Raw genomic sequence first — 71189 nt, 5'->3', positions numbered from 1 at the left:
AAATAAATCTTTATCATATCGAGTTACTTTTGAATGGACAATTCTGTCCATGGAATCATTTTCCAAGATATAATTTTTAGCGATATAGATTTTTTCATTCTTAACACTTACTTTGGTTTCAGACGCCTTTTGTTATCATGTACAACTCAAATAAATTATTCCTATCATTCAACTTTACGAAATACAAAGACTTCGTATATTATATTTCGCTTTTTTGTACACAAAGTTTTGAAATATAAAGAGAAACTCTTCGACTGCAGTTTTTTTTTTTTTCGTTCCAAGACGCCGTTTTAGTTGATATTTTAAAGTGTTTTTCTTTGGCTGAATAAAGATTTTGTCGACAAGTCCTATCCACAGCAAGCAGCTGGATCCATAATGTAAATTCTGCCTTAAAAACACGTCTTTTAACCGAAAATTGAAAAACCATTTATTTCGCTAGTCTTCGTGCTATCAAATTGAAATATTCCCTCTGAATATATTTTTTATTTCGTTCAGTTCGAAGTTTGTTTTTCTTCCTTTATGATTCTTGTTTTATATATAATTTTGCCGGTTTTTTGTCTAGCGAGAGAAGAACTCTCGGCTCCCGGCTTGAAATATTTTTAAGCCAGCAATAAATATTTGGAATTTGCTGATGAACCAAAACATCCTGGTAACGAGTATTTCTTGTGATAATATTTTACAAGAGTTTGTGGTCTTGTTATTTTCATATTAGTCGCAATTTTCTTCCATGGTCGATTCATAAATCGTTCTCAACCTGCCATCCGTCGAATCGTTAGACACAGTAAAGGATCTCTTGCTTTTTCTTTGTACATTTATACCAGTCCAGCTTCTCTCTTTTCTTAGGTTTGTATTACTCCTGCTCTGGGGCGCCATTTTATCGGCTTGACGGCTCAAAGCACTGCTCAGCGAGGCCTCGGAGATGGTAATGCTGCGACATAATGGTGGTTTTTGAACAACTACTGTGCTCCTCTTTGTCTTAGAGTACTGATTGCCTTGGAATTTACTTTTAATGTAGACGTAAGAGGTACATGACTTTGGTGAAGCAGGGCTGCCATCTCCGTATGTCGTTACAGAGACTGCTCCATTTTCCAGGTTGCTGATAATCATTAATTGCCTTCCTGTACTAGGTTGAACGGATACATGCGCGTCTTGTAGCTCCGAGCGCTTTCCTTTGGATCTACTTCTTAATGGCGTTGCATTAACAGCTTTTTCATCACTCGTGCGTGGTTTAGCTTTCTGAGATTTCTGTTCCTCGCTGACCGTCTTTCGGTGTTCTGTGCCTTTCATTATTTTCTTCTCACTTTCTTTAACCGTGGGTGATTCTTTCTTGAGCGATCCGTCCATGTCGATGATACGATGATCGTTATCTGGCTCACAGAAATCGCTGTCGTCAGTCTCCACACTTAGACTCTTTTTCCAACCAAAACTCAGTGATGTTTGTAAACAAGACACGTACGTTTTGCTTTTACTCCGACTCCTTCTTTCTTTTTCACTCTCTTGCTCTTTCCTCTCAAAAGATTTCCTTATTCCACCGCTAAAACCATTCGTCATTTTCGTGGGCAAGATATCTATATTCCCGCCACTTTTCGCGTCTGCCAATCGCCGCGAAAGCGCGGGTTTGGCTTCTCTACCGTGCGAGTAAAAAGTCAGCGACGAGTTGTGGTTCTGACCATTGTGTAAACGCAGCTGAACGGTAGAAGCACTCATTATCCACGTAGCCTCTTTTATAACATGCAACACAAAGACCTCGGATTTTCAATTGGAGTACTTCTAAAATTATCCTCGATGTTTACCAGAAGCTAAACAGACATGTAGTATGCAGGTTTAGTAGTGCGGTTAAGTAGATAATGTCCTGTCAGTGTTGGTCAGACCAAACTATAGTCTTCGTTTCCAATTCACAAGCACAACTCGCTCATCAATTTTTCAGCGACCATAAGATCAATTTATGTCTCTTTTTCGCTTCTGTTTTGCTAGGACTTATAAGATTATTTGTATTCGAAAAGCCAAATTCTGACAATGGATATCAAACTAATATAAGCTGCACAACAAAAATCTATTGGGCGTAGGTGTTTGTTGATAAGGCTTCACTGCCGCTGGATGAACCATTAGAAATATTCCACTTCGTATCAATTTAGTAATCCGCGATGAATCCAAGCAGAATAATCCCCAAATAGGTTTCGAACTGACTTTAACACGTCGTTCCAATCATTAATTCAAGTTCAGTGATGTTGAAAAATATAACTGGTCGTGGCGTTCAAATGGTTAGCTTTCCATAAAGTGAACGTTTGGATACCATCAACCACCAAATGAAAATTTAACTGACGTATTTAAATGTAATCAATCTGCATATGGAAATACAAGTGCCGAAATCGGAAATTCAAATTTCGAAAACTTATCATTTTTCTTCTCGTTTGCATAACATTAAAAAATAACTTCCAAGTTATTATTATTATTATTATTCCTTACTCTTATATTTGTTCATGTCCTTAATTATTTTCTCTTTTTATATATATTTTTTCATTTAAATTGATTCGTATTTTTTTGTTTCGTTTTTTTTTATTTTTTTATTTATTTATTTTTTATTATTATCATAGTAACTGGAAAATTATTTCTTTATAATTATAAAAATTATAAATGTTTTCATTATATTTTCTTATTCATTACTTTTTTTTTATTCTCTTTCTAATTCACATATTTATAACGTTTTTGATTTCTATTTTCTTTTTACTTCTATCAAACTTTTTTTTCTAAAATCATTCAACGATTTTCATATAAAGTTTTTCTAATGCGATATTTCTTATGTTTTTATTTCATTTTTTTCCAGTTTTTGCTGGTTTCAAAAGTGCTTAAAAAAGTAATTTAAGAGAATACGTTAAAAACAGTAGCTGTCTATAAAGAGCAGCATGTGTCCTAATATAAATATTTAAATAACTACATAATCTAAATGAACTGTCCTCGCAGTTAGAGTTGAATCAAAATTATTCCATATTTTTTAACACTTTATTTTTGAAAGGAGCGGCTAGAGAGGGCGAATAGTCACATCAACTTGGGACTTCAAACAAATACACATAAGATTTTATCATTGGACTTCAACTGACAAAATCAGATAAATCTTTCTTTTCTAGTTTTATCTGAATAATTCCCCTGCTACCACATCACCCTTGCAGCCGCCCAGTCCCTTCCAGATCCTCCCGGCCCCTTCAAACTAACAGAATACGTTCTTTCGTCCGTCACGTATTACGAAAAGTATAGGCTTCATCTCAGCTTTCTTATTTGAATATTTTCTCTTCTAGAGGTTTAAAAAAGTCTTTTTAGACAACTTCGTATTCAGTACTCAACGAAGAAGTGTCTGCGCAGTTGTGAGATCCAAATGTAGTTAAGTGGCCAATAGAATGATTTTTGCGTCCGTGCGGTGAAACGAAGTTGTATAATTAGTGACTAACAGTCGATGTAAAACAAAAGAAAACAATGTCTACTGCTATGTATTATGCTTAGTAATTTAAGTAAAAGACAGACACTGTAAGACAGGCGGTCATGTCGGCTCCTGCCTTTCCTTCTTGCCACCTGTCTTCAGGAAGTCTTCAATGAAGCATTGGACTGTACCTACAGCCACTGAAAAGTTTTTCAAATGAATTCATGGGGCACAATTAAGCTTTTAGTCTTTTTATTATTGTGGTATGAAAATGGATAAACTCTCGTACGACTGGTTGTTCGTGGAAATCTCTTTTGCAGATCTAGAGATCTCTTCTCTTTTCTCTTGTCTTGTCTTCTCTTCTCTTGTCTTCTCTTCTCTTCTCTTCTCTTCTCTTCTCCCTTGTCTACATGACGAGGAGGAAAAGCACCCTGACTGATCTTCTTCACTTCTTAGTGGGAGTACTCCACTTAAGAGCCATAAATGTAAAAGGCAACAAAAGTAAAAGCCACAGAAACAACACTTTATTAAAGCAATAATAACCACAGTATAATTGGTATGAACTACTAGCAGGGGGCAATAGTTATAATAATTATAATGAAATCCTGTCTTACTCCTACACACTCGCCCACGAAACTCCTCTCCACATCCTTACAAAAACATGCGCGCGTATGCCTACGAGGGCGGGAAAACGTTAACCAGAACATCAATCCTGCGACTTGAGATCTTGAAGATGACAAATCTTAAATACTTAATAAAACTGCTTTCAGTTTTAAGTGACATTATATATCAAAACAGTTTTACATGTCAGTGGAAGTCTTGAAATCGATTCTGTAAATTGAGGAGAAAGCGATGGTTTCATATTAAGAGGATAAGGTGAAAGAATCATGTTAATAGTTATTTGGAGGTTCCAGAACATTCCCGATAACGTAAAGTGTGTGGGATTTGAAAGACCATGCCGAGCAAACAAAAAGTCAATCTTGCTTTCAATCAATCAATCAATCATCCTTTATTTATACACGATAATGCCAACAGAAAAACTGGTTTACATGACGGTCGTGAATATATATAACTAAGACAAGTAACTAAGATATAATATCAAATATTAATAAAATGAAAATATCAAAAAAACTAAAGGTAAGGTCAGAGCTTGCTATTTGAGATTAAATCTGCTAAAACAGCATTTTTGAAAGATGTAAAACTTGCTTGATTTCTAGCAGTATGAGGAAGATTATTCAATTCATGTTTTAATTAACTTGACTTAGGTTTTTTGTTAAGTTTTGACTCATTCAACTCAACTCGATTTTTTAAAGACACTCAACCAGGTGGCATGACGCCTGCAAAAATTGAAATTGAATGGCGAAAAATAAATATCTGTACACCATTGCAAAAATATATATAACTTAGTTATTGTGTTACTGTTATCAACCTCTTATTGGCAACGTTTTCCCCCTTCATTTGGTGGCCTTGGCCCGGTTGTACGAAGGGTTGTTAGCGCTATCCGACGGATAAATCCTTATCCAGTGGATAAGTCGATGCTGCTATCCTATAAATTTATCCACCGGATAAGATTTATCCGTCTGATAGCGCTATCCATCTTTCATACAACTGGCCCCTGGAAATCCATAATTTCCATAATAATAATAAGAGAAAAAGTGACACCTCAGTCATTGCAAATCTTTCGATTCTGATTGGCTAAAAACGTTTCTCAGATCAGCTAGAAATGGTTTACTGCTTTTGAGTTTTCATGACTACTTCAGTGACTATTTTCATCTGGTAAACAGTTTAATACTGACTTTAATACCTCACTAGGCTTTGTTATCTCTTTCCAGATATTTCTCCGGTTTCCATCCGTGTTTTTACAATAACTTACAAATTTCTCGCGCGCTGATTGGTTATTTTTTATCTTCAATAAGAGGAAAGACAGATAAAGCTGACGTCAACGAGCGCGCGCTCTTTCCGTTGGTTGTTTTGATCACTAAATTGAGAAGTTTTTATCGTTTTTGTTATTGTAAAAAACAAATAGACATCATTTTTTAAGTGTCTGTCCTCTTATTGACGATAAATTTCGTCATCATATTGTCAAGGTAGTAAGCACACTACTTTGACAATGTGATGACGCAACGCAATTTATCGTCAATAAGAGGACAGACACATAAAAAAATGATGTCTATTTGTTGAGTTGAATGTTTTATATAAAATATTATTTTGAATTATTGGATTCAATATAATACCGGTTGACCGCTTGGAATAAGCCAGGAAAGAGGCCAAGGGCTTTATCATCCCATCCGATTTATCTTCCTTACTTTTAATCATTATTACGATTTGTTTGTATCATGATGACGTCGATAAACACCCCTTTGATGTCATCTTACTCATCTTACTCATCTTATTTATCTTTCTTGAAGGAGCAAGTGATCCGAGCCTGGAAAATTCTTTATCAAGTAAGTTAGCACCTGTCTTGCTAAAATTAGTTCGTTCATCAAAATTAAAGAGAAAAAAAAGAAGAAATAAACTGATATTTTCTTTGCTTGGATTCCAAAAGATTTAGTTAATTTATGGGGATGTTATTCTCTATAACCATTTATTCTTTTTAAATTATTTGCCTGCTGAGAATACAGTATACAACGGAATTATATAAGTTGGTGATTTTTGTTGTCGTTTTGTCTTAATTTGGTTTTTTTTTTCTGTTTTTCTTGGTCATATTTTGTACAATAAATATATCTTAGACCATAATACAGTTTTTACAATTTTGTAAAATGTTGTAGAAAAAATACTAGATGGGTTGACTAAACGCGTTTTTATGAATATTAGAGAACTGAATAAACAACAAAAAAAACCTGACGATATATTTCAGACATTGCTTGCGCAAGCTAGCGCACTTGAACTTGGCTAAAAGATATACGAACTCTTAAATCTAGTGTAAATACCTAAAGCATTGGTTTATCTTTGATTGAGTGGTGCAATTCGCTGAGTAAATCTTAATTTAATCAGCTTAACGTGTTTTCATCCTACATTATCATTATTGCGTTTACAGTGCGCAGCTAAAGTAGTCCTTTCATCGCGCATTAGGATAAGATATCTGAGTTGTGTACTCGTCTTTTCTTCGTACTAAAATCCCTCAAATGACTGCTTCTTTCCCTTTGTTTCCTTCATATTGCGTGGTATTCTTCTGGTACGACTGCTGCGAATTTGCCATATCTTTTTCCACTCGTACAAAATCGACCTGGTGTTCATTAAACCGTTTTTACGACGGGCCCCACAAAATTAATTACAATTGATAACATTAAATAAATTTAAAATGATTTAATAAATTAAAATTAAATGAATTAAATTATTGCAGTTAGCTTTAATTAATTACTTATTACAATCACAACTAATTTAATTGCTGTGATTGGCAATTGTGAGCTGTCCTGTTTTCTGATTGGTTTAGAACGAAATCCATAATAGAACGTGATTTGCAGGCACGGTTTTCCACTCGTATACATCAAGGGGTGGTGTGCGCTTAGGCATGCGATTCCTATAGACCTAGCTAGCTCACATGTAAGCAGAATTTTTTCTCTCCCTCCATTCGAGGTTTTTTTCCAGGGTTCTCTATTTTTCCTACCTTAGCAAAACCAAGCACGCTAAACTAGATTCCAATTCGATCTAATTCGTCTTGCACTGGCTTTGATGATCCTACCTGAGACTGTTTCAGGGTTCCGTAAAATTGATACAAAATATTTTACTCTACAAACTAACTCAGTACGGGAATTTTTTGTTTACCGGCCTCCAAAAACTCAACAGTGCCGTGTATGTTCCAACGGTACCCACGCTTGCTAATATTATAAATTGTAGGAGGCTGTGCTTCAGGCTTTGATTTGTTTACTGCATAATGATATAACTGAAACGTCCGCTCTTAAAATCTGTACAGTAACCGAGAAATTTCGAAAGTAGAAAGAATACGAGTAAATTTAGTAAAAGGGCGCCGTAATGGCTTATTGATCGCATCTCGGTGCACGAAGCTACACAAGGGAAAAACGTTTGCGCATGCGTGCTTTTCAGCACGTTTTCTAAGAATTAAGATTTTGAGTGAGAAAAATGTTTGTTTCATATAATAAAACATTTCGCTAGCATACTTTTGTGAGACCAAGATACTGTATTAATAAACACAATATGAAAGAATTACCCCTAAAGTTTCAAACATGGACACTAAATTTTGATATTTTGTGAAGTCCAATTTCACTATTTCACTATGACGTCACTGCTTGTTTATGTGGGGGATAGAATCGCCAAATCTAATAGAAAATTCAACAAAATTTGCTCCTAGCGAAACAGTTTAATCTAAAATGGCCTGGTTTTCAGATATAATATCTGTTAATACGTACTAAAAAATATTCTGAGCGTTTGCTGGCTATTCTACTTCTCTTTGTGGATTGATACGGGTTTTAGAACAATTTTCGGTGAATTAGCGTTGATTTGACCCCTTCCGACGACCATGATCCTTTGCGTTTAAACTATAGATTGTTTTGATGTGACGTCATAGTGAAATAGGGCAATTTATCAGGCATGTTTGAAAGTCAAATTTACATATTTTTACAATAGCGTGAAGACTTTTTGACTCCTCATTTGCATACGGATTTAGAGCATGCGCAGACGTTTTTCACTCGTCCATCGGTGTGTTTTTTTTAATACAAAAGATAAGAAAATAAAAGCTTTCAGCCCACGCACTAAACAATTCAATAATGAAGGTCACCGCAGTTCTAGAAAAAAAGAAACACGTAAGGTAGGGTTTAGAGGAGACAGCGCTATCGTCCGTCATATCAAAACGATAAATGTTAAACTCCACTAATGCAAAAAGGGTTTTGTTAATCATTTGGTCAAGTAGTCTTATTATTTTTACTACTTCTATTTGTGGTTATTGAGAGCTTAAGTTCCCTTGATGACGCTTGAAAATCGGTAGCAAGCGCACGCAGATGGTCCAATTCAGGTAGAAAGTGAAAGGTTGGCCTTTTATTATTTTTGTTCGCATCACAAAACAAGAAGATTGCGCTAAAAAAATCAAAAGATTGATTATTCTCGGGGTGCATGTACGTCATATCCGCCATGTTTTGGTTATGAGCATTACGAGCAGATAAGATGTTATTACAGTTGTGTCTATAGTGAAACCTTCTGTCTTAGAGCCGAGCGAGGCTAATGGGTTAATACAATAATAAAACTGACTCAATCCATTAACTGTTAACGTCCATGATAATTACCATCTTTATGACTAAATATCTTATGGTATATTAGCTCAGTGTTCCGAGATTGAGAAAAAAAATTGATCGAGCTGGCATGGCAGTGCATCGTGAGACTGTCTAATGGAACATATTTCCAAAATGGCGTCTATTTCGTCCTGTCAAACAGTCCCACAATGCACTTCAATACCAACTCGACCCAATTTGTTCCTTAACCTCGGAATGGTTAATGCTGACTTCATATAACTCTCCTTCTAACATGTTAACAAATAGCCGTAAAAATAGAAATAAAAAATCATTATAGAATCAAAACCCAGACTCAGTTCTGACTCACTTCTGACTCATTTCTGACTCAGTTTTTTCGATTAAGCTTATGAAAAGTATAGAGTCCCGCTCAAAATTTGATGGTAATTCTCCTTTAAAGTTCAAAACGTGTATGATTCCCGTTCGTCAATAAAATTTTGGTTTTTCAGCGGTTTTCGTGCGCGCGCACATCGTGGCCTCAAATCGAACGGTCAAAAGTAGGCAGTAACTCAACTTTTCATATTCTCTTGTCTCGCAAATTTTCACAGATATATTTTCTAATATTTTACAGATGTAATACTAGTATTTTTTTATTTGTCAGTGCATTTTTTGTTCAAGTTAAAATCTTCTTTGAGCAAGGATTTCGAAAGGTTTAGGTGTGAGGCTGGCACCAAAGATGCCCTCGAGGTCTGGAGCAGACGAATTGTCCGGAATCCTAAGCTCGAACTTGTGGAGTAATCGAGAGATGAACAAAAACAACTGAATCTTTGCAAGAGATTCGGCCAAACAGACCCTTCGTCCTGCAGAGAACGGTAAGTAACTGAGTGTGGCTGGACAAACCATTTTGCCTTCGGAGTCGAGGAATCTTGTTGGATCAAAAATATCGGGGTGGGACCACTTTTCCTGGTCATGATGCATGGCCCATATATTGAACAGTACCACGGTATTCTTAGGAATTAAATAGCCCTTGAGCTGAGTATCCACGGTGGTGGAGTGTGGGAATAGTAGAGGAACTAGCGAACTGAACCGCATTATTTCCGCGATCGTTGCATCCACGAACGGAAGCTTTGAACGATCTTCCAGATCAGGCAAGCGACCCCTTCCAACCACCTCGTCAAGATCTCTGTGAATCCGTTCTTGTATTTTAGGGTTGCGAACCATGTATATGATCGCCCAGAGCAGGCAGGTTGACATGGTCTCGATCCCCCCACTGAATATATCACTCATGGTCATGATGATATTATCTTCTGTGAATGGGAGCGGTTGGTCTGAGTTGTCATCTTGGGATGATGCACGAGTTGCTTTTAGTAACGCATCGGTCAAGTCACGGGTTATGTCTTCCTGGTAGGTTTTGTAGTGTTCTTGGTATTTTCTTTGTAAAAGGGTATCTCTTTCCTCTATTGCTTCTTGTATCAGCGACAGACCTACAAATTTCACGAAAAACTAAGGCTGCGTTCATAATGTATGGCAGGTGAAATTGAGGGGGAATTGGAAAGATTTTGTTAAGAAAAAGGGGGGATGGGCAAATTTTTATCAGAAAAATGGGGGGGGGGTGCACAATTTTTGGAAGAAGCTACAAGCCTTGCTTAGGGGGGATTGTATTATTTTGCATGACTTTAAGGGGGGTGTTAAGAATTATTCTGGACATTTCAAATTTTCACCTGCCCACCCCCCCCCCCCCCCTTCCCCCTCTGCCATACATTATGAACGCAGCCTAACATTGGCCATTGCCCTTTGAATGATTAAACTTATACGAAAAATACCATCGCTAATCACCACCACAAGTACAGCAGTGGCGCAGCTCAATGGGGTTGAACTGAAAGCATGTAAAGCGCCTCAGGCAGGCGCTATACAGTCCACGTATGACCCCGGAGCACAGCTCTAACCAGTTTGAATTAGTTTGAGTTGATTGGAGAGGAGGGCCGGAAAAACTGCATATGGGGGTTAAGTTCGTTTGATGTGTTGTTTTCTCACTTGCCACGTAGGCTTTTCCCCGGTTTACCTCCCTCCGTAAAGATCAACATGTGAGTTGACTGCACAATGAATACATTGGTGATAATGAATATAGTACCGCGTGAAGCAAACCTCGCGAAAGAGCCTGTTACGATGACTGCAAAATATAATATCGCATAAGGATACGGCCTCTTACGGCCTTAATTCTTCCGCGAAGAACAAAAGATGCGTTGATGAACCTGAGTGTCAATATTTTGTGCTCCAAAAAACTGGTCATAGTAGCAAGTATTTGACCTACACAATATAGGACGCGCTTTCATAATTTCAAACCTCAAATAATGGCTTTGGAATAAAAGTGTTCACAAAAATTGCTTCAAGTTGAGAAGTTCTTAACGAATTTAACAAATAGAACGGGACTTGCAATCTTGGACAAAAATAGTTGAGAAATTTTCATGCAATCATGAAATAGTACAATTTCCCTCGTAAAAATTTGATTGACTGTACGCCATACCTCGTTTAGGGACGGGGGGTCGTCTTAAGGGGTATTTTTTAATGTTTTACTAAAAAACATGAGAACTAAACATGTCTCATCATTTTTGTCCAAGATCATGGGTCATAAGGGTTGCGTGCAAATCAGGAAAAGAGTATTGAATCTCTGCTTAAATGAAAACAAGGCGAGAAAATTCGAATGAAACCAAAAGAGCTCGTAATTGTTTCCAAATATTTTGTGTTCAATATAAGACTTAAATATTTCCTGGAGCAAAGTAGTGTTACCGGAAAAAGAAATCCTTCAAAATAATGAGCGCCTAATGAAAGCAATTGTCTGCCATGAACTTGAAACCACTTTAGAAAAATTTACCGCTTTTCTAAGAATATAATTGAATAGTTTAGTGGAAATTTTATGGAAGCTTTTAAGAAATCGTTACCTTTGTTAGGGAAGAATCTGAGCCATGGAAAATAATCCACAAGGTTTCCAGCCCGAAATCCCTGCGAGAAGCGATCAGTGTAGTGGATAATGCTATGGAACTCTGGATCATCGATCTCGTATCGCGAACCAAACACGAATGAACAGATAATGTTGAGCACTGCAAGCTGAATGTCATGAGCAGGGTTGAAGGGAGTTTCTTCCTTCTGTGGTAGACGTTCAATCAGCTCGTCTATCTCCACACATATTTTGGTTTGCAGACGTTCAATCCCACTTCCAAACATCTTCAAAGCCGAGTGAGCAATTTTTCTCTGCATTTTCCAGGTCGCGTCGAAATCCCCAAAAGCAATGCTCTTTCCTCTTCGAGATATCAAGCTTGCGGTATGAAGCAATGGACGGCCGGCGAAGTCGTTCGGCCGACGCAAGAGAGCTTCCCGAGCAGATTCGATGCTGTTGACGACAACAATGCGATGAATCCCGACTTGTAGCCGAAAAACCTCACCATATTTTTTGGAAAGTGATGTAAGACGAAGATGAGGTAGGACTCCCATGTGAAACATGTTCCCCACCAGGGGGAGGGGGACGGGACCAGGGGGGAGTCGCTTATCCTCGAGGTAGTGAGCAGCTAACGTGTAAAAAGATAGAGCCACCACTGCGAAAACAAACACGGACAGTATTTCCACGATCATGATGAGGCTTGTTCGAGAAGACGACGCTGTTGGAATAATAAATTATAACATCAGGCAACTGAACAATATTCGACTCTAGGTATCAAACCAGCTGATGGCCTTGAGAACAAACTCAAAGTCAACCAGAGAACCCAATAAATAAAAATTTTTCATTCTTTAAATTTATTGTAATGCTACTAGTTTACTCTTGGTGGAATTCTAGTTCCAACACGACAGATTTACATTTTACTCAGCCCCTGCTAGGAAAATGCTAACCAAAAATAGTTGACCCATAATCCCTTTCGGGGAATGCTGTCAACTCCGCTGGAAAGTAAACAAGTAAAGAGCAGAAGGAAGGTAACAACGTTTCTCTTAGGCAAATAGCGACGCCTATAAAAAGTAAAAATTCCAAATATATCTAGCAAGAGACCAAAAAGTATTTCATAGCTTAGTATTTATAAAGAGACGACATCATACTCATTAACAACGCACACTCACAATCCACGGCATACATGCAGCAGATACGACTTGGTACATAAGTCAATCAATTTGATGAGAAAATGAAAGAGTTGATTGATTCTAAATATAGTAACGCCGCAAGGACGGAAGGATCAGGAATCGTTAGTGGTTATCAATTAAGAAGTCGGAGCCAAATGCAAAAAAAAATGCCTCCAGACCAGATTATCAAACACTCTATCCACAGAACAGACGACAAAAGACTGGAAAGTAGTCACCCTTTTTTCGTCGGCGCAACTTTGTCCTCAGACATATTAGTTACCCCATCCTCGGTAACACAGGAGTTAAATTCTGCCCCTCTTTTGTCGCAGAAACGAGCAACAGAATTTTACCCCTGGTTTACCGAAGATGTACGTAGTTGCCCTTGATTCCTTCGAAAATTGAACATCAATAATATGCTCTATACCTCAGCACAGAAACACTCAGGCCAAACCGCAAGCTTTACCTTTAACCTTCAAAATATCGAATTTTATCGGTACCGTGAAACCGAACCACCACAGCTAAGTCAGGCTCCGTCCATACGCATCCGGATGGTTTCATCCGGATATTTTTGAAAACGGATTTTTTAAATTATCGGCCGACGTAGCGTTAGTTTTCGAATCATTATCATATATATAAAGTTGAGTTTTTTAAGGCCAAACCACAGAAAAAAATTCCGTTTTCGAGAATTATCGGCCCCACGTAGTGTTAGTTTTCGAATCATTATTATACCTGTTGCGTTTTTTTAAGGCCAAACCATTCCGTTTTCAAAAATATCCGAGCCTCACAGATTGAGTTGGAATTTAGCTTGTTAGGTTTTGCAGGTTTTGCGGCCGTGGAAAACCAGATCTAGAGAATCCAAAAAAACCCCCAGGAATATCAAAGGAGAGACACGACAAACCGTACTTACTGATCTGCTATACACCTTCTTCTCTGAGTCTTGCTCTTTCGCGTTGTGTTTGCTCACTACTATCAGTGAACAGATTCATCGGCCGAGAGAGCATAAAAATTCTTAGATGATTTATTAATGCCCATTAGCTTGCGCAGTCCCTCACCGGCACTAATTTGGCTAAAATACTTTTGACTGTGGATCATAAATTTTATAAATTTGCTCTAGAGTTGCCCAAAAGAAAGAAGAAGAAGAAGAAGCCGGTAGGAACGATAAAAACACAAATTAGGACCAAGACTAACTGTTACTGCTTCAGGCGGACAATACAACGAATTCGCCTCAGTTGTTCGTGCCCTCGGCACATGAGCACTACTGGAAACTCTTTTCTTTGCGAACATCGCCTTCGGTCATTTATGCTCCAAAATAGAATGAAATTATCAAAGTAAGGTTCTTGTGTTTAGATCGCCATCATCCGAATTTTTCAAAGTTATCGAGCGCCTTTAATTCCCGCACCAACTTCAAAATCAATCTTATATGAAGTCACAAGAAACCTAAAGAGTAAAGTAGAGCTATATATATATATATATATATGTCGGTGTATGAAGCATAAATGTTGGGAATGACTGAATATCAGTAAGTTACTGTCGTTTCGGACATCAGTCCTTCGTCAGAGTAAATAAGAAATCTGTTTTGCTTGAAAATCTGAGATAGAAACATGTTTTTGAGTGAATGAAGTTGTTCGGCTACAGGTCAGATGGTAGACAACATACTGTTGCCGGGCAGACCGAAGTGACAGACTTGAGAGCACTACTTCACCCAAGAGTGGTTCTTAATCGGATTTTTCTATCTTTTAAGCTCAGTCTCGCCTTCTGCTGAACGTCTTTCTAACGGCTCACTTTTCAGAGAGTAATTATTAAGTTTACAGCTCGAAAGTGCTTAGCGCTTTAATTGTCTATAGTTATCAATATCGCCATTTGAATACTTTACCTTGGTTTTAACACTTGAAATGAGTTTTCCCGCCAATAAAATCGAGAAGTGAGCTCAAGTTGTGCTGGAAAACGGAAGCAACCAGTATGTTCGTCTTCTCTGGTTCTGTCTAGCGAGGTAAATGAAACGGTACGTGAGATTAAGTGGCAAATATTGCTTGTTTTCAACTTAACAAAAGAAAAAGCTTAATCCTATGGGATAATATTCTTAGCCAAGACGATTAAAGACAGAATAGAATGAGCAAGGTCTTCATTCTTTTGAAGCGCAGTTCACTTTCTATGAAAAAAGTATTAACCTCGAAGTCGTTGCCATGCAGGAAACCCTTTTATAACCGCTAGTGTCAGGAGATCAGTTGAATGGAACGGATTTCCTTGAGTTTTTATCTGTTATGCCTCATTCGATATCTCAGCTGGTAACCTGTATTCTCTCACTGTGTTTCTGAAGAGCCGACGTGAGCTGAACTCAATGTATTGATCACGGACCGTGGAAATGACTACTCAGTCAAGTGCGGTAAAGAACAACGGAGAGGTTGAAGTACTCTTCGAGATAATAGGGACCTTAAGCTGCAGGACGGCAACGTGGGCGACAACGTCGGCGAAATTGAGGCGCTTCAACCTTCTATTGTATTATTATATCGTGTTTACCTAGTATTTTACTCAATAAGCATCCCCGTTTTAGAGTGAAATGTCGTCTTTTGGGAGCGCTTTACTTATAACGAAAATCAGCAAAGATAAGCTTTTGGCGTAGCCGTTCTCTTTAGGACGTAAAAATAGGACATTTCACGTCTTACTTTTAGCATAAGACGGTAATGTTGCACAGTGTTTCGTACGTTCCAACGAGTATCTATTGAATAGCGCAATTAGTGCTATTGTATGTTTGCCGTCGTCGTCGTCGTTGCCGTCCTGCAGCTTAAGGTCCCTATTGTGATCCTTCCGATCCTCTAATACTCGGAACAATACCCGAGTATTCCATATATAAACCTTTCATTCTTGTTTCCTAAGGGCTCTTGTCACTGGTTCGTATCCGTTATCTCTTCTCTTTGAAGGATCACTGAAATCAAATCTATTAGCTCAATATAATACGGTATAGTAATGCCCTGGGGTAGTAGGAGATCAATTTCGTTCCCAGCACCACTGCCCCCAGCACGTGGTACTCCTCTCCCTTATTATTAGCAAATACATAACTAACCCGAGGGGACGGGGGGGAGGAGCTCCCGGGTAAATGTATCAAGGATGCTTGTATCTTTTATATGTATGGCATTGTTAAGTGCTTAAAGATCTATAAAGCCACTCAATTTCAAAAACTTCGAATATCGTTTAAGGGCACTTGGGATTTTCTTTTTCTTTTTTTCTTTCTTTCTTTCTTTTTTTTTTTTTTTTTTTTTTTTTCTTTCTTGTTTTGACGAGTATTGTATTGACATTCGAAGGGATTCAAAGTATTTCGCTCGATTTTATATCTTAAATACACAATCTAGCTGGTAATCCTTCTCATTTTTCCTTTCAATATCTACTTTGCTTAGTTCTTTTTTGTTATCTTTTGAGTTCAGTTTTGAAGCGAATTCTATAATAAATTGATTGTCTGAACTACACTAAGAGTTTATGAGACGACTTCAGTCGATGGAGTCAAATGATCCTCATTTGACTCCATCGACTGAAGTCGTGGTCAACCTGGAGTCAAATATTGGAAGATCTATTTGCTAATACTTTCTCTATGGAGAATAAAGTCCTCTGAAAAGCAAAGTCGGGATTTTGCTTTTAATTTCAAAGTCGGGCTGTGTGTTTTTTTTTCGAAGAAGCTTTAAACCTACGAGTCTTCAAAATCGCCGTGTCAGTTATATGTTACAATCAGGACGATCTTCGAACGATTTTCGAAATAGGTGTATATTTCCAAAACCTTATTGACACCCACCTGTTGATTCACATGAGGATGATGTGCTATGCTTGCCGTCTAGGTGTATAGGAGTCGATTTGTTTTAAAAATTGGGGAACTTGATTTTTATTCTCATTTAGATACTATGCAATGATTCATGCACTATACACGAACTTGAATGTTCTATTGTTACATACTTGTCACTATAGCAAAGGTTTCTATTTCTTTATATTCTTTGAATTTAGTCACCATAAACTTACCGAAAATCGAAAATTTTGCAATCGGAATGATTTCAGTGATTGATAACTCATTGTAAACATACCTAATTATTTCAAATGTGCAAATCAGATAAATGTAAGACATTTCAGTGGTTTTCGCAAAATCAAATGTCGACACCCACCACTTTGCAGCAGATTTTAATAACTTAGGTAATGTATATTATAAATGTACTATCGAAATTGTTTTGAAAATTGGGGAACGTTGCTTAACTTTGTGTTTTGGTGAAGAAAAATGTAATATTTACAACACAGGAAGCCCAATAGTAAACGCTCAGAATGTGAAATTCTGATAATATTAAAATGAATAAAATTTTATACAAACCTTCAGCTGTATTTTTATAGTGGTTTATGATTTTTCGAAGAACTTTGCACTTTTAGCTTGAATTTAGTACTTTCTATGGCACATTGTATGTGGCCATGTAATAAGGTTCAGCGGATTAAGCGCATGCCACATGCAAATTAGCGCCCTATTGTTATTTAGTGACTAATAGTTGCTAGCACTCAACCAGAACATTCATTAAACAAAGGACGCAAATGGTCTCTTGTGTATTTGTCTTTGTATGATGAATGTTCTGGTTGAGTGATAGCAACTTTTAGTTACTAAATAGATACTATTTGTCAGTAGTAACTTTGTTGTTATTTCATGGTTTTAGAGTGCACGCACTAAATCCGTGAACATTAATTAGTACTAATTAGTACTATTTCATACAGAATCCTTTGTTTTCTATTGTTTATTTATCACCATTTAGTACTAAAAGTTAGTATTTGTTTCACGGGTTTAGTGCGTGCACTCTACTGCATGCGCTCTATAAAGCTTTGCCTCATTGATTCGATTAAAACAAAAAAACATGTGAAAACAGGGTAGCCGGATCGCGCGCAGTATGCGTATGCAGAAAAACAAACGATGCCAAATGTGATTCTAAATTCGCATTGATGCTGGCACCTTCCATAACAGTACTGTTAAACAAATCATTTACATCTGGTACTCTACCTAACGACTGGAAAATAGCGGACGTTACGCCAATCCACAAGAAAGGTTCTAAACACCTTAGGGAAAATTACCGCCCAATCTCACTCACATCTATTGTATGTAAAATTGGTGAAAAAATTATCAAAAACAATGTTATTGAATTCTGGCGTGAATTAAACGTATTAAACGACAACCAGTTTGGTTACCTTCAAGGAAGATCTACTGTAACTCAACTGCTATCTACTGTTAATGATTGGGCGAAGTCAAGAAATTCTTCTATCCCTACAGACGTAATCTTCCTCGACCTGGCGAAAGCCTTTGACAGCGTGCCACACGAGCGCTTGCTCTTAAAACTAAACATGTACGGAATATGCGGGAGCTTACTTCTATGGTTCAGAAATTTTCTCACTAATCGACACCAACGTGTGGTTATAAGAGGAACTTGTTCAAACTGGCTTCCAGTGGTATCTGGAACACCTCAGGGTACAATCGTAGGTCCCATCCTCTTCTTGCTATACATTAACGATATCACAGATCGCATTTCCTCTAATGTGAAACTGTACGCGGACGACACCAAGATTTACAGGCAGCTTATTGACCCTGTTCTAGACACACTAGCTCTTCAACACGATCTAGACCATCTTAGAGAATGGGCATGCACATGGCAGTTACGCTTTAATAATGATAAATGTGAATCTATGCGTATAACCCATTTACGCGACAAGTCCAAACCGAAGTACATCTTAGGGGAGACTTTAAAGGAAGTTAATAGTTTCAAAGATCTTGGTGTTACTATCTCCAATAATCTATCCTGGAGTGAACACATTGGCATCACCGTAAATAAAGCTAACAAAGTCCTAGGGACTATTTTACGAACTGTTGGCACCGCCAATACCACAGTCTTTTCGATGCTATATATCGCGCTTGTAAGACCAATCCTTGAATATGCGTCACCCGTTTGGTGTCCACACCTGGTAAAGGACATAACTGCATTGGAAAAAGTACAAAGAAGAGCTTCCAGACTAGCACTTCGACAAACTAGAGGGGAAATGACATATGAAGAAAGATGTAAAATATTGAAGTGGCCTACTCTCTCGACCCGCAGGGACTACCTAACTCTAGTTGAATGTTACAAAATAGTTTTCGGTTTAGGTATTCTAAATTTCCGTAACTTTTTTGAATTTACGAAAGTGACGTCTACCAGAGCTAATCATTCCTACAAACTTTATGTTAAAGCAGCCAGAGTTAACTGCTACAAATACTCCTTTTTCGTCAGAGTTGTTAATATGTGGAACGATCTACCTAAAGACATTGTTGAAACCGATGGGTTTAGATCATTTAAGCAGAAATTGAAGTCTCACTTAGGTGTTTAATGTTTACATATTGCAGTACACATCGATTAGTATATTTTTTAGTAGAGTCTAGATTAAGGAGGAGACGGGTTCTCTGTTGCTCTGGGTTTCTCGCGCGTGCGCTCATCAGGCGGACAGACTTCATAATCTGTCTGGTGGGTGCGCGTGCGGGGGTGGGGCTCAGGGTGGCGGAGAGCTTGTCTCTCCTTAATTAAGTACATATTCATATACTTATACTTCATTTATCGAGCATTTTTCGCTAATTACGCTGCTTAGGGTCTTTCTTTATAATGCATTTTTGTCATGTTTTGTTGTTTTTCTTGGGAGTTTTCACATAGGGATAACCTCATAACTTCCTTTCAAGTCGCCTATTATTGTGCTTTGTTGTCTTATTTGTATCGCTTTTTGCTAGCCTCTGCTCTTACTTGTATTTTACTATTTGTCAATAATTTATTTGCGATTTGAATAAACTATGTATGTATGTATGTATGTAAATATAGCATCAAAGAGTGCTCATGATGGGGCGCAGGGATTCCTTCCCTTAGTTCATTTTCTCTTGTAGGGTAACTAATCTATATAATGTAACTATCGTGATAAAAATAGCATCAAACGGTTATAAGCATATGAATGCCAGAGATTCCTTATCTTAGCTTAGAGTGCATGAAGTCATTAAACCCGTGAAATAGATGTTAGACTAATACACTTTAACAGACCCTAGAAGTCTATTGTTTTCTTTTGTGTCTATTTGACTATTACGCGTTGACTACGTAGTATTTTTTATTTCACGGGTTAAACGCCTTCACTCGATCTTCTCTTGTAATTTACTAATACATTGATTGTTGTTTTGGTTTTGCAGAGGAGTATGTCACACTCTGAAGGCTTATAATGAACGCGAAAAACATATTATCCAGCTGTCAAACGAAAAGGGAAATATGCAGTACAAGCTCAGCTGCAAGACTTAGTCAAACCACTTCTAGTCGAACGTGAAATTCTAAAGCAAGAACAAACGTACTCGTACTAAGAAAACGACCACAAACACATGACCCTTCCCCTTTCTCATTAATTTCCTTGTTTCAGGAATTATTTTTTCAGAGCCCCAATTTCACTTTCCCACCATCCCCTCCGATAATAACCAATAGGCCATTTCACGGATCCCGTTACTCAACCTCAGCCTCGTCAGCGTGTAATTATTCTTTAGAATTTGACCACAGTCCGCAGTAATGAAAGGAATTTACACATCAACGAACAATTGAAACACTTAAAAATTTCACAAGTTGTAGGCAATTTCTAAAGAATATATTACACGCAGACGAGGCTGAGGTTGAGTAACGGGATCTGTGAAATGGTCTATTGACGATTCTTAAAAGTCACGTGCATGCGGGCTTAGCCTCGCTCCTAAAATAGAAAACAAAAGTGGAAATTACACTAACAAAAACAAATATTACCTGGATTGGAGGTTAAGCCCGCATCACGAGACTTTTAAGAATCGTCAATATCTTGGTCAAAAACGGACTGTAGCGATCCTTGGTAAGGAGGACGCCGCCGCTGAACTCGCTCATCTTGTATGGAATTTTTGATTTTTTTTTCATTCATAGAATAAATAATCTAGTAGTTTTGATTGATTCACAAACGTTATTCAATTTTTTTTAGCTTTTTTAACAACTTTTTTTCTTTATAACATATCGGCCAACATTCTCTCTAATTTTACGCAATAGAGCAAGGCATTATGGGTCATGAGAAAATAGCGAATAAAACTTGTAACTTTTCCAGATTTTAAAATGATTCTATTCTTTTTTTTTTTTTTTTTCGTATACATAGAAAATATATCTAACATTGTGATGAACGCTCAACAAATTTTGCTGGTTGCAACAGGACATCTTTCGTAGAAACACTTCCTTATATGTACTTGCAAACCGGTTAAAACCAGTTTATAGAGCAATAGAAACGCGTCATATAAAAGTGATTTCGTCTCCTAGTACGTTTGCCAACTAACGTTTGCCGTTAATTCCTCCTTGAACATGTATTATTTCTTTACTTAACTGTACGCTTTCCTTGGCGCCAACAGACAAGGTAAGACTTAAATGAAATAAAGTTATCGAGTATTGAAATAATAAGATTCATCTCGAAAGAAAAAAACAAATTCGCAGTTTTAAAAAAGATAGTCTTTATATTTAAAACAAAAAAATTTTTAACGACTAAATAAATCTACTTTCTTTCGACATGATGTATGGTATACAGGACTCTAGCTCTATGTAGGTATACATTCGGCTTTTCATAAATCATTTGAGATCGGAAGTTAGACGCCGACTATATGAATTTTGACAGTTTTGTTATTGGAAGACTACTAGGCAAACAAAATACAGGAAATAAAGCGAGAAAAATTAGATATGTAGTAAATATGTCCATTTCTTTCAAAACGAATGGCAACAATATTCGTAACCTATTTCTAAATTTATTTTCGGAAACTAATTTGCCGTTCAAGAGAATATAGATGCACAAATATACCATAGTGACATCAATTCACTTGAGTTTCCTTGTTGTATTTACATAAGCATATTAAAGCTATTCCCTAGGAATCCTATCGGTTCTCTGCTCAGTACAATAGCTTTTCATTACGTTTATCGAGAGCGTTAATATACTGTCACGAAAATAATCCATTAAGCAGATTCGAGTGCGTGCTTTAGTCGTAGGGATAAGGAAATCTTTTTCGTGGAAATTTTATTAAGTTCTTATAACGTTTAAACATACGTTCGGTCAATAAATCTGGAATAAAACGAAGGTCATTGGGGCAGCCGATTAATATTAATTGACGTCTAGACACTGTCTTAAAAAAACTTGAATGAATATATTTCTTAAATGCATGCATATATATGTTTGAATATCTGTCCCGTGTTTATGTATCGTAGATAATAGATTTCGTCAATTGGGAAATGTATTATACCGTAATACAGTCAAACTGAAAAAACGCGAACACCCAAAATATGTCGGGAATGTTTAAATATCGTGTCCTGACCAATCACATGTGACTGCTTATTAGAAATGAATTCATTCTCGCATGTGTTACGCCACAAAATGTAATAACTCGCACAAAATGTAATAACAACGCAAAATGTAATAACTGCTCTAACGCAAAATGTAATAACTGCTCTAACGCAAAATGTAATAACTTCAATAACGCATTTTAAAATCAATGTTTACTGAATGGACGTAAACGACACAGTAGAACCGAACAGAACAGAATAGAGAATCGTCTGGAGAAAAAAACTGGTTAGACTACATTCAAATTACGAGATATTAAACAAATGCCCGCGACTTTTTTGCTAAGATTAAATTAATTTTTATGTATCTTTTTATTGCTAGTTGATGAACATTCTGACTAATTAATTTATGTTATTTTGGTACGTTTTTTACCATAATGTGGTAATTTTTTAAAAGTATTATTTACTCAATAAAATGATTAACAAGTTGACAATAATGAATAATAAACTAGCCCTTATCCATGAGACATGTCGGGATTCAATAGCATAGTTTTAACATACTTCAATTATTAAAATAATTGGAGTATGTTGATCCTGAGTTGGCTTGATATTGGTGATATTTATGAAGAGTTGCTGATTTTTTCCTCAAATATACTACTGTTGGAGTGAGTGGACTTGCCTTGTAAAATCCACACGTTGAAATCGCGTATTCAACATAAATATTTATCTTAACGGTTCATGCGAAATTCAAGTTAAAGTCATCTGGTATGGTTCGTATACCGAGCAAATATTGATTTTCTGGATATTTAAAATGCGTTATTGAAGTTATTACATTTTGCGTCAAAAGGTATTACATTTTGCGTTGTTATTATATTTTGTGCGAGTTATTACATTTTGTGGCGTAACAGCATGCGATTGGTCAGAACAAGATAATCAACATTCCAAACATTTTACTAGGTGTTCAACGGTTGTGCATTACGGTGGCCCTGAGGTGCAATAAGACATTTCGTAGTTTAAGAATAGTTTCCAGTGCGCAAGTGATTTCATAACAAAAGAAGGTTTACTATGGCTGCCTGTTTGTAGCAATATTTAATCCTCTTGATGTGCCTTTGATTTAAACTTTATAACTGTGAATTTGAACATTATTTTCTGTGAATTTAAACCTGTTGATTTGAATCCAAACCGATTTCATTTGTGAATTTAAACTTTTGGATTTGAATTTAAACTTTTGGATTTGAATTTAAACTTTTGGATTTGAATTTAAACTTTTGGATTTGAATTTAAACTTTTGGATTTGAATTTAAACTTTTGGATTTGAATTTAAACTTTTGGATTTGAATTTAAACTTTTGGATTTGAATTTAAACTTTTGGATTTGAATTTAAACTTTTGGATTTGAATCACAGGTAGCCCAAGCTTGGTTTCTGTGGTGTCCTGTTATAAGGAAATGTATGGAGATTCATCGAAAATTTCAATAAAATCATTGAAACGTGAAATAAAGCCTCGAAATTTTACCCGATCATTGAGAAATAGCACTTCTTTAGCTCTGCGTGGTTATTTTTTGAATTTAGCCCGTTTTAAGATTTTTTTCCCCACCAGTAAGAATTACTGGTGGGGAAAAAAATCTTAAAAATTACTAGTGGAGAAAAAAATCTTAAAACGGGCTAAATTCAAAACATAACCACGCAGAGCTAAAGAAGTGCTATTTCTCAATTATCGGGTAAAATTTCGAGGCTTTATTTCACGTTTCAATGATTTTATTGAAATTTTCGATGAATCTCCATACATTTCCTTATAACAGGACACCACAGAAACCAAGCTTGGGCTACCTGTGTTCATTATGGCTCATGATGTTGAGCACTTTTTGAGGTCTATATTAGACCGATCTGAGGCATTGATCAATCAAAGTGGAAGTAAAAATGATTCTTTTCTGAGTGACTTGTTGGCTCATGTGGAATTAGTCAGAAAGGCAGTGGAATTTCTGCATGAAATACGTCATCTTTCTAGACGATTTAATCTCCTGCACAAACCAGAAGAAGAACTTTCACGAAGCATGCTACTAGCTCGTCTCAAAGTTTCTTGAATTGTTGACGAAGTGGGTCTAGGAGTAGATGGGTCGGTACGTTGCGTGGACGTTTCAGAGTTATTTGAAAGTAGGGCTGAAGCTTCGTTCAGTAGCTTGGAAACTTTCTTCTTTACTTCATCCTCCATATTCCTTTTTAATCATGAAAAGCAGCCGTATTATAAAAGCAAAGCAATACGAAATGAACGTGGTATAAAAATCCAAGATGGCGGGAACTCTACTTGACAACGAGGCAGTGCTCTGGCCGAGCAGCTCGCTCCAGTAAGATTAAATAATCCAAAAGTTTAAATTCAAATCCAAAAGTTTAAATTCAAATCCAAAAGTTTAAATTCAAATCCAAAAGTTTAAATTCAAATCCAAAAGTTTAAATTCACAAATAAAATCGGTTTGGATTCAAATCAACAAGTTTAAATTCACAGAAAATAATGTTCAAATTCACAGTTATAAAGTTTAAATCAAAGGCACATCAAGAGGATTAAATATTGCTACAAACAGGCAGCCATAGTTTACACAAAAGAAGGTGAGAAATTCGAGATAAAATCGCATGCGCACTGGAAACGATTCTTAAACTACGTACAAACTGGCTTATACAAAAATAAATTAAAATTAATAAATACAAAACCAATTACCAATACAAATTAAAATCCACAAGAGCAAATCAAAGATACGCACAAAAAAAGCAATACACAATAACACGCCGGGAACCATGCTGCAAATAATTAAGGAGTTTCAGTAATACTTAACAAGTTGCTGCATTTTAGGCCTAGGGCAAACGTCGAACTTTCCATGCACTGAACTTAATTACATCAAAGAATGCCGCCTCATTATCATCTGATGTCCATTGTTTTTAATGAGTTTGGTGCATGGAAAGTTCGACGTTTGCCCTAGGCTTTAGACAACTGGCGAGAGTGACTACCCAATTCCTATTTGCTCGCATTCAGAATTAATATCGATTGGGGAAAATCGATTGTATTTCATGATTTGAAATGCCTCCTGTGAACAGTTTACTGACAAGAGCTTTTACTCCACTTGGTTTTGATTCTAAGTTTTTTAAAATATATTCTTTATTGCACGTTACGTCATCTTGACCATGTTAGTGCCATTTAACAAAAGATATCTCTTAAGCATCCATTGTTAACGGCACCAAGATGGCCGCCAAGTGTTTGTCTCTTGACTCACTTGGGGATGCTTGCAACCCATCGATATTGATATAATTTTTGTTTATATGGTACTACTGCGACTACTGCATGTCTACCCAAAGGTACCCCACAAGTCCCGTGCACATATAAACACCCAACCCCCCCCCCCACGTTTTTGTTCAGAGCTCGTCATGACTATAACGCCTTTCGATCGGTAAAAGCGCTGTAATATTTGGCTTTGGCTTATAGCTCTAAAAGTAAGATGGAGGGCCCCATTTTTGTTGCATTGTACTACAGAGCTTCACTGATAATTATAAAAAGCAAGATAAACACAGACTGATGATATGATGCTTTTTTTTTTTAAAGAAAATATGGATACCTTTAAGAACAAGGATGAACTAGAAAAACTAAAGATTTTTCTTCGGTTTTGTGGCTCCTGTGCATCCTACGGCTGCCTGAATGTAAGAACCGAAGGACTTATTAATATTTACACTGAATGTTTGCATATGGCTCAAGTTTATGAAGACTTTAGTCTTCAGATTATGCTATTTATCTGTCTTGGTCTCACGAATGAATCCTTGTATCGTTGGCCTAAGGCCATAGAATATTATGGAAAGGGTTTAAACATTGCTGCACAGATATTGGACATGAACAGCGCAGTAGATCTATGTAAAAAATTGGGAATCTGCTATCAATCATTAAGTATGTACAAGGAGGCCATTAATTATCATGAAAAATCGCTCGACCTCGCTATAAAACTAAAGAACATGAAAAGTGCTGCAGATGCGTACACAAACTTAGGAATTATCTTCAAGTCAATTGGCAAATACAAAGAGGGCAAGGAGTACCATGAAAAGTCCCTTAAGATCGCTATAGAAAGGAACGACAAGAAGGGCCAAATAGCTGCATATGCAAATCTAGGAGATGCCAACCAATCGCTTGAAGACACTGAAGCAGCAATTAAATGCCATGAAGAATGCCTGAACATTGCACTTGAGATAGGTGACAAGGAAGGTCAAGCAAGCGCATACGGAAACTTGGGAATTGCCTATCGATCGCAAGGCCGATACCAAGAAGCTATCAAATATCTGGAAAAAGCGCTAAACATCGCCGTAGAAACAGGAGAAAAGAAAAACCAGGGGATTTTGTGTGGAAATCTAGGAAATGTTTATCGTTCATTAAATGAATACGAAAAAGCCATTCAGTTCCACGAAGAAGCACAGGAAATAGCCATAGAGGTTGGTGACAAGGAAGGCGAAGCAATGTCGTATCAATACCTGGGGAATACCTACCAGTCACTGGGTAATTACAAAGAGGCCATTAGTAACTTCAAGAAGGCTTTGTGTGTTGCCAAGAAGATAGGCTATAAGTACGGTGAGGAAATTGCTCAATTCAATTTGGCAAACTCCTACTGGTTACTAGGTGATGCGAAAGAAGCTTTGAAGTATTACGAAGAACATTTGAGCAATTCAAAAGACGTAGGCAACAAAAGAGGAGAAGCAACAGCATGCTTGAACATAGGAAATGCCCTTCAATCATTAGGCGAGTACGAGAAGGCCATCGAGAATTACGAACATTCTTTGCATGTTGCAAAAGAGATAGGATATATGAAAGTTGTAGGAAAGTGCTATGGAAACTTGTCAGCGGTCTATCATTCTACTGGAAAATATCAAGAGGCTATAGAATACTCTGAAGAGTGTATTAAAATATCCAAAGAAACCAATGACAAGAAAAGCAAATCCTCTGCATATGGGTGTCTGGCAGCGATCTCGGTTTCTTCAGGTAGGCCCCAAGAAGCGATTGGGTATCGTGAAAAGCAGCTAAGCATTGCTACAGAATTAGGTGACAAGTATGCCGAGGCAAATGCATATCTCGGTTTGGGGAATGCCTACAGTGCATTGAGTCAATTCCAAAAGGCTATCGAATACCAGAGCAAAGCCCTTGAAATTACCATAAAGATTGGTGACAGAAATGGGGAAGCTAGAGCATACAGCTACTTGGGAAAAGACTTTAGGAGCCTGGGAAAATACAAGGAAGCCCTCGAATGTCATAGCAAAGAACTGAGTATTTCCAAAGAAACATGCAACAAAAGAGGGGAAGGAGAGGCATACGGTTGGCTGGGGCAAATATATCAATCTTTAGGCAATTATAAGAAGGCTATTTCTTACTTTGAAGCAAGCCTAAACTGCAGTTGCGAGATTGGCAACAACGAAGGCAAAGGAGCAGCTTACAGAAGATTGGGACAGATTTACATAATCTTAGGCGACAGCAAGAGATCTATGTTCTATTTAGAAAAGAGCCTTGAGGTTGCTCAAAAGATAAGGAAGAAAATCAATGTCGCCGCTGCACATCAAAACATTGGTTATGTCAACCAGTCGTTAGGCAGATACGAGAAAGCGATCGAGGATTACGAACAAAGTTTATCGATTGCCAAAGAGATTGGTAACAAGCAAACTGAAGGAAGTGCATATGGAAATTTAGGGGACGTATATACATTATGCGGCAAGCACGAAAAGGCATTTATGTATATCAAACAACTCCTCGAGATTGCTGTAGAAACAGGTGACAAGCACAACGAAGGAACAGCTTATGGGAGCATGGGAGATATCTACCACTCATTGGGCAACTACGAAGAAGCAATCAAGCATCATGAAAAGATGCTCCACATTTCTGAAGAGATAGGTGACAAGCGCCACGAGGGAATAGCGAATACTCACATTGGTAACGCCTATCTTGAATTGGGTTATTCATACAAAGAGAAAGGCAACCAGGAGGACTATTGCCATTGTATGAAAGAATCTAGAAGCTTTCTGGAAAACAGCCTACAGTGCTGGGACTCACTTTATAAGCACTCTGAAGAACAAGACAAATCCAAGATATCTTTTGTTGAAACTTTCCATACAACGTATAAGCTATTGACGAAAGTATTGATCGAGACAAAGCAGGCCGACGAAGCTCTTCTTGTGTCTGAGCGTGGACGAGCTCGAGCTCTCAGCGATCTCCTGACTTCTAGATACGATGTACAGATGCATAGTTCCGCAACTAGCAATTCCTTGCAATATTCAGATTTGCAGACAATGTTGACTCATGTTAGCTTTTGCGTCCTGTTTTATGCACATCAGAACACCAGCATAGCTATCTGGGTTTTGTCGCAACAAAATCCTTTGCTTCTTGTTGAAAATGAAATAAAGGAAAACCAGGATAAAGATGGTAGAAAACAAAAGAAAGAACCCAAAGGAGGACATATTGCCGATGTCATTAATACAGCTTACGACAAGATGTTGGTGAGAGAAGGAACAAACTGCGAAGACAGATCTTTGGAGTCAATCAAAATTATGCAAGTTGACTATGATAACACAGATGGTGCTAAGGCATCAACTTTGCTCTCGAATAAAAGGAATAGTTTCATTGAAGAAGAGAATGAAACCAGATGCATAGAAGATCACGAGAAGCATGAAGAGGATTTAGGAAATGTACTTGAGACGTTATTCGAAAGATTAATCACTCCCGTACAACAATATCTTGTGCATGACGAGGTCGTGATTGTACCTGATGGAGACCTAAACTTGGTGCCTTATGCAGCCCTGAAAAACCCAAGCACTGGAAAATATCTATCCGAAACCAATCGCTTTCGACTTGTCCCATCACTCATGACATTAAAGGCTTTGCAAGATTGTCATGCTGAATACCACAAAAAGACAGGTGCATTGATTATTGGAAATCCTGAAGTTGGAGAAGTAATCCTTAGAGGCAGACAAACACAGTTCGGACGTCTACCAGGTGCTGAAGAGGAAGCAAAAGAGATTAGTAATCTACTGGGAGTTGAGCCATTCATTGGAGCTAAAGCTACCAAAGACGTAATCAAACAAAGACTTCAAGAGGGCGTGGGTGTCGTCCACTTTGCTGCTCACGGTACAACAGAAGGAGAAATTGCTCTGGCTCCTCTTAATGCCGATGGTAGCATACCAGAAGAAGAAGGCTACTTATTAACTATGAATGATGTACAAGAAAGTGGTGCTCGACCACAACTTGTTGTCCTAAGCTGCTGTCACAGTGGTCGTGGTGAAATCAAGTCAGAAGGCGTTGTTGGGATGAGTCGAGCCTTTCTTGCGGCAGGAGCTCGTGCTGTTGTTGCCTCACTTTGGGCTATTGATGATAGAGCTACCAAGGTCTTTATGAAAGCATTTTACTCGCATCTAAAAGGTGGAGAAAGTGCCAGTAGCAGCTTGCAGCAAGCAATGAAAGAAATGAGGAATGGGGAATACAGCGAACCTAGATACTGGGCTCCTTTTTTTCTTATTGGTGACGATGTCACAATCAGTTTCTAAGAAAAAAAGAAGAACAAGCAAAGACAACATCGAACAGAGTGACGTTAGACCTTTTTTATCACCTATTCTGATTCGTGATGATAAATCATTTAAAGTGCTTAGAAAATAATTCAAAGAGAATGAAAATTACAATAAACAATATTACAGAATTTCTTTCTTATTGGTGATGATGTCACCATCAGTGTATGAGAAATGAGAGAGAACCAAGATTACAGTGAACCAAAGTACCGGCATCCTTTCTTTCTTATTGGTGATGATGTCACCATCAGTGTATGACTGAGAAATGAAAGAGAACCAAGATTACAGTGAACCAAAGTACTGTACTCCTTTCTTTCTTATTGGTGATGATGTCACCATCAGTGAATGAGAAATGAGAGAGAACCAAGATTACAGTGAACCAAAGTACTGTACTCCTTTCTTTCTTATTGGTGATGATGTCACCATCAGTGTATGAGAAATAAGACAGAACCAAGATTACAGTGAACCAAAGTACTGTACTCCTTTCTTTCTTATTGGTGATGATGTCACCATCAGTGTATGAGAAAAGAAAGAGAACCAAGATTACAGTGAACCAAAGTACTGTACTCCTTTCTTTTTTATTGGTGATGATGTCACCATCAGTGTATGACTGAGAAATGAGAGAGAACCAAGATTACAGTGAACCAAAGTACTGGGCTCCTTTCTCTCTTATTGGTGATGTTGTCACCATCAGTGTATGAGAAATGAGAGAGAACCAAGATTACTGTGAACCAAAGTACTGTACTCCTTTCTTTCTTATTGGTGATGATGTCACCATCAGTGAATGAGAAAAGAAAGAGAACCAAGATTACAGTGAACCAAAGTACTGTACTCCTTTCTTTCTTATTGGTGATGATGTCACCATCAGTGTATGAGAAATAAGACAGAACCAAGATTACAGTGAACCAAAGTACTGTACTCCTTTCTTTCTTATTGGTGATGATGTCACCATCAGTGTATGAGAAAAGAAAGAGAACCAAGATTACAGTGAACCAAAGTACTGTACTCCTTTCTTTCTTATTGGTGATGATGTCACCATCAGTGTATGAGAAAAGAAAGAGAACCAAGATTACAGTGAACCAAAGTACTGGACGATTTTCAATTTCTTTCTTATTTGTAATAATGTTGCTATGCATAAACTGTTTATAATAGTGACGACGCTATATATGGCATTGAACTTTTTTTGTATCATATTCTTAATTTAGAATATATTATAGTTGTATCACGTTTGTATTGCTATGCAATATCTACAATAATGGTTTACGTTTAGGATTATTAGAATTGTTACATCTATTATTACCAGTTTTACAACTCTCCAGTTTTGAGTGTTGGTAACTTGTGGTAAATTGATCAGTTAATTTATCTAACTAACCTTAAGATTACAAATTCTAAATAACAAAGGTGTACATACTCAAGTAATCTACTAGTCTAGTAAGCGCAATTAGCTCAAGAAAAGGATAGTTAGCTACGTATATCTGTCTGACGCTGATTTATTTGTAAGCGTAATCGCTAAATCGAAAGTGAAAACATTGTAGTTTACGTATTCATGCGTAATTGTTAGTAATAATAATAATGGTGATGATGATAACGATAATATACGTAAAGTAATTTCTTTATTTTTATTAATTTCAATAATATAAATGAAAATATTATAGTGTATTTATCACTGGAAGCCTTGGTGGCCTCGTTTTGGTGCATTTTCAAAACTTCAAATGCTCACATCTTGTAAAGGATTTATTAATTTAAGTAGAAACTCACACGCCTTATCTAAATCAACAAGATCAATGATTTAAAAGGGTTTTCACTCCAAAAACATTGATTTTTATTAATGTTTATGCAAATTAGCAGCAGCCAGTTATGAAAGTCGTGTATGCGTAGTTGTTAAATAATGATGATGATGATGATAAGGATAATATACTTTAAGTAATTTCTTTGTTTTTAGTAAATTTAAATTAGATTCGAAAAAAAATAATTTCTTCGTCATTTTGTGGCTCGTCTAAAACCTTTGCTGTTTACTCAGGTTAATAACTTTTCCTTTCTGCCTTCTTGTGCAGTGACAGTGAAGGCACCAACGCGGTCGTGACACGGCAAGGCATACGCCAGACTAATAACATTACGAAAATACGGCATGAACACGGCGAAGTCACGGTCAAGTCAAGGTCACGGCACTGCTTACAGCACGAGAAGAAAAAATCAGCCAATCAAAATTTCGGAAAATATCACGGTCGTGTGAAAAAGGCACGCACACGGCACCAAGGTTTTCACGGTTATACGAAAACTGCTCTGTGATATGCGTTGTTTGACTGCCTCTGGTCATTATTGCAAAGGGAAGGGAGGGAGCGTGGCGGAAAGATAGAGAGAGAAAGAACGCCTGCCTGAAAACCAAGTAGCCGCTTACCTTATGGAGCCGGTAGCCGTACCGTGATGGACACGTTCGTTCAAGCGTGAAACAAACATATCCTCTCCTATCAAACTAACGTTTGTCAATCACCAATCGCAGTGTCTAAAATAATTACTCGTTCAAACAGAATGCTTAGTCATTGCGCATGCTCCATCACGTTTACCGTCTGTGACGAAGCTTCGTGCAGCATACATACCTTAACTTCTACAAGAATATACAAAATGTGGTCAACTTTTTATTTAGCTTCTAGCAATATACTGTTGCGATAATCAAAAGATATGAATGTCATTACTCCTCGCTGTAATGACTTGTAACTAAGATTCAACATGTTCTATAATGTTTTAATTATGACAAGACCCAATTTGTTGTGAAAACAATGAAAATCTTCTACAACTTGCAGTTCTTTCTCCACTTCCTCTGGCTTCTACTTTTCCCTTCTTAATCTTCTTCTCCTTCTTCTACTTGATCCACAAGACGATGCTTTAAATTCATAAGAAGAACATTTAATTTTTAGCTTTTAACCGTTATGTTTAAAGACACTGCACATTTATATACTTACTCTTCTTCTTTGTCTTTATCTCCTGATGCAACATACTTTTCGCTTAGCGTTCCTCGTCCTCTAGCTTTTGTTATTGTTTTCTTGTTGCCCCTCTTTTTATTCCGCAGCCAGCGCGGTCGTTCGTCAGTGCAAACTTCAAATTAAAGAGTACGACATTTGATTATTTTTTTGAATGCAAACTAAAACTAAAAAAAACCGCCAATACTTACGCCTCCCTTTCCTCTGCCACCCCTCCCTCTACTCTTTGTGCACGTGGCCGTGCCACCCTTTCAATAGCCGGTCTTTCGTCTGCCACGTGTCCCTCAACTCTCCGTGCACGTGGCTGTGCCATCCTTCGAATCGCCGGCCTTTCCTCCGCTAACCCATTCTCTGCTCTACGTGCACGTGCCTCTGCCAACCTTGCCTCTCTGTGGCGGGAATGGAAGCTGTTTGTTCTTATCCAGCGAGGTCTTCCATCAATTTCAACTCTGAGCATACTTTAAAATTAAAGGAGTATTAATTTATTTTTTAAATTTAATAAGCGCGCTTTCTGTGAAGAGACAGAGTAAGGCGGAAAATACTCACATCAGCCCTTCCCCTTGTTCTTCTTTCTCTTCTCGTGGTATCTGGTTTTCCATCCTTCTAACCCAATAAGGCCTCCCATTAGCCATGTCTCGGCGCAAACTTAAAAATAATTATTTAAATTTAGCTGATTAGATTAAAGTAATCGTTGTTTAAAGATGGAATCAATTCAACTGCCACTGACTGACTCACATGATCCCTTCCATTTGCTCTTCTTTCTCTTCTCGTGGTATCTGGTTGCTCTCTCTTCTTATTCGGCGGAACCGTCCGTTCACTATTATTTCCTCTTCTTGATAAACAGGTTGCTGCTGTTCTTGTCGTTGGCTGAAAATCGTATAACATGCATACATTTGTCATATCTGATTTTCATTGAAGAGATCATCAGTCAAGTTTACACCATTTACTCACCAACAAAGACGGTAAGCTATACAGAGCAGATCAACAAAGAGCAGAAAAGAAAGAACATAAAAAAGGAGGCGCCGAACATTGACAGCATCATCTTTTGGGATAAAGATCGCTAGTGCCGTGGTGGAATTTACACTGGTGTTGGCTATAACTTGATCTATAAAAACAAACAAAAGTTTTAATAGTATAAAGAGTTAAAAGTTTCCTATCCTATGGCTACACGTGACTCCTGATTCCATACCTTTCTACCCCACCCATGAATTGTAAGTGAACAGTGTCCCATCCCATGGCTTCCTATCACTCCTGATTCCACACCCTTCTACCCCACCCATTACTTACAAGTGAACAGTGTCCTATCCCATGGCTACCTATCTCTCCTGGTTACACACCCTTCTACCCCACCCATGACTTGCAAGTGAACTGTGTTCGTATCGGCATGGCTTCCTATCACTCCTGATTCCATACCGTTCTGCCTCACCCATGACTTGCAAGTGAACAGTGTCCTATAAGTGGTTATGCAATTTAAAATAAAATTCTACCTGGGCTGAAAACCGCTTCAATGGTGCTGAACGTTTGGTTAATGACATCGTGTAAGGGATTCAAGCAACTTACTACTTGTGTATCTGTTAGATAATAAATAAAACTCATTTTACTTGTCTTGGTGGTAAAAGACATATCCACATTTAATATTAGATGTAGTAAAGAGGGAGTTTTCCTGATCAACTTTCATTTTTCTTTAGTCCCCTATCTTTATACTGTAAGTGTCTGGTACAGCTTAGTAATAAACTGTCTTCTTACCGTTTGGAACAAACTCGTGTACAAAGGTATGTACCTCCAGAAGTTTAACTTGTTCTGCAAAGAAATCAAACCATTCAATAATTATCGTAAACTAAAATTGACTGTAGACATACAGCGCGAATGGCGCGCAAATTCGCCATTTCCAGTATCAAATCGATGCTAGTAATGTATGATGTTAACCTGTATGAATGCTCCTGGTGTAGTGTGGAAATATCACGTAGTCTACAAGGTATTCTATCCCGAAATAAGAAGCAAAAATAAGGCTTAGTATTAATATGTGTATCATCTTCAAATCGTGGTTTGAAATGGTTTGGAAAGTTTCCGTAAATAACTTAAATCCCCGCGAGTGTTTGTGACGTGTTATTCTAAATATGACGTCATCTTCAAGAAATACCAAATATGGTAAATACGTGCGCGAGGAACGACGTCACTCCGACACTGGTGAAAAACGCACTGCGCACGCTCGGAGATGGCATAGCGTAACTAAGGGCAACTTGTGTTTTTGATGCCGGTGTTTTGATTGTTTTACAAAATCGCAAAACTTAAGAAAAATGCTGAAAACTTAAGGTTGTCCTTTTCACAATAGCAAGATAATTTCGATAGTGATACACAGCTGATTTATACAAAAAAACTTTTGTTTATACAAAGCAAAAATAATCTTTGAAAATGCCGCCACTCGCGGCCCGACGATTTGCAGATAATCACATGGTCGGATCCTATGTAAAGAAATCCAAAAATATGTGTAAAATTCCAAACCGAATATTCAAAAAATAGCCCTGTCGGTTAAAATAAAACCTACCTTTAGATGTGATCAATTGTTATTGTCCGCCATTTTGTTTTTTCTCCCAACGCATGCGCAGTGCGTTTTTCATCAGTGTCCGTCACTCCAAGGTAATACCTCATTCTTGTACCCAAGCCCTTCGCAGCTTTCTAACGTACTGAAAAATCGAAGAACCGATTTTTTATTGAAAGGGACTGTGTACGAGAATTGGCAATATCTAATATGGTAAATGCCTTTCATTTCCCATTTTTTTCGATTCTTATTTTTTGTAAGAATGTCGAATAAGAAATGATAGAAGAGAAGTATGTGGTTATTTTATTATGAGTGACAGCCGCAGACTGCTATGCTGCGCAGGCTTCAGTGGAATTATTTCGCGGCCAAGAAACCCGGTGTTTCGTTTTCTTGTGGGAAGGGAGGAAGACTGACAATTCCACATTTCGGACTCAGTGTTTCAAACGAGAGCCTTTTTACTACAGCCTCCCCGTATTTAAAGTTGTCCCTATTGACGCCATGTTGCTAGTTAGCAATACTTTTAAAGATTTCTGTGAAACAGTAAAAACGCGAATACTTACCCTGCTTGGTGTTATAGTTACTCCGATTTGTGTTATAAACATAGCTTCGACTTTTCGCGTTGCCGGTAGGTAACAATAAAGGGCTTTGGAATGGGACTGATATTTAGTAGGAATTTCTTTAAGCCTGCCGAAATAGCTCAGTTGGGAGAGCGTCAGACTGAAGATCTGAAGGTCCCTGGTTCAAACCGGAGAGTTCGTAGGAACTCTGAACAATCCCGGGTTTCGGCAGTTTTTTTTCTTCGAAATTTTATTATTTATTATAATCTAGCTTTCTTTATTTTTAAATTATCATATTTAATTGGAGAAAACTTCTACTAAAAAGCCGAACTATCTTCGTGAAAAGCTGTGGTAAAAATTTGGAAGTGGTTTTTCTTACACTTCACCCCTCGGGATAACATTTGTTCATCGAAAGCGAGGCAGTACTTGAGTCAGGTCGAAGGGACAGTAATGGCGGCTCTCGCCGTCTGTTAGAAGTGTTTTATATTTACTGTTGTATTCGATTTATTTACTACAAGGTAAGAACTATAGTAGCGAAAAGATAAAAACGTAGCCTTTTGCACATATTCCTACATTGTTTGCCTTGTTTATGGGTGTATTTGATGATATTATCTGCGTTTTTCACGAGGTCTTTTGTCTCCATTTTGGAGGAAGATTCAAACACGCGCTTATGAGCGTTTGAAAACTCTCGTTTCATTCTTCGCAAAATTGAATTTTTCTACATCAAAACGTTCTTTGTGATAAAATTATTTTACTCTTACACATTTTTATGGATTAGGTTGACTAGTAAACACTCAGAGACGGGTACACATTTGTATGAATGAAACCTTAGAATAATGATCAAGTTTTGCTTCTTTCCTTATCTCTGCTGAACAACAAATTAAGTCTATTAGTGATACCATGGCTACATAATTATTATTTGGTTGATATGTTTTATTTTGCTGAAGGAAAATGCTAGATAATAAATTTTATATGGTCAATTTGTAAATTTTATTATTTTTGCCATCAATGAACAGAACTAAATTGTTGCTCATTTCCCCCCCGTTATTGACAGACAGCTGTCAATCATGATGAAACCAATGCCTGGATTCCAGTACACACCTGAAAATGTACAGCGATTGGAGAAGGTATGGTGAAATAGCAATGTATGGGAAGTATGGGTTGGGCAATGGTGTTAGCAATGAATTCAATTTCTATATAGATTTATCACTTGCCTTATTATCAAGTGTGTTGTAACGATATATTATTCAATCTATAACACTCAATTGCAAAATTAGTGTTAAGTTGAAAACATAGAACATACTGTAGAAGCTGAGACTAAAAGGTATGCTGGATAGCACTTGACAAAATTAAATCCTCTGATGTATTCAAGATACAATCAATATTCCATCCTTTATCAGTGCAACAATTTATGACATTGAAGTCATATCACTAAATGCATCTCATTAACTAAACTTGCTCTAAGTTTATCTCTGACACTTGCAGAGTATGAGCCCAACAAGTGAGAAAATGTGAGCACCAAAGTCAAAAGAGGTTGACTTGATTATCTTGCAGTGCGACTTGCTGTGTACTTCTGAAGCGTTATTTTTCATACGTTGATAAAAAGCACCTCAAGTGTAAGCATAATTCAGCGACCCATTCTTGGGTCTCTAACATTTATGAAGCGTTTCTGATCCTGGCTAGGGGTCTTGTGCTTTATTTAGGGAGTGTGGACTAATATGGAGATGAAGAACTTTGCGAAAGTCCACTCATTAATGTACTTTCTATGTACCATTTTAGTCTAAGCTTCTATGTTCTATGTTTATGAAACTGACAAATATTTTGCAATTGAGTGTAAAGTTTCAAACTTAGTGTATTCTCAGTTTTCATTCTACTTCCATACTTTAAACCAAGATGTTGGAATTTATTGTTCTGACCATCATAAGCTCATGCAAATACATTAATTTCTCGTTTTGGCTCACATAAACAGAATCGAAATATGTCAACCAATTTGTATCTATTGTTCTGCTCTGACTAGCGACTGACCATCTTCTTATATATGTAAAAACATTTTTATGTTTCCTTGTGAACTTGAGGCTAGTCCATCTTTTGTCAGTGCAGAACAATAGTTATTCAAATTGTTTGCTATATTTCGATTTGGCTATTGCTGCAAAGTATTTACTTTTATAATTAAATTCCTCATTTGTTAGGCTTTACAAGCCATGCAAGAAAAAGGCTTGGAGAATGATCCTCGCTACAACCAGTTGTACAACATCCTGCAAGGCAGACCACCAATGATGGACATGCAGGATAACACCTATGGAATGGGAAATATGCCATCAGGGGTGCCACCCATGCACCATGGGGATATGGGATCCACTGGGTTACAAGGACCTTCAAATATCCCAGACAACACTTCAAGAGTACCCCCAAAAGACACAGTCAAAGAATTCAATTCCCAACAGCTGATGCAACTAAGAGCTCAGATCATGGCTTACAAACTGATATCTAGGAATCAGCCACTCCCTGACCATGTCAAGATAGCTATGTTAGGGAAACAAAACCCCAAGATGCCCATGCCTAGTAGTAATCTGCCGAGCAGCATTGCACCCTCCAATACAGCTCAAGTAGCTTCTCAGAGTCCTGCCACAAACCAGCAAGCATCAGGTCCTCTTACTAGTAATGCTAGTTTGCCTAACACTAGTGTTGCACCTAACCAGACAGCTTATAATGTGCCTGGAATGGCGTCATGTAAGTTTCCCATTAATTTTGTTTATAAAACCTGGGGTTTCAATAGGTGACTACCAGCAATTTATCACTGGTCACTTCACCTCTCACCTCTCACTTAAACATCTTACCATTTACAGCTCAAAAGCTTCAAGCAAGCCTTAATAAATCAGGCAGTAATACCACAAGCCAGCCAACTATTGCTGCAGCTTCAATGGCTGCAGCTAAAGGAGCTGCAGCAAGTGCCATTGCAGCTGCAAACCAGCAACAAAAATTAAAAGAACAGCAAAGACAGGCATTAGCACAGCAGCAGATACAACAACAGCAGCGTAAAACCCAACCTCAGTTACAAGTGTCTAAGCCTCAGCTTGCTCCAGTTCCTAAACCTACAGGACTGGATCCTGTTGCAATATTAAAGGAGAGAGAAAACAGGTCTGTATTGCTTCTGGGTGGTTTCATATACATGTAGTATTACAGAATATAATGCCTTCACAATGGTTTTTGTTTGATGTGCTGGTTTTCTACCTTGCCTTGACTTGCCTTGGCTCTTGCTCTGGGTTCTTTATTATTGCCTTGTAAGAGAGAAAGGGGAGGGCAACTAGGGAGAGGAAGGAAGGAGAGGGAGGGTCTGCAATGAACCCCCTCAATTTTTCCTACGAACGTTCAGAATCCGAAAGTTAATTTTGATTGGTTGACTCATAGAAACAGAAATAAACATGAGTTTATTCTTTCATTTGATTGGTTGAATGTTTGCATATTAATTAGGGGGCAGTATGAAAAATGGAGGGGGTTCATTGCAGGCCCTCCCTCTCCTTCCTTTCTCTCCCCAGTCCCCAATCCCCTTCCCTTTGGGGCACCACACAGGCTATTTAATTGAAGACTATTGGAATCCATTATACATTATACTTGTTACAGCATGATGTATTATGTATTATAAGATAACTGTTTGAAATCTCGCATTCTGCTTGTTTGGGAGTGTGTGCTTTATGAGAGCAAACAGCATGTTTGCACACTTTCAGTTGAGTCATTCCTATCCAAAATAACGATTATCGTAACTTGTATTTTATAAAAGAAATTAAAAAACTTGCTTGCTGTGCTGTGTGGAGTTATAAAGCACTTGGGGATTGGCAGAACACTCGAGAAGTGTGAGAAGAACTCCTACAGTTGTGCTTCTCCTACAGTAACACTTCTTTCGTGTTCTGCCAACCTTGACCTGCTTTATAGCTGCACACAGCACATGTGAGTGTTTTCTATTTCTTCACGAGCTATAAGTTACTACTACTGTATATGTTCCTTAATGTGAAAAGCACCTTATTAAGTGACAAGTTTATTTGCTTCCTAATGACAGAATCCAAGCCAGAATTGTACAGAGAATAAAAGAACTTGAAGGTCTCCCTGGAAATCTCCCTGATGACTTGAGACTTAAAGCCATGATAGAATTGCGTGCTCTAAGGCTTCTTAACGTACAGAAACAGGTTAGAACTGCTGCTTCCTATTATAAAATCATATACATGTAGTTTGGCTTAACGACAAACTCAGCTGTCAATCGAGGTTGACATTCAGTTGGCATTCCTAAAACAGTGTGGACACTTGAAGGATTTTTTGACATTTTTCACAACTTTCCAATCACAGCTCTTTGTAGAAACGAAGGAATCAGACATTTTTTAGGCACCATCCAATCACAACAATGACAATTGCCCTATTTCACTATGACGCCACTGCTTGTTTATGTGGGGGATAGAATCACCAAATCCAATAGAAAATTCAATAAAATTTGCTCCTAGCAAACCAGTTTAAAGTGCCTATCACCCTTCTGACAATATTCTCAGTATTGATTCTACATGGGGTAAGATGTTGAATAACCCAAAAAAATTACATAGTTTGAGTGCGGCTTCTTGAAGTTATGAAGGTTTTTTCATGTCATATGCTAATGCTGTGACGTATGAGAAGGCATTTATGGTTATTTGTTGTTCCTCGTAATTCGAAACACCGGCTTCTATGGGAAAACTAACTTGCAATCATTTCTATAAGAGTAATGGGGAACACAATGACGTATTTCAAATTTAATTTATCTGTACCAGTAGTGTTTTGTATATTAAATGATTACTCCGCATACGTCACAGCATTAGCATATGGCGTGGAAAAACCTTTATAACTTCAAGATGCCGCACTCAAACTATGTAATTTTTTCGGGTTATTCAACATCTTACCCCATGTAGAATCAATACTGAGAATATCGTCAGAAGGGTGATAGGCACTTTAATCTAAAATGGCCTGGATTTCAGATATAATAGGTGTTAATATGTACTAAAAAATATTCTGAGCATTAGCTGGCTATTCTACTTCTCTTCGTGGATTGATACAGGTTTTAGAACAATTTTCAGTGAATTTGCGTTGATTTGACCCCCTCCGACGACCATGATCCTTTGCATTTAAACAATAGATTGTTTTGATGTGACGTCATAGTGAAATAGGGCAATTATATTAATCTTCGCTCACTCCGTGTGAACTAATGAACTGCTAAATGTGGTAGTATGCAAACTGTTAATATTGAAAAAGTCACGTCCCTTCTGACAAAAGTATTTAAACAAATATTTCAAAATGCTTAAGGTCTGTTAATAAGCTAGAATAGTTTATATTTCTTGTTAAATTGTTTTACAGTTAAGAAGTGAAGTTATAGCCTGTACAAGAAGGGATACCACTCTTGAGACAGCACTCAACTCAAAGGCTTACAAACGCAGCAAGAAGCAATCTCTCAGAGAGGCTAGGTAAGATAAGTCTAAGTAAAATCAATAACGTAAGGTAACTGTTACTTTATCAATGAAAACCTGGGGTCTTTCTCTAACTTGAGTGCATCTCTGCTTTTTGTGTTTTCCAAACATCATGAAATAGGCTAAAAATAAATAAACTACTAAAATAAACTACTAAATTCCAATTTGTTAATAACTTTTATCACCCTCTGGCTGGGCCCACTGAGTAATCACTCCTTGAAATTGGCCAAAAATAAATTTAAGAGTAGTGTTTAGATATTGGATGAAACACTCTTATAGGAGTTCGAATAAATAACTTCTCCAATTCATTGATATGTTCTACACAAAATAAAAGTAAAATTAAAAACACATTTTCTATAATCAGGATCACTGAGAAACTAGAAAAACAACAGAAGATGGAACAGGAGAGGAAGCGTCGCCAGAAACACCAGGAGTACCTCAACATGATACTGCAACATGTGCGTGACTTCAAGGAGTATCACAGGTCTATACAGTCCAAGGTTGTCAAACTGAACAAAGCTGTAATGAACTATCACTCTGTGACGGACAGAGAAAAGAAGAAGGAAGAAGAGAGAATAGAAAAGGAGAGAATGAGAAGACTCATGGTATGTTATAGCATTGTTAGAGCAGCTTAAAATTAAAGCCAATAAATACCATTTGCATCTGTTTGCCATTCTGCATGTAAAAACCTTTCATGCGGTTGTGCAAAGGACTGATAGCACTTACTGATGGACAAGTCTTATTGAGTGGATACATTTATTGGATAACAGTGTGAAGTTATCCACTGGATAAGGATTTATCCATCATATGGTGGTATCCCCCCTTGGTATAACTGGGTCGAGAATGGTAACTTTTGACAGGTCTATGATTTCATGTTCATGCTCAAGCGTGAATGGCATTGGTTGGCTACTTGATTTTGCTATGTGTTGGCAATTTATCATTTTTTCTTTTTGTGGGATCAAGCACATCTCAATCGCACCATAGAAATGCAATGTTATGCTGTTAAAAATGCAGCTATTCAAACTCAAATGAATTGAAAAATAATTGCAGCTCACGCTCAAATGGAAATGGCAGTATGTAGTGACTAACATTTTTGGGCACTGTTTCTCTCCCTACACCACTATATAAACCCCTCCATCATTCTCTTTCTCTCATTGACTCTGACGAAGTACTAACATCCGAAACGTCAGTCTACTATCTTTCGTACCTACGGTGATAAAATTATCTACTACGACACATTTGTTTCTCTTTAAGGCTGAAGATGAAGAAGGTTATCGTAAACTTATTGACCACAAGAAAGATAAGCGTCTGCACTACCTTCTCAGTCAGACAGATGAATACATTGCTAGTCTCACGCAAATGGTACAACAGCACAAGAAGGATCACCGTAAGAAACAAAAGGGTAGGATAAGACGGAAGTCAGATTTTGACGATGAAACTCCTGATGGCGATAGACGTGTAGCTGTAGTTGATACGGAGACCAATGTAGTACTGAAAGGAGATGAAGCACCCATTGCTGATGATCTGGAAGAATGGCTCTTGGCTCATCCTGGGTAAGCCTTGGTAGTAGTAATATGATTATTAATACATTGACTGAAACTTATGAAGGCAAAGAGTTCTTGATAGTTCTATTTTTCATGACGATGATAGTGATGATGATCATGGGATGACAGTGACAAAGACAATGATGATGATGACGACGACAATGATCTTGGGATGATGATGACAAAGACAATGATCATGAGGATGAGGATCAAGATGAAGTTGACAATGATGATGAAATTAATAAAATTAATAAATTATTGTAAGCTGCATGGCTGTTACATGTAATAGCAACTTACTAAACTATGCAGCCTGTAAAGCCCTCCACTGGTCATAATTATTGTAAGGTGTATTGAGACAATGTGAAATGTGCTATATAAGAACTCTTCCATTATGATGATAATAATGGTGATGATGATGGGGTTGATGTGATAATGGTGGTGTTGGCGACTAATGATAATGATGATAATGACGAGGATGATAAATGGCTGTGCCCAGGAAGAATCAAGATGATTGCAGTGTTAGGGCTGCTGATATTAATAATAATAATTAATTAAGAAATGATAATTATTTATTTAAACTTGATATCACTGAAAGTGTTCTGTCTCAGTTTAGAATGGTACTAACATTTCATTACCAAATAAAATAAGAACTTGAAATATAATAATATAATAACGAAATATAATGAACCTTTTATAGCTATGCTGTTGCACCCCGGCAAGAAGATGATTCAGCTGATGAGGACGAAGATGAAGAAGATGAAGACGATGAGGACGAATCTGGAACTGAAACCAGATGGGCATGGCAGAGACTCAGTGAAAAAGAGAAGAGAAGAGAGATGTATGGCAAGGATGACGTTGGGTAAGTATCAGTAATATATTACTAATGATAATAGTTTTAATCAGGGCTTGAAAATATAGAAAAAGGTACATACATGCAGACATTGTTAAAGAGACGACTAAAAGGAAATCAGTTAGAAACAACTAGTTGTCATTTTTTTTCCGCTTTTGGTACTTCAAACTTATTTTAGATTTGGACCTTATTTCGGGCATTAAGCCTGCTATTTTACATGTTGGCTGGAACAATAGATTTTGTCTTCCTAGCCTTTTAGTGCTTCAGGATGTGTTATAATAATGATAATGATATTTATTCAGGATGACCATATCTCCATAGAGCTTTTCAAAGGGGCCTTGCTAATAATATCAATTAAAATACATGTGCTAAAATAAAATAGAGATAAAATAGTACAATTCAATTGAAAATTTAAATAAATAAACATCTAAAAATATATAAATTTAAAAAAATGTTTAAATGGGCAGAAACAAAGGATTTAATTATCATGGAAATAATCAAGGCTGCTGCATTACGAAGGTCTATTGCATTGATTATAATGTTGTTTGATGTTTATTAATGAATAGTGTGACGTCTGAAGCAGCACAAGAGGCCATCAATTACTATGGTATTGCACATAGTGTCAAAGAATCTGTTATTGAACAACCAAAGATTCTTATTGGTGGAAAATTGAAGGAATACCAGGTACTATCAAATATTTAATTTTCCTTCCTTTCCTTTCCATCTATAATTAATAATGAATAATAATAATTAATAATTACACTTAATTAGGTTACTAGATTTACATATAATTTATTTTAATCCAGGCAACTAATTGTCCTTCTATCCATCCCTTCTTCTCTTCTATTCATTCTTCCATCCATCCATCCATCCCTACTTCCCTTCTCCATCCATACATTCTTGCAATCAATCTAATTCTCCCCTTCCTCCCTCTTTCCATTTTCCCTTTCTCCCTCTCTAGTCCTCCCTCAATCTATCCATCCCTCCCTTCCTCATTCACTCCTTCCATCCATCCATCCACCCATCCATCCCTACCTCCCTTCTCCCTCCATACATTCTCTCAATCTTTCCATTTTTCCTCCCTCCTCTCTGGTCCTTCCCCGCTTTCTAGTCCTCCCTCAATCTATCCATCCCTCCCTTCCTCATTCACTCCTTCCATCCATCCATCCACCCATCCATCCCTACCTCCCTTCTCCCTCCATACATTCTCTCAATCTTTCCATTTTTCCTCCCTCCTCTCTGGTCCTTCCCCGCTTTCTAGTCCTCCCTCAATCTTTCCATCCCTCCATTCCTCAGTCACTCCTTCCATGCATCCACACATCCATCAATTCTTATCTTCTTATGGAGTTGTGTTCTATATTTATTGTTTTTATTTCATCTTCAGGTACTTGGCCTTGAATGGCTAGTATCCCTTCACAACAACAACCTGAATGGTATTCTGGCAGATGAGATGGGCCTGGGTAAAACCATTCAAACCATTGCTCTTTTTAGCTATTTAATTGAAGTGAAGAGACTAAATGGACCTTTCCTGGTCATCGTACCACTGTCGTAAGTAAATGAGTCTTTTTTTTTTTAAATTTCTCTTGCATTAGAAGTAGTCTTCTCTGCTATTAACCTATTATGGATGAACTGTTTGAATTTGTCTCTTTGTAAATATAGCTGTGAATAGTAGGTCTTTTTTTAGCTTGGATGCAATTTTTATCCCATTTCAAACCATGTGTCAATGACTATAAAATTATTTAGCCAATCGAATTGCTTGTTTAAGTCGTATTCATATTCCTTCTCATGCACAACGTGGTAAATAAAGCACAAAACTAGACCCTGGCAGGATATATACCATGATGTTCTGTAGTAGAATATACCATGGTAGACGTGGTTAATAATGCACATAGCTAGACCCTGGCAGGATATATACCATGATGGTGTGTAGTAGAATATACCATGCTTGATGTGGTTAATAATGCACATAGCTAGACCCTGGCAGGATATATACCATGATTGTCAGGCGTGGACCTTGTGCTACATTAATAATCTCAGGTATTCGCTAACACCGTTAAAGCAACATGTACTTGTTGTTTGATGGATGGGGTTTGATAGTGGCACCTGGAACATTTTACTTCTCTTGAATTGATTTGATGCTTCTTTTAAGAGCAGTGAAATATGAATATAGAAATTTTTATCTTGGGCATAATGTTTTTTCTATTTTAGTTGGCATGTCATTCTCTTGAAAATATTTTTTGTTGTTTGAGTCATATTCATATTCATTTGTCTTCTCATGTGCTATTAAATAAAGAAATGATGCTCTAGGGAATGACGTGTGGTCTGGAACAGGAAAACATTTTGCCTATGCTAAGAGGTCCTAAAAGGGTTTATAAGGGCTGGATATATGAAATAAATGTTGGGTAAATATATCTTCTTTTTTAGAACACTATCCAACTGGGTTCTTGAGTTTGAGAAATGGGCACCATCTGTGATTGTAGTTAGTTACAAGGTAGGTTCTTGTATTGAAGCAGTGTTGGTTTTCTTGATATGACATTTGAATTATGTCTTCATTTACTACCACTACCAGAATCCCTTGAACACTTTCTTTTTACTCGGTTAATTAGCACCGATTTTCTTGCTTTTCTTATGAGGAAATACAAATTTGAATGAGAAAGAAAATTTATAAGCATTTTGGTAGTGGGAGTAAAATGATGTCATTATGCAAATTTATGGCCTATTCCTTTATCTCTCTATTCATGACTCCTTAATAGTAATTTGTAGCTCCAAGAAGAGGATTATGAAGGGGACTATTGGTCTCCAGGACTCTCCAGCAGTTCATGATCTTCTTCTATTACTTGAAAACCCTGGTCTATGATCATTACCAGTTGATTATGGTTAAGTGATCGGCATTCAGCTTCTAGAATGGCCTACTCTGTATGCTTACATATCATGTATTATATTAATCAGGGATCTCCAAATATGCGGCGTTCTGCAGGAGTTACACTGAGAACAGGAAAGTTTAACGTTGTACTGACAACATATGAATATGTGATGAAAGATAAATCCATTCTTGCCAAGGTACTGTAGACTATCATTATTTTGATCAATTATCTTGTCCCTAATAGACCGTTTTCGAGTTCCAAATTACCCCTTAGTTTCTTGATTACAGACTCATTTACTCAGGGTTAGCCTCGTATTAGTGGCTAAATATCACAGGAAAAAAAAAATGGATTCCCAAATTGGGAATTGTTGGGAATTTCCTTGAATTCCCAATTCAAACACCAATGTTGGGATTTATTGTTGGGAATTTCCTTCTAATACCCAATAGAAAAACAAAATTCCCCAAAAACTAACATTGGGAATAAGTGCCACGTTCCCAATTACGTTCTCTCTGGGAATTGGATGGGAATTCGTTGGGAATTCAAGGAAATTCCCAACAAATTCCCAATTTGGGAATCCGGTTTTCCTGTGTATCCACAAATACCAACAGTAAAGTAAAGAATGCACTACTTAAACAATACAACCACTTTGAAATTCCACAAATCGAGGCTAACCCTGAGCAACAGTGAACTCAAAACTGGATTATTGCTTTGAAATAGTTACATATCTTTTCATTGTAATATGTTTTCCCATTTCACACAGTATGTCATTTCCTTGAGTATTGTGTCTTTATTTAGTTGTAACATTTGAGAAGTTACATGACCAAGGATGGGAAACCATGAATGGTTTTGATTTCCCATTTACTGTGTATTTAGTCTGCTTGGGAATTAGCTTAAACATTCTCATGTATTGCTCATAACACAACATTGTGTTTTCAATTTCCAAATGCTGTGATTTCATCACATGGTTTACCATTAATGGGAAATTATTAACCATTGTTGCTTTTAGAGCAAAAATCATATATGTTTTTTTAAAATTCTAAATGCCATTGTTGTTAACTTGAAGATCATTAAAGTTTTAAGAACCATTTCTATGAATGTTATCAAATTAACACAATGTATTTTTTACCACAATTGGAATATGCTAAAAAACATGTTTTTCAGAGATTTTTTCCTGTGCAACACACAAATGCTTGAAAAAATGACATTTATCTTCTGCTGTTCAAATTCAAGACCTCACTCATTTGCTGCACTCACTTGCGAGATATCAATTTGAACACTTGAAGATAAATTCAATATCTCCACAGCCCTTTGTATTATTCACTATATAATGTCTTACTTGTTCCAACTTTTTCTTGATATTCAGGTTCACTGGAAGTACATGGTGATTGACGAGGGACATCGTATGAAAAACCATCACTGTAAATTAACTCAGGTCCTAAACACACACTATTCAGCCCCACACAGAATCCTGCTGACAGGAACACCATTACAGGTAAGTAAGATGGATGTGATAATAGAGACCTTTAGCATCAGGTTTACCTCTTACCACTAGGGATCAGGCCCAGAAACACACTGCAAATGCAGAGAAACATTCAGCATCAACGAAATTCAATATGGCGGCTCTTCCGGCAACAGCTTTGTTACTTCGGCTTGCTAATTGTCAAACGTTTGACGGAAACACCTGACGTCAAACTGCAGTTAGAGGTTTACCGTACCTAGCAAGAACGTCTTGCTAAAAGTCTCTAAGTAATATATACAGTATGAGTGGCCATTTTGTATCCGATATACATCCTGTATATATCGATATATATCCGGTATATTCATGATAATGATGGTGGTGGTGGTGATGGTGATGGTTGTGATAATGACAATGACTTTGATAATGGTAATTGTGATGGTGATGATGAAAATGATGATTTTTACAATAACTTACGAATTTCTCACGTGATATTTGGTTATTTTTCATCATCAATAAGAGGGCAGACAGATAAAGCTGACGTCGACTTGTTGGTTGTTTTGATAGCTAAAAAGGAGAAGTTTTTATCATTTTTGTTATTGTAAAAAAACAAACAGACAACAGTTTTGTATGTGTCTGTCCTCTTATTGACGGTAAATTGCGTCATCTCATTGTAAAAGTAGTGTTGATCCACAGTACTTTGGCAATGTGATGACACAATTTATCGTCAATAAGAGGACAGACACATACAAAACTGATGTCTATTTGTTAAAATGATTTCATATTAATGACATAGATGAATAGTTGACATTCAACTACAGCTAACTGATGTTGTTATCTTCATAGAATCGTCTTCCAGAGCTGTGGGCACTTCTCAACTTCCTGCTTCCCACCATCTTCAAGTCCTGCAGTACCTTTGAGCAGTGGTTTAATGCACCTTTTGCTATGACTGGTGAAAAGGTAAGTATAGGACATTTCACAGCTGCTGTCTACATTTCTAGACTCAACTACATAGTTAATTTTAGATTTTTACTTTATTAAGCCAGAACAGAGAGCAGAGAAAGATCTCTGCAATAGACCCTTTTCAAGTTCCAAATTACTGCTGTGTTCCTTGATTACAGACTCATTTACTCAGGCTAAGCCTTGAATTTGTGTAGAATATTCACTTGTCTAAGTCAAGGTCCGTCAAATTCCAAAGTGTTTGTATTGTTGAAGTTGAGCATTCTTTACTTAACAATTGGTATTAATTGTGAATATTTAAACACTGATGTGAGGCTAAACCTGAGTAAATGAGTTTGTTATCAAGAAACACAGCGGTAATTTGGAACTCGAAAAAGATCTATAAGGCTAGTAAACGTTTAACCATGTACATATTATTATTACATGTAGTTTAAGTATTTTGTATTCTTAGTTTTTGCTAATATTATTTTTAGACAAAACATTGGCCAGTTCATTTGGGCTTCATAGAATAAAACACTTTATAGATAAAGTCTTTTATTTTATCATTACATGATCATTACCAATATCCTCCGGATCCCTCCTAAATTGGGATTGAGCTTGAGCTTGAGCAAATTTGTATTGTTCATGCAATGGAGCCAGCGCCACTAGGAACAGTTTTTCTTTCAAATGTTTTGCAGTAAAAAACAAATTTCTGATGGTTTTTTGTGGTATGTCATCTAATTTGCCGCAATATGACTCATCAGTTTGTCAAAACTATACCTCATGAGTACATAACAGTTTGACCAACTGTTGAATCATATCGTGGTTGATTAGAGGACATTAAAAAAAACATTGATAATTTGGTAAATGTGGTAGTGAGTGTTGAGTGTGTTATACTTAGACATAAACCTTTGGCTAGGGAGACTTGGCAATGCCTCCTTGTATCGGAACATTAAAATAAGATTATGTTTATTTATCTAACAGGTTGAACTGAATGAAGAAGAAACTGTTCTTATCATTCGACGTCTGCACAAGGTATACTTTCAATTGATAGAAGATATGAGGATTAAATAAGTTTATCTTATCAAACCAAATTGCCTTGTCTTGTCAATTATATCACCTTACTACTACCTTGCTATGATTTCATTAGGTACTTAGACCTTTCCTTCTGCGTCGCCTCAAGAAAGAAGTTGAATCCCAGCTTCCTGATAAGGTAAGGATTGGAGCAGCTATTGCACTCCTTTTACCCCTCTGTCTTTGTTCAATCTTATCAATACAACAGTCATGTCTTGAAAATCGGGTAATGCACTGCCGTCAATCAGGGCAGGTTAAGGTATCAAACAATTTATTTTATTGACAGTAGTCTGTTGTCTGATTTTCCTGCTGTGACTGTTGTCTCAAAAAACAGGTAGCAGTGAAAACTTATGAAAACATTCTCATGGTAAAGGGCTGACATCATTTGTATAGATTATCCAAAAATTATTGATAAGATAAAATATGATAAAAACTCTTTAATATTTGACAATTATTTGCTGAAGGCAAAGTGAATATCAGGAAATATTTACCGAGACGCGAGTCTTCGAGCGGTAAGGTGAATATTCTCCGGTATTCACTGAGGCTGAGGCAAATAATTGTTTTAGTATAAATACACAGGTGATTTCATAAAAAGAAAAAAAAAGAAGATAAAAGACAAATTTTTCCAGTAACAGCAACAAACAGCTGGCCGCCATTTTGAATTATAGCTGGTGATTATTGTGTGATAGTGTGAGTTTCTCGACCAATCAGCACGCGAGATTTTCAATAATCACCTGTGTATTTTTACTAAAATGCACATAGCTAGACCCTGGCAGGATGTATACCATGATCGTCAGGCGTGGACCTTGTGCTACATTAATAATCTCAGGTATTCGCTAACACCATTAAAGCAACATGTACTTGTTGTTTGATAGATGGGGTTTGATAGTGGCACCTGGAACATTATTTTCAAATTTTTTATGACTTTTTATAACTAATAATTGTTTCTGATATTGGTTTTTTTTGGTGGTGTCATAAATAACTTTCTTGAATTCACTTGATTGACCACATAACTTACAATATTTTCAAGTTGAGGTTGACTTGGATCGTTTTTATTGTTTTATTCTTATTGTTGTTGATGAGGTTCATCTAACGATGATTTTTTCTGCCCAACCCACTTTTGAATATTTCTGGATCAGTCCCTGTCTGCATCTGTGACACGCTTATAATAATTAGACTTAAATGGCATTTGTCTTTTAAATATTTGTGGATCAGTCCCTGTCTGCATCTGTGACACTCTTATAATAATTAGACTTAAATGGTATTTTTTAGGCATCTATAGTACTGGTGTAACTTGTACAATTGTTGTGGTTTCAGGTGGAGTATGTCATCAAGTGTGACATGTCAATCCTGCAGCGTATCCTTGCTAACCACATGACAAAGAAGGGTGTTCTACTCACTGATGGTTCTGAGAAGGATAAGAAGGTAAGGAAAATGGGATATGTTTTCAAATATCTCTGTGGAGGGGGGGGGGGGGGGGGCAAATATCTCTGGTCATGATGATGTTGGGCTGTTGAGAAAGTTTTGTATGATCAAAGAATTATCAAAGAAATGCTCAAAAACTCTATCAATTAATAAGCTGGGTAGATTTTTAAAGAGAAGCATTGTTTTAGTGATTGAATATTGTGTACATCGCATTTAGATATTAATATAATTAATATGGATAATTATTATACAGGGTAAAGGAGGTACCAAGACTCTGATGAACACTATCATGCAACTGAGAAAGATCTGTAACCATCCATTCATGTTCCAGCACATTGAGGTAACTTAGGCAACCTTATCTAAATATTATCTATATCTAGCTTACCACCATGAGTTCCTAGTAGCTCAGTGGTTACAGAACCTGAACAGGAGAATCCTACCTGGAGCTGGGATTTTTTTCTGAGAAAAAGTTTTATTCACCAGCATAAGATGTAAATTGTAACCAATGAGCACACACCAGATTTATTATTTTCACTTTTGTAAAAATACTAATATATTATGCTGTTTTAGGAATCAATTGCTGAACATCTGGGCTTTCCTTCAAGAATAGTTCATGGGTAAATAAACTCAGTGGCATCTCGACATTTGTGTATTTTCTTTAAGTTTAAGTTCCTTGATTGATACTCATTAAAGTGCTTGTCGTTGTACAAGACTTTAAACTTTGGGGAACCCACTTCAATAATAATGCCTATAAACTCTACTTATTTTTTAGCAACCAACTTTCTTTTCTTTTCCTTCAGTCCTGACGTCTTCAGGGTAGCAGGCAAGTTTGAACTGCTTGATAGAGTGTTACCCAAACTGAAACGTTTCGGTCACAGGTTAGTATGATGTCTACTAACATGGTTTAATATATAAGGGCAATAAGTCTGAAGCGAGATGACGTTTTACCCCCGACTCTAAACCATAATAGTTTTTAAGATTCTTTCATATTACAATTTTTGATTCCTTAGAGAATACTGGAACAATAGTCATAATTAAAGAACAAAAGCAGTGTGAAAAGGATTATGGTCTAGAGACGGGGGCAAAACGTCATCACGCTTCAGGCTTATTCCGCGCGAGTGTCTTCAGCTGTTCCTATGATTCCTACTCTCACTGCTGGTTTAACACAATTTGCATTAGCACAACTCTTTCGCAAACTTTTTATGATTATGGTCTAGAGACGGGGGTTAAACGTCATCTCGCTTCAGGCTTATTGTATAGAATGGTCTGAACCCAGGTGAATGAATGTTTATCAAAGTAGCAATATTTGTATTATAATCATCTGGGTGGATGTAGACTGTTTAATGGGACTGATGTTTCGACAACCTCAGTAGTAGAATGGTCTGTAGTAGAATATACCATGGTTGATGTGGTTAATAATGCACATAGCTAGACCCTGGCAGGATGTATACCATGATCGTCAGGCGTGGACCTTGTGCTACATTAACAATCTCAGGTATTCGCTAACACCATTAAAGCAACATGTACTTGTTGTTTGATGGATGGGGTTTGATAGTGGCACCTGGAACATTTTACTCTTGTTTGAATTATCGTAACAAGAGTAAAGAGTGAAATAGTATAGACCTTTTTGTCTTGGGAGTAATGCTTTTTCCATTTCTGACAATGTCATTCTCATGGGAAAAAGATTCTTTGTTTGTGTTGCATCCATAAATATTATGGATCTTGGAATGACATGGAATGACATGGCATAAATTGAAAGAACATTATGTTAAAGTCAAAAAGAGCTTTTGAAGAGAATAGTAGGATTGGAAAAAACACAATTCAATTTGCTGTGTTGGGAAGCACAGGTGAATAGAGTTTCAGTTGGTTTTCTTTTAATTTAGCCATCCCTGACAAGTATGACTGTATAATAGCTGCAACATTAATATCTATTCATTACCCTTAGAGAAAAAATATCGCTCTGGGATCCTCACGAATACCCTACATTTCATATTCCGACTGCGTTACCAGCGTGGTTGGTCCTTGTAGTGTAGTGGTTAACACATCCGACTTGAATACCGAAGACGTGGGTTTGATTCCCGCCAACGGCATTTGATATTTTTCTCTTATTCTCTCTATTTCATTATACACACCGAACGCATAATTCATTACTACTATTCTATTCATTACCTTTGACTGTGTGTGTTTCTTTCTTCAGGGTTTTGATGTTCTGTCAGATGACATCCCTCATGACAATCCTAGAAGACTACTTCAACTGGAAAGGTAAATTATTTGCATCCTATAAATACACCTTTCTCATTCAGTAGTCACATTGGCTGGAAAAATAGGTTGTTGCTGGTCTCTCCTTTTAAATCACAATTCGATTGTGAAATGAGAGCCACAGGTTTGTTAGCCACTGGCTATTTAGTGCTTTAACCATTGTAAAACTAGAAATTTTTTTGATGGGATTAGGAAAACCAGAGATCCCAGAGAAAAAACCCCATGACAATGAAGAGAACAACACATCCAGTTCATTCAACGATCCATTTGGTATTATTTCCTAAATGTTTGTCAAATAACTTACAAATTTTCCTGTTTTTTCAAGGACTTCCCTATCTGCGACTTGATGGTACAACCAAGTCTGAAGACAGAGGACAACTGTTGGCATTGTTCAATGCTAAGGATTCCCCATACTTTGTGTTCCTTCTGAGCACCAGGGCAGGTGGTCTTGGGCTGAATCTACAGGCTGCCGATACTGTTGTTATATTTGATAGTGACTGGAATCCTCACCAAGTATGTATGCTGATGAGAGAAAAGTTTTAATTTTGATTTGGAAATCATTATTTTCTTTTTGAATTATTGGAAAAATTACTAGAATGTTTGCTTGAGCTTTTGGGAATTTGGTTTAGTGGGTGACACCTTTACAAAGAGAACCATGCAGAGGTTTGGGGGGGAGGGGGCAAGCTAGTAAGTGGTTGTTAAGGTGCCAGTAAGGGGTCAGTAAGATGTCGGTAAGGTGTCAGTAGGGTGTCTGTAAAGTGTCAGTAAAAAGTCAGTATGTAGTTGGGAAGGTGTTGGCAAGTGGTTGGCAAGTGCCTTTGAGCATATCCATATGGAAAAGAGTGCTATATAAATATCATAATCATAAGGTATCCAAAAGGTGTCAATAAGATGTTAGTAAGGTGTCAGCAAGGTGTCTGTAAAGTGTTGGTAAGGTGTCGATAAGGTGTCTGTAAGGTGTGTAAGTGGTTGACAAGTTGTCAGTAAGGTGTTGGTAAGTGGTTGGTAGGTAGGTAGTCAGTAAGAAAAGGTAATTTATCAGCTGATGCAGTTGTAAGCAGTTAACCCTGTCTTGCTAACTTTCCAGACCAGCCACAAGTTAAATTTATAATCTTTTTTAGGATTTGCAAGCACAAGATCGAGCCCATCGTATTGGTCAAGAGAAAGAGGTCCGGGTGCTTAGATTAATGACAGTCAACAGTATTGAAGAGAGAATCTTAGCTGCAGCCAGGTACAAGCTGAACGTAGATGAGAAGGTAAGATTGAAAGAAGAAAAATGGCAAAACCACAAAACCTATCATACTAAATTCCAATTTGATCTTTGTGTTAGATGTCCCCTGACTTAGATCAGCCCAGAGGCTGTTTCAGGGTTTGATCTGTAAGTTAGCCGTGCCCTGACTTAGATCAGCCCAGAGGCTGTTTCAGGGTTTGATCTGTAAGTTAGCCGTGCCCTGACTTAGATCAGCCCAGAGGCTGTTTCAAGGTTTGATCTGTGAGTTAAATGTCCCCTGACTTTGATCAGCCCAGAGGCTGTTTCAGGGTACCATATTTACTCGTTTAAGTGCCTCACCCAATACAACGCTGCCCTCAAATAAGCGCTGCACCTAAGAACAAAACTATTAATAAGCACCACCCCAAAATAAACGCCACCCCAGAATTAACGCCGCATAAGAAACCCAAAAAAGTAATAAGCACTGCAGTGCATAAATAAGTAAAATACAGTGTTGATCAAATTTGAAGGTTCATTTGAAGCATACAATATCATCTCCTTTGTAATTGTTTTGACAGGTCATTCAAGCCGGCATGTTCAATCAGAATTCCACATCTAGTGAACGTAAAGCATTCCTGGTTGCCTTGCTTGGTACGGAGAATGATAATGAAGAATCTGACAATGAAGAAGTAAGTTGATACACTGCATACACAGAGTGTGATGTTGTGGGAAATTGTGTAAACTTTATTTGTCTAATGATGTGGGGCTATGGCTACTGTAAAGTATGTTATGTTTTTTTTAGAACATTAGTAAAATTTTTAGAACTGTAGTAGAATATACCATGGTAGTGTGGTTAATAATGCACATAGCTAGACCCTGGCAGGATATATACCATGATGGTCTATAGTAGAATATACCATGGTTGATGTGGTTAATAATGCACATAGCTAGACCCTTACAGGATATATCCCATGATGGTCCGTAGTAGAATATACCATGGTCGATGTGGTTAATAATGCACATAGCTAGACCCTGGCAGGATGTATACCATGATCGTCAGGCGTGGACCTTGTGCTACATTAATAATCTCAGGTATTCGCTAACACCATTAAAGCATTATGTACTTGTTGTTTGATGGATGGGGTTTGATAGTGGCACCTGGAACATGTTACTTCTCTTGCTTGAATTGATTCGAAGCTTCTTTTAAGATTAAAAGGGTATATTTATTTGTCTATTTCATAAAATGTTAGAGTGACCTCAGTAAGTCCGTGAAACTTTAGTAATACTAAATAGCACAATGTCATGCAAATTTCATTGTTTTCTATTGTTTAACTAGCACTATTTCGTACTATTTAGTAATTAGTGTTTCACGGATATTTCTTCATTGAGATTTTTACTTCATGGACAATCAATTTGTGACAGTATTAAATAAGGGGTCATTAACAAAGATATTTTATATGGTTACTCTTTACCCACCCAATATTGTCAGATTTCATTTTGGTTGCTAATTGATATGCAGTTTATTATTGAGAGCTCACTTGATTATTTTGGGTTTTCACTCCAGGAAGAAAGTGAGGTCCCAGATGATGAGACTATCAATCAAATGATTGCAAGAAATGAGGAAGAATTTGAGACATTCCAGGTAAGGAGCTTTCTTATTCGAATCATTGTTAATTCCTGTTGATTTCCACCCAAAAGGATCAGATGCAGGGACTGCCTTCAGGATTCTGGGACATTGGGAACCCTGTGGACAAACGGCAGCTCTCTTACCACTCCTGCAACCAATAGATCGAATTTTGAAGTTGATTTTTGTGGAGGGAGAAAAAAAAACCTCATAGCTCAGGAGAGAACCCACAAACAAATCTACTCACTTTTGACACCAAGACCAGGTCATCTTGGTGAGAGGCAAGATCTCTTACTGCTACTCTACCCGTGCTCCCCAACCAGTCAACACCACAGAATCGTATTTCTAACTAAATAGTTAGAAAGAATTCAGTGCTAGGCTCCTTTAACATCTCACTTTTTGGTCTTTTCAGAGAATGGACAAAGAGCGACGTCGACAAGCAGCAAGGGTAAGCTACCTTTTGAGCTCATACATGACCATCACAACAGTACTGTTTTGATGTGACTTTGGCTTACAATGCATGATTCATTTTTCTGTAGGAAGGTATTCGGTCAAGATTAATTACTGCAGAAGAACTGCCACAGTGGATCTTAAAGGATGATGCGGAGGTAGGGTAAAGATGGCCAATGGAATACAAATTGTGTCTATATATAAGAGGGTGGGGTTGCTTGTCCGAAATTTTTAAAATGAACCCTAAAAGGTACCAGAGTCTCGTCCAGATGGGCATGGATTTTATCAGGCCATAGGTTGTTTCAGTGTTTGATCTGTCAGCTAGCCATACCCTGACTTACATCAGCCCAGAGGTTGTTTCAGTGTTCAATCTGTAAGTTAGCTGTGCCCTGACTTAGATCAGCCCAGAGGTTGTTTCAGTGTTCAATCTGTAAGTTAGCCATGCCCTGACTTAGATCAGCCCAGAGGTTGTTTCAGTGTTCAATCTGTTAGTTAGCCATGCCCTGACTTAGATCAGCCCAGAGGTTGTTTCAGTGTTCAATCTGTGAGTTAGCCATGCCCTGACTTAGATCAGTCCAGAGGTCGTCTTAGATCATCCCAGAGGTTTTTACATGGTTTGCTAAAATGGATATTTGATTTGGTTTGGTTAGGTGGAGCGTCTCACTTGGGAGGAAGAAGAGGAGAAGTTGTTTGGGCGAGGCTCTCGTCAACGCAAAGAAGTCGATTACAGTGAACACCTGACAGAGAAGCAGTGGTTGAAGGCTGTTGAAGATGGCTCTCTTGATGAGATAGAAGAACGGCAGAAGACCAGAAAACTGACAAAGAAGAGAAAACGAGACAGTCCAGAGGAGTCTGATTCACCCAAGGTATGACATATATTACTTTATTTTTTTCCGTGCTTTTGTCTAATATCCCTTCCACACACCATTCTCAAGATCCTAATATATCATTATTCTTCACTAATTTTCATAGGTCAAAAAGAAGCGAGGCCGACCTCCAGTAGGTAAGACAAAAACATGTTTCATTAAGATAATGCTTTTACACAATTTTTTGGTGATAAAATTTTTTTAAAAAGCCCACTCACACGAGCGATTTTTGCAGTGATTTGAGATGTGATTTTCACATCTTGCACTGATTCTATTGAAGCATATGTTTTAAAGTTCAATTTTCTATTCTTGCAGCTAAATTAGCACCTAATCCTCCTGAGTTCACCAGAAGGATGAAGAGACTGATAAAATACATCACAAAACAAATTGATGAGTAAGTAGTAACTTCTTAGTTTCGTTTTAAAGGCTGTTTTTGGTTATTAATTATTGATAAATAATAATGAATATTTATTCTTTTCTCGCATTGAAACAAGGTCCTTTTCCATGACTCACTTCACACAACGATCAAATCAACTCACATGTTAAATTTTGAGAGAAGGGAGAAAAACAATGAAACTCTGTAGACTCTGAACCTTTTGGTAAGGGGGGGGGGGGGGGGGGGGGGGAACTCTGTAGACTCTGAACCTCGTGGCAAGGGGGGACAGCAAGCTTGCTTATATGTTTGACATACCTTTTTTGCCTTGGGCGTAATGTTTTCCTCTTTTATACCACGTGTCATTTCCTACGGAATCATTTCTTTATTTAACGGCCGTACATGAGAAGACACATGAATATGGATACGACTCAAACAAAGAATATTATTATCAAGAGAATGACACGTGGTCTGAAATTGGAAAAAAAATTATGCACAAGATAGAGAGATCTATTCCCAGTTGCCCCATGTGAGCTGAGTTGGTTTATTCTCTTTGTGACTCTTCCGGGATTTTTCCGGTTTCTTCCCTCTAAAACCAACCCTAACTAATTCAAGCTGGTTAGAGCTGTGTTCCAGGGTCATACATGTACTGTATAGCGGCTGCCAGAGGCGCCTTAAATTGCCTTCAGTTTGACCCCATTGAGCTTCACCACTGTTGTACTTGCGGTGGTGATTAGCGTTTAAGTCAGTAAACTCAATCAGGGGTACCCAACGAGTGTTAAACTCATAAAAGTGAGGAAAGGTAAAATGTTTACCATGCATTCAAGCTAGATCGGCTGGTACAAAATCAAACCAAACCAAATGGGTTTGAATGGGTACTCGGATAGTTTTTGAAATAAATTTTACTACATGATCTAATGCTGTTATCACGTACAGCGAGAGTGGACGAAACCTTGCCGAGGCGTTCATGGTTCTTCCAACCAAGAAAGATCTTCCTGACTACTACCAGATAATCAAACAACCAGTAGACATTCGAAAGATTAGAGTAAGTATATATAATATAATGCAGGACTAATATCAAATGCAATAGTCCCCTTCACAGTTCCCTGCGCCATTTTGAAAGAAATTACTCACAAGTCTCTATCATTGCAAGCTCACCGTTCGTCTCGCTTTGATGCAAAGGCACGGCTACCTTTCAAGATGGCGCCCGGAACTGTGAAGGGGACTATTGCTATTTCACTTGTCTAAACTTTTTTAGTAGAACCAAAAATCTACCGCCTAGGGGATAAATCGAGATAAAAAAAATCGTTTTATTCCGTTTAGTGTAGGACCCTCTTTACCTTGTGTGTTATATTTTCCCATTTCGGACCGCGTGTCATTCTCTTGAGAATAAGATTTCTTATTTGAGTTGTACCCATATTAATGTGTTTAATGTAACCGAGCGTAAATTCGTGTTCCTTCTTATGCGCAACCTTTAAACAAAGAAATGATACTCTAGGGAATGACACGTGGTCTGAAATGAGAAAACATTACGCCTGAGCGCGCCCAAGCCGAGATGGTCTATAGCGATCCAACAGGACTCTAGCATGGCTCAAAATGAAATCCCCTTAAAGATTAATTTGATCAAAACACATTGTTTAAAAGGCTCATCTTCCACCCCTTTCCTTTACAAAAAGATGTTATTTTTGATTTATCATGGTCTTGTGTTACTGAGAATAACAAATTCTTTTTGCGCTGTAGGAACGAATCAACTCTCATCGATATCGATCCCTTGAGAACCTTGAAGAAGACTTCATACTCATGTGCAGAAATGCGCAGACGTATAACATGGAAGGCTCCATCGTAAGTAATAATCTTCTAAATGTAAATGGTGAAGGTAATGGACTACTTCGACGGTGCGGCGGCCATCTTGGATTGCAAGGCATTATGGGGCGTCCAGGGGGCAAAAAAAGCCGCGTTACAATAATAACGTCGGTTAATATTAACAGCTCACCACAAAAGAATACAAAAAAGATGAATAAAGACGACATTTCGATTACCTTTACCAAACAGTTTTTTGTGAATGAATCGTTTTCATTTTTCATTTTTTTGTTCTCATTTTGTTTCTTTTTTAAGTAAAAAAGGTGTTTGATAAATATCATTGTCTATAGCCTTCATCTTAACACGAACAATACCCTGATTTTATAGAGAATTAACTTATTTCAATTTCCACCCAAAATGTTTCTAGATTTACGAAGATTCCATCAAACTACAGGTGAGTTTATTCATCCTCTGGGCGCGGCATCGACTTATCCACTGGATAAGGATTTATCCATCGGATAGGGCTATCCACCTTTAGTGCAACCGTTGCGACTGAGTCCTGATGTACAAATCATATATAATTGTTAGCCTTTTTAATTTGAAGTTCGAGTTGTTGAGGCATTTTATTTTTTGTAGTCACTGTTTGTCCATGCTCTTGGTAAGGTGAAAGCTGGTGAGGAGTTAGTCATCCCCAAACAAGTACAGGGCGAAGAGAGTGATAAGGAGACCACTGATAAAGAAGAGGTAAAATATGACTGTCCTTTGATATGATCAGTATCTTTGATGTATGATGATGACTGATGATGACGATGATGATAGTGGTGGCGATGATGATCCTGTCACTGATGGTGATGATGCTGGTGGTGATGACGATGACGATGATTATACTGGTGGCGATCATGATCCTGTTACTGCGATGGTGATGGTGGTGGTGGTGATGATGATGATAATAACGACACTAATAGTGCGGATAGTGATGATGACGATGATAATAATGATGATGATAACAGTGATGATGGTGGTGATATTGATGCTGTCTATGTAGTGATTGTAGTGATGGTGATCAATGATGTGGATATAAATAACGCAGAATTGACGATCTTTTTGAATGTTTTTTGCAGGGGGATGGAGATGATAGAGAATCCATAGGATCTGATGTGGAAGGTAAGCAGATGCTAGTTATGAATAGTGCACGTAGCTAGAACCAGTAGAATGTACCATGGTTGATGTGGTATATATTACATGTTGGTCTGTAGTATGAATATAGAATGGTTGATTTGGTATTTATGCACATTGCTAGACCCTGGTAGGATGTATATGACATGATGGTCTGTAGTAGAATATATCATGGTTGATGTGAGGTTAATAATGCACATAGCTAAACCCTGGCAGGATATATACCATGATGATCTATAGTAGAATATACCATGGTAGATGTGGTTAATAATGCACATAGCTAGACCCTGGCAGGATATATACCATGATGGTCTGTAGTAGAATATACCATGGTAGATGTGGTTAATAATGCACATAGCTAGACCCTGGCAGGATATATACCATGATCGTCAGGCGTGGACCTTGTGCTACATTAATAATCTCAGGTATTCGCTAACACCATTAAAGCAACATGTACTTGTTGTTTGATGGATGGGGTTTGATAGTGGTACCTGGAACATTGGATCATGCTTTAGTTATATGAACCACACAGTATTTGTGTGTTATTACACGAAAGATATCTGTGCACGGCCAGGGCGTAGCGAGGTCCCCAGGAATAGTAGGGGGAAAACAGAAACAAGTAAACAAAAAGAAACAAACATTTTTATTCGTTCAACCTAATTTCTAATATTTTACTTTTTCTTTTATGTTTCGGCAATTAATAACCCCCTCCCCCCTTGCTACGCCACTGGTGCCTGGGTTACCTGTGTGAAAGGGTTAGGCGAAGGGACTTATGATATTATGAAAAGTTAATATCTTGACGAAAATAACAACAACAGTTTTGTTACAAATATGTTTCGGTAGTGCTGCTGCCATCGTCAGTAATTTTTATTTTTAATTTTCTAGACGCATTTTATTGGAAGTGCAGCTCTGTATTTTCCTTGATATTTTAAACCCTTACTTCTTCCCCTTTTCTATCATCCATCTTTCCTCCTCCCTTTCTTTCATCTTTCCTTTCTTCCTTCATTCATTCCTTCCTCCTTTTCTTTTTTCTTTATAATTTTTTGTTACTTTCTCTTTTCTACTTTCTTTTTGCGGAACGATTTTGCGGCTCGGATTCAAAGAGAACTAAACTGTTTTGTATATGATTTGTTCTTGTAGGTAGTAGTTTGTCTTCCTTGAAAATGAGAATCAAGCTTGGAAAGCAGTCTGTTGAAAGAGCCAAAGCTGAGATGAGTGGGGTAAGTACTCGTGATGCTATTTCATAAACATCCTCTTTCTTCATACCGCAGTAAGTTGTGAAAGCTCGCGCCTCTCGTCAATGCGACCCGGGTTCGAATCCCGCCGGGCTCGGTGTTGTATGTGAGAAGAGTTACTAGTTGGTTTTCTCTTGTGCTTCGGGTTCTCTAGTTTTCTTGCCACTTCGATCATGGACTTAACGAGGGCCACAGGTTTGGTAGCCACTGCGGGCTATTGAATGCGCTCCTCGTTAAAACATAACGTTTTTTCCAACTTCAACTGTAATTTTTCAATTTTATTGAGTGCTTCATTAAACGTCATTTTTGGAGACGCATGCGCTCCAGTTATCCTCCCTCTGCTAAGCCCAACACTCTAGGCTCGATTTGTTAGCTACGTTCTGACTTGGATCACCCCAGAGGTGAGGATTAGGTTAAGGTATAGGCATGCAGCTTTGCTAAAGCTCTTTTCTGTTCTCGTCCAGAAGAAGCGGCGCGGTAGACCCCCTCGTAGCAGAACGCCAGGAGAACTAGATGACAAGGAATCAGACTCCTGTCCTCCTTCAGAGAGAGCGGATAGTAGTGACGTAAGTAATGATATCCAATAGGAAACTTAGAAAACCATTACTTAACACGCGCTCTGATTGGACAAATTATAATTTGTAAAAGTACCCAAAGATCCACAGGAAACCCAATTTAGATAGAAAAGATATAGTTCAAAATGTTTATCCTTCAGTGGCGACTTTGAGGTAAATGGACAGTAATTATTTATGAGCGATTGAGATTTAGATAGCCAAGACTGTTATTGATCTAAACTTCAAATGAAGGTACAATCGCCATTCAACTCCTTTCCTAAACAAGAGAATGACTTTGTGTCGTAATATTCAGAAAACTAGAAAGGAAGGCCAAGAAAGATGGCTAGTACTCCATGGCGACCAGCCTGTGAAGTGTTTCGATGTCGATTCATGGGTCTCACCCACGCCCTAGATCTGCACAACGCGCATAGTATACTACATTGGGCGTGGCCTTTTCTAATTGGATGATCTTGCAAAGCCAGAACGTGAGTGTTGTTTTTCAAGCCTTTAGTTCTTGATAGGAACATTTTCCGGCACTTTGAAGATGTCCTCGGAGGTCGAAAGCTAGTTTGTAATAAAACACAGTTCTTGGGCGTTGATGCAAACTATTCATTCATCGTTCTGTTTATTAGAAGCATTTTGCAGTTATAAAAGCTATGTTCTTCGATATAATATTTCGTATCTTTTGGCATTTGTATGAATAATAAGTATAGAAGTATTATAGAGTCTCTGTCTCTTCTCGTAACCTAACAGGAGAAATGTTCATCAAACAAAAGAGAATTTCCTCGATTTAGGTTCATTGAGTTTATTTTAGGTTCATTTTGTGCATGAAAACGTTATATTCGTGCACCTGTAGACGATGTATTTTCGAGTATTGGCAGCTGCGCACTCGAATCACCAAACCCATCATGCTAACCTAACATGTTATACATGAAATACCAATTCGATCTGTGAGTTAGCCGTGCCATGACTTTAATCAGCCCAGAAATTCTTTCAGTGTTCAATGTGTGAATTAGCCGTGCCCTGACTTTAATCTGCCCAGAAATTCTTTCAGTGTTCTATGTGTGAGCTAGCCGTGCCCTGATTTTGATCTGCCCAGAGGCTGATTAACTCAGGGCTCGCTCTGTGAGTTAGTCGTGCCCTGACTTTGATCAGCCCAAAGTTGTTTCAGGGTATCAATAAGATTTGAAGGTTTTGAAAGTTGGTGCGACAGGGGGAAAATAGTATAGAAGTTTGTCTGGATCACTTCAGAGGCAACCAGTATACTAACAAGACCTGCTGTATAGATCTTGGACTTGTTTACAACATATTCACCCCATTATAACCGTGTATCAATTAGACAACAATATATCTATCTATTGTCTCAGCCTTCTGGTAGCTCTATTTATATTGATCGACTATTTGTCTTAGCACTCAATACGACGCGTGCCAAGCACGATTCTCCATTGTTTCGACCTGTTCTTCTTTGTTGTCATATCTATCCCTTGGCACGTGTAGCACTGTTGGTTCTTACAAAATCTCTGGAAGGTTGTGGAATGCGTCGTTTTAGAGTAGGAGGGCAGAGAGCACTTGAAAGGTTTTCTTTTCCAAGCACGTGGCAATGCTTATTTGATTTTATAAGAGAAGACAATAATGGCTCACAGCCAACCACCTTGAAGTAAAGTCACTTCGAGAAGGTCTGGTTTATGAGTCACCATATATTTAGCTTCAGTTTGCTGACTTTATGTGATATATCTTTCCCTTTTTGTTTATGTTTGTTTGTGAGTGGGAGATGGGGGTCGTGTGATGGATTGGTAGTGGGGGGAGTGGAGTTCCTTGTCGAGTAAAAAGATGTGCTCGTAAATGCTGCTCATCACTGTCTTTCAAATATTCCTTGATTCATTCTAGAGTTTTTATTTTGTCGAATCTCTTTAAGTATTATTTTTTCTTTGTTTTGGGAAGAATTGAATTCTTAAAAGAGATATCCTACACCCAGGCATTCTCCTTTTAGAGGGAAGGAAGTAAAGAAAAAGAAAAATATAAAAAAATAGGCGGGGGAGAAGAAAAGAAAGATAGAGAAAAAAAATATAGATAGAAAGATAAAAAGTTTGCGAAAGAGTTGTGCTAATGCATTATTAAGGGACAAATTGTGTTAAACCAGCAGTGAGAGTAGGAATCATAGGAACAGCTGAAGACACTCGCGCGGAATAAGCCTGAAGCATGATGACGTTTTACCCCCGTCTCTAGACCATAATCCTTTTCACACTGCTTTTGTTCTTTAATTATGACTATTGTTCCTGTATTCTCTAAGGAATCGAAAATTTTAATATGAAAGAATTTTAAAAACTATTATGGTATAGAGTCGGGGGAAAACGTCATCTCGCTTCAGGCTTATTCCGATTCTCATCCTAATACTCCTTTTCACAGTTCCATTCAGTGACCACAAATAATAGTTCCTAGCCGAGGCTGGAGTTTCCGCGCATGATAAACTGTAGTTTTACTATGTGCGGAAACTCCAGCCTCGGCTAGGAACTATTATTCGTGGTCACTGAATAGAACTGTAAAAAGGAGTATTGGAGTTATCTTCATAGACACCATTTTTATCTTTTTGCTTTTCAAATAGTTATTGTGTCTTAGCTTTGTGTTCCGTCCTCCCTAACGTAACTAAACTGTTTTGTGATTGGTTGTGATGTATAAGAAAGCCATCATAGTGTTACAGTTAGTAGTTATTAGTTTATCCTTGTCGCTCTTAGGAATATGTCATCTAGTGGTCCCCATCTTTTTCTTTCTTTCTTTAGAAATCCGCCTCTTTTTTTATTCCTCATAGTCATCGTATTAGCACAAGCATAGAACCTTGTTTTGGCTAAAGGTTGAAAAAGGTCTCTCATTAACGTCACTATTATCGACCTCAATATTTTCATCATTCCGGAACATTCCAACCAACAGGCGCCTAGAGTCTTCTTCTTATGACTTGAGCTGACAACCTCATTGTCTTCTCTCTCCGTCTGTTCCATCACGTTCTTACATATTTACTAGACCTTTGTCTGCAGCGTTTCCTGGAAAGATTCAATCATAATAAACGTGTCCTTGCATAGCCTTGGCAAGGTCAGGCGGCTTATTGCGAACAACATAGTATTTAAAAGGTGCGAAACCGTTTTGTTGACAGCCTTGTTAGTATGTGCTACACTTGGGCTGCTGTTTAGAGTCTCCAAGTTAGACTTCTTGATGAAAACAGTGGAAAAGAATAAGTGATAATCCGTCAGGGTAGGGGACGGGTATGTTTGGTTCTCCAAGGTCAAGTGTTGTTTATAACAAAACCAACCTGTCCGGGGTGGAGAATGGATTTCTGGTTCTCCAACGAGGAGAGGGGCTGGTTGGTGGTTATTTGTAACTTCAAACCATCTCCGTCGTGCAAAAGCAACTCTTTGATTTAAATACAATTCGATGTATTTTACAAATATAGATAAAGAAATTGTTTCCTACCTCTAATACCATCTAAATATGCGTTTTTTAATGAATAAAACTTTTAGCTGATATTCAGGTGAGTTCAGGTGAGCTAGTAGAAACCTTTTGTGATACTTTATTACTTAGTAAGTTTGGTAAAACTTTTAGCTTCAACTTGTTTCGCAACGCTGTTGTACATAACTTCAGCTAAAATCTACTGTTTTAGAACCACTGGCTTGTTTCCGGTAAAGGTCATATAGGTCAGTGTCAGAGTTCAAAGGTGAAGGTCTTGAAGGTCTGTCAAATTTCTCGTCTCTGTTTTCTAGAACAGACTTAATCTTAATGTCTTATCAGCTGCAGATCGGTATTTCTGTTCCTCTGATGCTCAGTACGTCTCTCTGTCTGTCTGTCCATCAGTATTGTTTGTTGTTTATTTATCTCGTATTTAATCTAATCTGCTCTATCTTCTTCACCTGCTTGTTGTGGTAACGGCGCTCTGAAACCAGCTGTTTGCACAGAGATTTGAATCCTTGCCAACCTAGACACGCGACACTAACCCTACTCAGTAATCCTTGTAAAACCCTCTCAACACAATGACGAGGAAGGCCATTCTCCTTACAACAAAAAATATACTTGTGCCAAATGACACCCGCTGACTCGATGGGAGGTGAACGGGGCGCAAAACGAAAAGACTGGAAGAATCAACGCTGACTCGATATAGATTTACATGTAAATTGGAAGGAAAAAAAAGATAGAAAGAAGTCACGTCTATTGACATTTTCAAATCTGAACTCGCAACATTTTTATTCTCTAGCTAAGGAATTATTTTATTATTTATCCTACTTTATTTATTATTATTATATAATTACCAATGAAATATCTATTTTTCTCTATTTCGAAAAATTGATATCTTCACACGTGAAAATAACATGTTATTTTCACGTGTGAAAATAACACCATTGCGATGGCTATTCAAAAATACACGGAAAAAATTGCCTGAAAAAGCCAAAACATACTTCATTGATAATTATATAATAAACAGAATATTACATGGCCGCTTGGAGATACGAATTTTATTTTCTCGTGTTGAAAATCTCTCACTCGTTCGCTGCGCTCACTTGTGAGAGATCTTTTCAACACTCGAAGATAAATTTCGTATCTCCGCGTGCCCATGTAATATCCTCTATTTATTATATTTTTTGAACATTCAACTGTAAAAGCATTGAGATCTCCATTTAAATGCGTTTAAGAAAAATTATGTTATTAAATGGGAAATACCGGTGTAAAAGAATATTTTAGGCCGATAACATTTTCTTGACGCATTTATGATTCTTCTGGGAAGTTTGTCCTTAGAGCACTCAAAGCGATCATTAAGATAAACAATGTAATCATCAAGGATAACGTTAAGAGGTTTGTACTCTTAGGAAATCCTAAAGAACCAGCTACATATGCTTTCAGTTCTTATGCGTCAGTCAGATTCAGTGTTAGTTACTCGCTTGACAACTGGTTTTACCTATGGTATCAAGTACGTAGTTTCTCGATTGCAATAAAAGAAAACTTCGCATTTTGAAGCATTCGCAGGATGTTAAGAAACTAGAGAATTAATCCACACGGAAGCGTTAGAGTGCATGCCATATTGTACAAATTAGTGCAAATTTTGTAGGTCTACGGTCTACTGAACTTACTCAGTAGTTCGTGCAATTCTTACAAATCTTTTTTCACGGATATACGGTGTGCACTCTAGTATCTGTTTATTAGAGATAAACTGTTTTCTTCATACACCGTATTTTCATGATTTTAAGATCAAATGTTTGTTGCTCTGACGCAAAATTTTACGAATTTATAAGTGTCAGTAAACCCCTCAGACCTCTTGTTTACATGACGTAAAAATTCCACAAATCGTGGTCTCTGTTAAACTGAATGACTTAAATTTATTCTTTATTCGTGTAGCTAGAGTTCTTGACCGTTTTATAGCTTCCATCATGTAAGTAAATAGCTGCAGAACAGCCAGGGGGAAGTTTTTACATTGACAACCTTTGTTATACGAGAAGAACATTATTTGTACCCATTATTACATTATTTTCTAATTTGATACATTTTTTTATGTTAGACAGATTGAAGGGTACCAACTTCCAAAAATAACTAGAAAGCTAAAAATGCTTGGAAGTCGGTTTACATATTCTTAATTAAAAGTCATTACATTGTTATGTTCGGCTTGTGCGTCATCATCGACATTGAATGACAACAAATTCCTTTATTCTAAATTAAATTTACTTCTTTTATGATCATGACGTTAGAAGAATGGCTCTGTGATGTAATTTTACTGCATTGCCATGCATGATCTTAATACATGAGAATGGTTTTTGTGCCATTGAAAAGGTTTTTCCATGCCTTCCTATCACATGACCGAAGTACTAGAGCCTTCCGTACTACAATATATTCTACGATACATAGTTGACATCTGAATGGCTTCCAGGCATGTCAAGTATGACTAATTACACTAAACTGTATCAATTACATGGTATGCTGCATCATTAGAAGGGCTTTCCAGCATGATGTACATTTTAGTGGCATTGTAAGGGCTTCAGGAGAGTGGGGAAAAAGATTTTATTTTCTCTCTCCCTCTGTCGTCAGTTTTTCTCTGCCATATATGTCAACACAGGAATCCCAATTACGTTCTGGATAATAAGCATGGAGTTCCCTGTAGTGGAGCTATCGCTTCTTTTTTCCGTTCGCCTCAAATCAACTCTTAATGTATTCATGATGTCATTCATGATGTCATTCATACATTAGCATTAAAGCTAACTTTTCTTTCGTTGTAGGAGGGGTCAGACATGGAGACAGACTTTGCTGCCACGTCAATAGATGCTGGAGTACCATCACCATCACAGAGAAAGAAATGAAGACCAAGGGGGTGTACCCACGGAGATTGTTGTAGTAGACATTCAGGCCAACAGCCAGTGGTTCAATTAGGGGCCAGACCAGCCAACATCGAAACAAGAAAAAATGTCATGGATAAAAATTAACGCCTTTATTCGTTTGATAATCAAGCTTCATAGTTTTTATTCAAATCCTTTATCGCATTTAACTAGCAAATCCTTAAAATTTTTGTGCTCGTATGATGTGCGAAATAGTCTTAGTAGCGGCTCGTTCGCAGTTTAGCTAGATAGTTTTCATAGTCCGTTAACTAAGACACAACAAAGATAACAATTGATAAATAAGTCGCCTTGACCGACTTATAAGATCCGCCACATGAATGTTAGAGTCCGGCGTATTGTTTCATAAAGTTTGTTACACCTGCCTTGGTGATCACGTGACCCAGATGACCGGTTTTACGCTGCACTTTAAGTCATTCCGTTCCATATTCCGTTAGCAGGAAATGCAGTAAAACTGGTATAAAATCTTGACTGGTGGCCTGAAAAATGACAAAGAAGCTTTTATTTAATTGTCACTCCTCTCTCCAAAATGGCGCATAACGTAGTGATTTTCCTCAGACCGTGAAATAGTAGACCAATTAGCAAACGTTTTTTTCAAATCTAACTAGACGGTCAAATATAATAATGCAAACATGTTTTGGTCGTTTTCAAAACCGGCACTATCTATGCTACTGAGAAACTGTTTCACGGTCAATCGCTCTTCAACAGGTTAGACTTTGCGCCAATCACGGTAGAATTGTCCGGATATGTCTGGGTTGCGCGATCAAGTAACGGGCACACAGACTTTGATATTATTTTGAGAATCTCTAGCCGAGCTATGCGGGATTGTGTCGTGGATTGAATTTGTTTTTCTCTTTTCTAGTTTTGCTTATAATGTGGTATCCTAAGGTTATTCTACTCGGGGAATTTTACTACCAGGAAATAATTGCGAAGTCGCTATTTTCGATTTTTTTTTTTTTTTTTTTTTTTTTTGAGTGATTAATTCAAAGTCAAGCCAAATGAAACGCGAAGGGAAAAACATAGTACCGACTTTAATAATGCATATATTAGACTTATATCTAATGCACGTGTATATTATAATCCATGTATAGCATATCTGTTAGGCTTGTGCCACTGTTGATGTAACTTTAAGTTTCTTTTTCCATTTAATATTCATGTTTTCAGTATATAGTAGGTATCATAATGAAATAGAAGATTGATTGTAGTGTACTCCCAGATGCATTAATAAATGTTGGTAACTCGATTCCTAGGATTTTTTGAGAGACCATCTCGCGCGGGGGGCGAATAGGAGATGGAAAAATAGTCTTTACTTTCTTTAAAAAACAACTTGGATAGATTTTTAATTCCTTTAGTTCCTTACAGAAATTTGTGCACAACTTCCATTTTCCTCTTCCTTTAATTAGTTCACTATCGTCTCCTTTCCATAGACACCTTTTGCTTGTTCTATGATATTCCCTCGTCTTTCCCTTCTCCCCTTCCCTTCTCCCCTTCCCTTCTCTGTCACTCTTGAACCTTTGTAGCGCTTTCATTTAGTTTCTGCCGCTTTACCTTTTCCTGTCCCTTTTCACCTTTTGTATTGCTCTCTTTTTGTTGCTCTTCAACGACGTGTTTTATTGACTCCGTATAAACATATTTACATTGGATTGCTGCCTATAAAAATCTACCATTTTCTGTTACTCGTGTCTCATTTTACGCTTCCGCTAGCGCTCCTCCCGTTCTCTGCCTCCATTTTCTGTCATTTCTCCCCTTATTTCTACTCCCGCTTCTCCCTTTTCTCTCCTCCCCTTTTTACCACCCTTTTTCCCGCCCCTCTTCCCTTTTCTGCAGCCTCTTTTCTGTCGCTCTCTCCTTTCATCCCCTTGTGTTGTAACGCTCCAATCGCCCCTTTTCTGTCTTCTTGCCTTCCGCTTTTGTCTAAGTTCATTCCTTTCTCGTAGTCCGTCACTTCTTTCTGTTCCCCTCGTCAATCAGTACATGTGTAAGACAATTTCCTCCCT

At 37.5% G+C, this 71189-nt stretch overlaps 4 protein-coding genes, 1 long non-coding RNA gene and 1 other non-coding gene across 10 annotated transcripts; 3 read left to right on the top strand and 3 right to left on the bottom strand.

Moving 5' to 3' along the window:
- Positions 1-8391: 8391 nt before the first annotated feature.
- Positions 8392-15878, bottom strand: LOC116300224 (steroid 17-alpha-hydroxylase/17,20 lyase-like). Its single transcript, XM_031709047.2, has 4 exons — positions 14865-15878; positions 14570-14678; positions 11532-12245; positions 8392-10076 (listed from the first exon to the last, which is right to left on the bottom strand). Exons 3-4 carry the CDS (start codon positions 12217-12219, stop codon positions 9271-9273), a joined length of 1494 nt encoding a protein of 497 aa, XP_031564907.2. The 5' UTR covers positions 12220-12245; positions 14570-14678; positions 14865-15878; the 3' UTR covers positions 8392-9270.
- Positions 15879-20984: 5106 nt separating this feature from the next.
- LOC116300218 (uncharacterized) lies at positions 20985-31555 on the top strand. Its single transcript, XM_031709041.2, has 2 exons — positions 20985-21108; positions 25604-31555. Exon 2 carries the CDS (start codon positions 25609-25611, stop codon positions 29563-29565), a length of 3957 nt encoding a protein of 1318 aa, XP_031564901.2. The 5' UTR covers positions 20985-21108; positions 25604-25608; the 3' UTR covers positions 29566-31555.
- A 1193-nt stretch (positions 31556-32748) lies between these two features.
- On the bottom strand, positions 32749-33454 carry LOC116300214 (uncharacterized). Its single transcript, XM_031709029.2, has 3 exons — positions 33297-33454; positions 33108-33206; positions 32749-33019 (listed from the first exon to the last, which is right to left on the bottom strand). Exons 1-3 carry the CDS (start codon positions 33452-33454, stop codon positions 32749-32751), a joined length of 528 nt encoding a protein of 175 aa, XP_031564889.2.
- Positions 33455-35786: 2332 nt separating this feature from the next.
- Trnaf-gaa (transfer RNA phenylalanine (anticodon GAA)) lies at positions 35787-35888 on the top strand. The gene has a single exon. It is a non-coding gene; the product is annotated as a tRNA-Phe (tRNA).
- Positions 35889-36091: 203 nt separating this feature from the next.
- On the top strand, positions 36092-70435 carry LOC116300219 (SWI/SNF-related matrix-associated actin-dependent regulator of chromatin subfamily A member 4-like). 4 transcript variants are annotated; one of them, XM_089030849.1, is made up of 39 exons: positions 36092-36175; positions 36712-36784; positions 37847-38387; positions 38504-38795; positions 39712-39838; positions 41025-41131; positions 41499-41739; positions 42389-42687; positions 43376-43537; positions 44095-44212; positions 44913-45076; positions 45953-46019; positions 46478-46588; positions 47756-47884; positions 48695-48808; positions 49772-49822; positions 49938-50000; positions 51179-51286; positions 51540-51626; positions 51857-51903; positions 52087-52164; positions 53484-53548; positions 53871-54058; positions 54667-54801; positions 55334-55444; positions 56320-56397; positions 56792-56827; positions 56919-56987; positions 57480-57695; positions 57802-57832; positions 58011-58089; positions 59005-59113; positions 59809-59910; positions 60296-60322; positions 60505-60612; positions 60990-61032; positions 62185-62264; positions 62744-62845; positions 69079-70435. In XM_089030849.1, exons 2-39 carry the CDS (start codon positions 36725-36727, stop codon positions 69157-69159), a joined length of 4626 nt encoding a protein of 1541 aa, XP_088886975.1. In that variant the 5' UTR covers positions 36092-36175; positions 36712-36724; the 3' UTR covers positions 69160-70435. The 4 variants fall into 4 exon arrangements, with proteins under 4 accessions (XP_088886975.1, XP_088886976.1, XP_088886974.1 ...); XM_089030850.1 differs by having other exon boundaries at positions 36098-36175; positions 36674-36784; positions 62747-62845; XM_089030848.1 differs by having other exon boundaries at positions 36098-36175; positions 36674-36784.
- On the bottom strand, positions 47844-49474 carry LOC148910994 (uncharacterized). 2 transcript variants are annotated; one of them, XR_016119904.1, is made up of 3 exons: positions 49369-49474; positions 48326-48415; positions 47844-47964 (listed from the first exon to the last, which is right to left on the bottom strand). It is a non-coding gene; the product is annotated as an uncharacterized LOC148910994 (long non-coding RNA). The 2 variants fall into 2 exon arrangements; XR_016119905.1 differs by lacking the exons at positions 47844-47964; positions 48326-48415 and adding an exon at positions 48738-48797.
- Positions 70436-71189: the final 754 nt, after the last annotated feature.

This window comes from Actinia tenebrosa, unplaced genomic scaffold (genome assembly GCF_029948245.1).
Source record: "Actinia tenebrosa isolate PJP-AT-01 unplaced genomic scaffold, QUT_ActTen_1.0 PGA_scaffold15__27_contigs__length_11533743, whole genome shotgun sequence".
Classification (NCBI taxonomy): Eukaryota; Metazoa; Cnidaria; class Anthozoa; order Actiniaria; family Actiniidae; genus Actinia; species Actinia tenebrosa.
The sequence above is the reverse complement of the archived record's forward strand: the minus strand, read 5'-3'. Positions and strand labels throughout refer to the sequence as shown.

What these genes read in the sequence shown, in the direction of transcription:
- LOC116300224 (XM_031709047.2), bottom strand. Translation starts at nt 12,219, where the DNA reads ATGATCGTGGAAATACTGTCCGTGTTTGTTTTCGCAGTGGTGGCTCTA. An exon ending in CAGATTCTTCCCTAACAAAG is followed by an intron (nt 10,077 to 11,531) that starts GTAACGATTTCT and finishes TGAAATTTGTAG; the next exon opens with GTCTGTCGCTGATACAAGAA.
- LOC116300218 (XM_031709041.2), top strand. Translation starts at nt 25,609, where the DNA reads ATGGATACCTTTAAGAACAAGGATGAACTAGAAAAACTAAAGATTTTT.
- LOC116300214 (XM_031709029.2), bottom strand. Translation starts at nt 33,454, where the DNA reads ATGTATGCATGTTATACGATTTTCAGCCAACGACAAGAACAGCAGCAA. An exon ending in GAGCAAATGGAAGGGATCAT is followed by an intron (nt 33,207 to 33,296) that starts GTGAGTCAGTCA and finishes ATTATTTTTAAG; the next exon opens with TTTGCGCCGAGACATGGCTA. An exon ending in GAACAAGGGGAAGGGCTGAT is followed by an intron (nt 33,020 to 33,107) that starts GTGAGTATTTTC and finishes TTAATTTTAAAG; the next exon opens with TATGCTCAGAGTTGAAATTG.
- LOC116300219 (XM_089030849.1), top strand. Translation starts at nt 36,725, where the DNA reads ATGATGAAACCAATGCCTGGATTCCAGTACACACCTGAAAATGTACAG. An exon ending in TATGGCAAGGATGACGTTGG is followed by an intron (nt 43,538 to 44,094) that starts GTAAGTATCAGT and finishes ATTAATGAATAG; the next exon opens with TGTGACGTCTGAAGCAGCAC. An exon ending in GTGACTGGAATCCTCACCAA is followed by an intron (nt 54,059 to 54,666) that starts GTATGTATGCTG and finishes AATCTTTTTTAG; the next exon opens with GATTTGCAAGCACAAGATCG.